This window comes from Phodopus roborovskii, unplaced genomic scaffold (genome assembly GCF_943737965.1).
Source record: "Phodopus roborovskii unplaced genomic scaffold, PHOROB, whole genome shotgun sequence".
In the NCBI taxonomy this organism is placed as follows: Eukaryota; Metazoa; Chordata; class Mammalia; order Rodentia; family Cricetidae; genus Phodopus; species Phodopus roborovskii.
This window is the reverse complement of record NW_026126517.1, coordinates 25,591,318-25,663,406: the sequence shown is the minus strand read 5'-3', so window position 1 is coordinate 25,663,406 and position 72,089 is coordinate 25,591,318. Positions and strand designations below refer to the sequence as shown.

The 72,089-nt window shown below is 40.2% G+C and overlaps 2 protein-coding genes across 4 annotated transcripts in view; one reads left to right on the top strand and one right to left on the bottom strand.

Annotated features, from left to right (window-relative positions):
* Positions 1-7,426, bottom strand: part of LOC127231665 (NXPE family member 4) — an 8,030-nt gene extending 604 nt beyond the window's left edge. Inside the window, exons 1-6 of the mRNA XM_051197361.1 lie at positions 7,249-7,426; positions 6,410-6,512; positions 3,818-4,551; positions 3,285-3,346; positions 1,551-1,757; positions 1-770 (exon numbers count right to left, since the gene is read on the bottom strand). The exon at positions 1-770 is cut by the window's left edge and continues 604 nt beyond it. Coding sequence (XP_051053318.1) covers positions 232-770; positions 1,551-1,757; positions 3,285-3,346; positions 3,818-4,551; positions 6,410-6,502 — 1,635 coding nt within the window. The 5' untranslated portion in view covers positions 6,503-6,512; positions 7,249-7,426 and the 3' untranslated portion in view covers positions 1-231. The remainder of the gene's footprint in view (positions 771-1,550; positions 1,758-3,284; positions 3,347-3,817; positions 4,552-6,409; positions 6,513-7,248) is intronic.
* A 28,410-nt stretch (positions 7,427-35,836) lies between these two features.
* Positions 35,837-70,498, top strand: LOC127231662 (NXPE family member 2). Of its 3 annotated transcripts, none has more exons than XM_051197354.1 (6): positions 35,837-35,910; positions 47,915-48,023; positions 60,740-61,476; positions 64,324-64,382; positions 67,018-67,233; positions 68,033-70,498. In XM_051197354.1, the coding sequence occupies exons 1-6, from the start codon at positions 35,897-35,899 to the stop codon at positions 68,566-68,568; spliced, it is 1,671 nt and encodes a 556-aa protein (XP_051053311.1). In that variant the 5' UTR covers positions 35,837-35,896; the 3' UTR covers positions 68,569-70,498. The 3 variants fall into 3 exon arrangements, with proteins under 3 accessions (XP_051053311.1, XP_051053310.1, XP_051053313.1); XM_051197353.1 differs by lacking the exon at positions 35,837-35,910 and adding an exon at positions 46,202-46,423; XM_051197356.1 differs by lacking the exons at positions 35,837-35,910; positions 47,915-48,023 and adding an exon at positions 59,510-59,643.
* The last annotated feature ends 1,591 nt before the right edge of the window (positions 70,499-72,089 follow it).

Genomic DNA, 72,089 nt, shown 5'->3' with positions numbered 1-72,089 from the left:
CCAATCGATGAAGAGAAGTGCGGCTCTGATAAAAAAGGTAGGACCTTTCATTGACTCTTTTGAGCTTCAACTTGAAGCAGAAGCCCAGTCTGGGGCCTTGTTTAGGCTGAACTGGGTGGGTCACATGGACCACAGTGTAGGTTACCTTATTGGACTAACTGTGACATCCTGGTACCTGGCACACTAGCAGGATACACTGTGTCTCTGAATTTCAATGAGTAACTTTCAGAGTTATGTGCAAATATAGTTTAAGAATATATTAACTTGACTTCCAACCACATGCTGTGGTGGATGGACATCATTTGTTCCATATGCAATTGTCATATCCCAGGCATCAATGACACCCACATTGAGACCCTGGAAAATATCCTTTAAGGCAAGATACTGGGTGTAACCATGGAAGTCGCTAAATCTTTCCACATCAATGCTTATCTCCCTGATGTTTTCTGTTTTGAGGACAACCATAGTGTCTGGGCTTCTCAGGAGAAGACGCTGAAGAGCTTTGTGGACATTGAGGGCCCTTCGGATAAAAACATCAATGGGAAAAGGTCTGAAATGCTGGCCCAGAGAAATTATGATGACTGTATTTTTCTCTCCTCCAGTCCTGTCAATTATCCGTGCAATGTTCTCGATCTCTTTGACAGAGTACACCAGTGATCCGATAAGGGGGTAGCCATGTTTTTGCCACTGGATGCTGATTTTTTCATCCAAGTCCACGGCGAGTTGGTGTTGCAGTTTTCCAGTCTCATGCAGATCCACAGATCTCAGTGCTGACAGCAAACAGGCAATCCCAAAACAAAATGAGAATACAGTTACAGAGATCAGCTAGCTACAAATACAGGTGAAAAGGCCTGGTGTTAACAGTCATATGCACTTATCACGTTTGACTAAGGAGAAGTTTGGAAAACTACTTAAACAACTGAAGGTGGTTTATGATAAGAAACTTTACCCTCTTCTAGAATCATTTAGATTAAATTATGCAGGAGATGGCTTTGGCTTTGAATTCAGCCTTAATGGAAGATGACTTGAGATTAGTGTGTACATGCTGCTCTAATAGGATGTGTTAACTATACCCTGACCATATATGAGGTAGGGGAGGCTAGTAATTGATGTTATGTGCAAAAAGAAAACAAACAAACCTCTGTAATGACTCCAAGAATCTAAGATTGCGTTTATGTTCTTCTTTCTCAAAGGTTCTCAACCTTCCTTAATACAGTTCCTCATGTCGTGGTGACCCACCCCCTCAACCATAACATTATTTTCATTGCCACTTCACAAATATAATTTTGTTAATGTTATGAATAGCAATGTAAATGTCTGATATGTAGATGGTCTTAGGTGAACCCTGTGACAAAGTGGTTCAGTTCCAGAGGGGTCCATCACCCACAGGTTGAGAACCATAGTTCTAGGGAAGGACAATAATATTTTGTGAATAAGGCTGATAGTTTGTCATTAAGTACTATGATAGAGGAGAGATTTCCTTACTCTTCCCAACTGAAATGAAAACATAGTTTCCCAAAGGGATGTGAAAAGCTTGTACTGAGACATACTGTTGATTTTGCTTTTGAAGTATTCCATCCACTGTCGGATTGTGGAATCACCCATTAAGTGGATGAACTTTCCTCTCAGGCACTCTTTCATTTTGATTGGAGCCAAACTACAGGAGGCTGGATTCCATGTATTTTTCCAGACATGCCCACTGGGGATTCCAGATATCATCCCAAACTTGCATCTCTCCTTCACTGGAACAGCCTCTTCTGCCAAGGAATCAGCAAGATACAGTCTTCTAAAACACTGTTCTATTCACCTGTGTTTAATAACCTTCTGTCTTTTCCAAAGAACCCACTAGATAGGCGTGTAGGTGGTGGTGACAATAAAAAGAAGCTTATTAAAGTTTCTTTGTAATGGATTATTTATTTTCAGCAAAACTTTCCTCTGATGTGACTTCCCTAAGTGATACCTATTAGTGTTTTTATGGAAGTACATGGGGTTTTCGCTTTCAGAATAAAAGAGGCCTTCAAGGAAAATGTAACTACTTGTTAGTTTTGCTGTGAGACCAGCCTCATCAATTTTTATATAGGGTAAGAGACAGCTTGTTCATCTGACTGTTTTAGCCCACTTGGCTCCTGAGCTTGTCACATGCTCTCACTGGGGTCTTTCTTAAATGTCACCACTAAAGTATGGACTCTTTGAGATAAAGGCAGGGTGAACTTGGCTTAGAAATTGGCCAGTTTGCATTGAGAGAGGCCTGGAGGTCTAAGAAGAGCCAGATCTTCAACCTTAGTCTCGGGGCTAGGATGGTGAGGTAGCAGGTTTGGGGTCACAATTATTCATCACTCCAAAAGGGTAAATTAATATTTTAACAACTGCTATGAGGGTACTGATTTTATATATATATATATATGCGCGTGCATGTGTGTGTGTGTGTGTGTGTGTGTGTGTGTGTGTGTGTGTGTGTGAGTGTATCAAAAGAAATACCATTTCTCTCTTTCTTCCTCTCCAAGTCTGTCTCTGCCTAGGCTTGCCTTCAACTCGCTATGTAACTGAGGATGGCCTTGAACTCCTCATCTTCCTGCATCCACTTCCCAAATTTGTGAATCATGGTTGTGTTTTTATGTGGTGCTGGGGGCAAGCCTAGGGTTTTGTGCCTGCTGGGTAAGCACTACATACCTCTTCTGCAATCAGAAACATGGTTTTTCCTTCTACGTGGAAAACTGTCTTGGCAATTAGTAAGCTTTTCATAGTGAATCTAGAGAGACATAGGAACTGTTGCCTTTAATCATTTTAGGTGGTGTTTGTGAGCTGTTCAGAGTAAAAAGAAAGGAAGAAAGGAAGGAAGGAAGACTAGTGAATATGCATGTGGAAGTTCTTTGATTAAAAAAAAAAAGAAATGGTTTCAAAACTAAAAGAGAAAAATGGTAGTAAATTGATTCCTAGATGGTACATTGGAGATTTCTCAGTAATAGCTCTAGGGAGGCTGTGAAGATGGCAGGAGAGGATAGTAGGGGAGGATGAAGAACTAAGTAAAGATGTGGTGGACAGTTTTGACTTTTGAAGGTCACTGTGTTATTGGTACCCACTACCTGATGAGTATATTGGTGAGAGATGTGGTTACTGAAGCACACACATAAGATCCTAGTGAATATAGCCATCTATTCACTTATAGTCTTTATGCCTTGGCCCACCTCATAAGAACTGAGACAGTGACCAAGTCCAGCAGAAAGAGAAGGACATTTAAATGGGTCCAGTGGTAAGCCCTGCCCACCAAGCACAGAAGCACTTACTGTTGCATTTGGAGACACTAATCACATTGGGTTTTCCCATAATCTCCACACCTATATTTGACCTTAAAGAGACAGATACAGAAATTAATCTGCAGTGGCCTCAACTCAAGCAAAGTCCAAGAACCCAGACTGGCCAGTCCTTCTGTTAGTTCTCAGTGAGAATCTAATTTCCCTGTCTAGAATTTCAGGTCATTTAGTAAGTTTCCATTTATTTGTTTCTTAGTCCATAGGAGACAGGGATCCAGAAGATATTTATGCAGGCAATATATTGAGACACAGAAAGAAACTATTAGAACACACACGTATACTTCTCATTCTTTCAGTTTGTACTCAACCTGTGTTTTTGGGGGTTCATTGGTAGGATTACTTCTCATAAAAGCCAAGGACTCTTGAGAGTGAACACAATCCCCAGATAAATTCACAGGTCCCTTCTTAAAGGACACTTAGAGTCCCTAAGTTAATATGCTTAGACTACATTTCCTGCAGGCTAGATTACCACCCATCTCCCGAAATGTGAAACAATAATTACTTACCTTTCAAAGAGGCTCCTCTCTTGCTGCCTAAGATAGGAAACTTGCTTGTTCTTTGAATGCATGTGGGTGAGGGCAGCACAGGGAACATTTGGAGGCTTCACACAATAGAAAGCTTCTTGGTCCTGGGCATCCAGATATTGGCACAGCTCCACACTTGAGTTTAGAACCAAGGCACAATCAGTGTGGACCTGAGAGTTTCCGCTGACAAACGTGCCAGTGAAGATGATTCGATCATAGCCCTGTTTCCGAGCCCTCCAGAGAGCTGACACTCCTTCACTGGGATGCATGAGAAGAATAGACAGGGAGACAGGGCCTTCCCAGAACAGAGTGAAGCTAACAACATAGGTGCCATTGTTGAAGTCTTTCACCTTTCCAGAAGCTCCTGCTTTCAGGGCTGGGGAGAATATCCTGGCCCTCAGGAAGTCCCCACCATACTCCTTCCGGTGTCCCAGGTAGTCCCTAGCTTCCAACAGCACATCCAGTTTGTCCCCTATACAATACGTGTCTTGAGGGTTGAGGATGGTGGCTGTGCTGTGTGTGGCGCTGGTGGTGGTGTTGAGATGGATAAAAGGTCTGGGAGGGATCTGTTTGTCTAGTTTTTCTAGGACCTCCTTGATTCTCATCTCTGTCTCTTTTAGTGAAACTGGTGGGTTCAGAGGCACTGTAGGGCATGGGGACTTCATGACCAAGTTCCAATGACTGAACGACACAGGCAACTTGAATGTAGCCCATATCTGAATGGGCAAGAAACAGAGAACAAAGAAAAAGTTGCTATTTAATATAAAAAGTTATGGTAGTTCAACCAACTTTTACCTTTTATAGAATAATGATAAGTATAGAAATCATATTACACTAAGGTTTTGCAGTCACATTTGTTTCACACACAGACATTTTTGTTTAAACTGTCAGTATAACTCTAGTTTTCAATGGCTTATTTTGGAAAACTCATTCAACCTCAAATCACCCTAAGTAAGATGTTCTTCAAAATGGTGGTGACATGGAGGGGGGGGACTGAGCAGTTAACAGTACTCTTAAAGAGAACCCAAGTTCAATTGCCAGTGGCTAACAACCACCTGTAACTCCAGCTCCAGGAGATCTGACACCATTTTCTGGCTGCTATGGGTACTGCACTCACATAACTGTAATTTAGCTCTATCATCTGACTATCAAGGTCATAATTATGCATTTTGAATGGCTACTGTGAGGGTTATGGAATAACACAGTGTACTGGCCAATTTTATGGCAACTTGACACAAGCTATAGTTATCAGAGAGTAGGGAGCCTCAATTGAGAAAATGCCCCCATAAGAATGGGCTGTACACACGTGTGTGGGGCATTTTCATAATTAGTGGCTGATGTGCAAGGGCTCAGCCCATTTTGGGTAATGCCACCCTTGGGATGGTGGTACTGGGTGCTCTAAGAAAGTAGACTGAATAAGCCATGTGGAGCAAACCTGTAAGCAGCTCCCCTCCATGGCTTCTGGCTCTGCTTCCAGGTTCCTGCCCTGTGTGAGTTCCTGTCCTGATTTCCTTCACTGACAGACTATGATGTGGAAGGATAAGCCAAATAAACCCTTTCCTCCTCAAAGTTGCTTTGGTCATGGTGTTTCATCACAGCAACGGAAACCCTAACTAGGACACATGGGAAACATAAGAATGGCATTGGGCATATTAGAGGTAGGACTGTCTCTATTTCTGAAAAGATTTAAAATTTTTCTAACATGTCAAAGTAACAATAAGATGGATCATTGCTATAAATCACTAATTAGAATTTTCAGCACAGGCAAAGTAGCTTGCATGAACCCAATTGTGAACAAAACTATTTATAATAAAAGACCTGCCCAAGAGTAGTGAAAGCTGAATCAGGACAACTGCAAGCTTGAGCCTGAACTGTACAGCAAGAGAAGGGCCAACCTATGCTACAGAGTGAAACCATGAAACAAAAAACAAAAACAAAATTCTGCAAACAAACCCATAAAAGAAACTAACCACCACCACCAACAAAAGCCCCACTCCAAAACAGAGAAGCAACCAATGAAATAGAGAAAAATGAACAAACAACAAAGCCAACAGCAACCAAGTAAAACGTAAGCCTTAAAAGCCAAAAAACGTTTGCAACAACACGCAAAAGTTTGGATAGATATTTAGACAGCCTGGTACTGGAGGAGGGAAATGTTTCCCACCTGTAATCATCTACAGTTTTTAAAAGGAAGATCATTTCAGTACACAGAAATGAATATATTCTCTCCTCCAGAAGTTTCCTTAAGGCAGGTGTAAACACAGGCTGTGGACAGTGTGAAACAATACCTGCTCTTGCCCTAAGCAGCCCAGAACAAAGTCTGTATGAAAGTGCACATGTGAATGTCTGCCTTATAAAGCTTGCCATCCCTTATGATTTCCTGTCTCTGAGAAGCACCCTCTGCCCTGGGTCCTGGCTTTTACATGACAGGTTTGGGCACGTTAACAATCGTTGGCTTCATCAGTTCATTATTGCTGCTTAGTAAGCCGTATTGAGCATGTTCCTTCTCCATTGCAGCTTATACAATATACATACACAGTATCAAGTAAAACAGAAACAGAGATTAATTCCTACCTCTGATGGGTTTCTAAAAAGTGTAAAAGAGACCCAGAAGATAACTATAAACAGCAGCAACCACAGTGACTTACGACTGGTCATCATTTTCATGGTTTGAATCCTACGAGACAATCACAGAAACTCATCACACAATGAAACAGAAAGGAAATCAACAAAGTTGTGACACGCTTGCAGCTCTTGGTACTTTGCTCCTCAGTTCAGTTATTCTCAAGGTGACATCTTGGCTCTTTCGGTTGCCCCTGCTGTCCCAGCTGCTGTCATTCCATTAGCTATCAGGTTGGAACCCACCAACAGCTAAGATACCAGGAACCTGGAGGAGGCAGGGCACTCACAGTTAGGCGAATCCTCTAGGCTATGCCACCTCAGATTCTCTTTTCTCTACTCTTAACCACAAAGAGCAAAACAAAACACCTCACAAAGAATGCCTTTAAGAACCACGAGAAGGTCTAATAGAAGTTGGTCCACCAGCCTTCACACAGTCCCTTTCTTGGAGCACCTTTCAACCTTCACAGATTACTCTAAAACTTTTCTATTACTTTCTAAAAGTCTTGAAGCTTTAGCCAGTTTCTCCCTCTGTTTATATGAACATTTGTCTTTAATCTGAAGCCTGAGGTATTTTTTTCAGGTTAGATTACTTGGGCGGAGTTACTGCTCCACAGTACAGATCCTGGGCATTAGCCCAGGAGTGTAAGACAAGGCAAATCATGCTGTTTGCACATCACCCTTTTAAAACTTTCTACCCCTCAAAACGTATTCTCTTTTTACAAGCACCCTTTGCCTTGGATTCCTAGTTTATACATAAAAGGATTTAACACCCAAGAGCAAATATTTCTTACCTCCTCTACTCCTGGTATTCATACCTTTAATATAAAGGTCCGGCTTGGTCTCATTTCTAAGAACTGGGTGAGCTTGGTGGGGAGGCTCCTTCCATGGCCATAGGGTGCTATAGGTCTTCCTGCACCAAAACATATCACAGATACAAGCTGCAGGGCACAGGGTAGAAGCTTCTCTTCAGTGAGATGCACGCCCTTCACCCTAAGGAAGAATCTGGAGGACAAAATTGCAGTGACCAAGTCAAATAGAAGCTGAAAGGTGGGGCAGAATACTCTGCATGGTCCAGAAATATGATTGCAATGGACGGGGATATCAGGAAGTCTCAGTCTGACAAGCAGACAGTAAATGCTCCCATGGGAATTGACTTGTGAATTTCTATCTGAGTCATGCTGTAAAGACCCAGTTACCAAGATTGAAATGCACATTATTCTGACAACAGTATACTGTGTGAAACACAGAATGGAAAGGAAACCACCTCCAACATAACATAGAGAAAACAGTCATATGGATTACATCTCCACCTAACAGAGTCACAGGTTTGAAATCACCTGGTATCTGTGTTTCTTCCTGTTCAGGAAGAGTCCCAGGAAGAGTAGGTGCCTAAGACACATGTAGGAAGCATCAGGTGGTCCCTTGGGGTTCCCTTTGTCAGTCTTGTTTACATTGCCCTTTATAAGATCTTATGAGTGTTTGAACATGTCACTAACCTTCCTATTTTCTTTTCTTTTTTTTCTTTTTTCTTTTTTTTTTTTTTTAAGTAGGGTCTCATGTAGCCCTGGCTAGCCTCAAACTCTGGATCTTCTTGCTTTCATGGTATAATATTAAAAACAAAAACAAGCAAACAAACAAAAACATAAAACCAGACAAACTAGACTCAAAACCTCTTTCATAAAGAAAATTCTGACTTTTCAACGTTGTTAGTCATGTTCTATCAAATGAGCCATACCAATACTTTATTTCCATACAATGACTTTGGAAAAAATTCTTTTAACTTTATGTGGCTAGGTTTGCCTTACATCATGCCCAGACATATGGAGCTAAGTGAACATGGATCATTGTGCTAAAAGACACCTTTTGTTCTGTGAGTTGTTGAGGTCAGACCTTTCTCTTGTCAAGTGATGTTCTGTGCTGCCAACAAGAAAGTCCTCTGGACCTTGGACCAGATTCTTCCTGGAGTTAACCGTTAGGCTTTTGTATTTCTGGTTTACGTGAGTTCTGTGATTCACTCAACAAAGTCATACTGTAGCATCAACAAGGTATGAGTTGACACATCAGAGTTCATGGTCATATCCCACTTACCAAATTGCAGTGAGTCAGGTGACCTTTAGACCAAGGACACTCATTTTAGGACCATGCCCTAGAAACTCATGATGCTGTGGATTTCTGTTAGCTCCTCACCCGACTGACTGTCAAGTGTCAGGTCTTCTCTTCTGTCAAGATATAAAAAGATCAGCTGTGAGTCACATGTTCATTCAAAAAACAAAAACACAAAACACAGACTGACAGGCCACTGTGGAACAGCTCCAGGACATTCCTGGTGTCATGGTTTGGAGGTGGCAGATGATAGTATTGCACTGTGCTCTTCCAGAGGAAATGGTATCTTTCCTAGGGTCAAGAATAGAACTGGTCTAAACAGAAGCTACCACCCATGACTACCAACTGCTGCAGTTGCGTATGCAAAGTGTTATGTGGCAGATTGTGTTCCTTATGCATGAAGTCACCTGATGCTTCTGTGACTGAGGCACGCACGACTGTTGGCACATATATGCTGACTCCTCAGAATTATCTCTCTTGGTTAGTAGCTAAGGTTCGGACGCACCCAATATTCAGTACTCCTGTGTTCATCTGCTTTGTTTCTTTATGTCCTTTAAAAACAGAGGAGGCTGTAGTTGACACTTTGAGTATAGAGTGAGGGATGACCGTAGCAGTTCTCTAGTCTCTTCAGATAGATGTCAGGCTGCCTTTCCATGCTCATAGGCAGCTCTTGTCTAGCTGAACTCCTGAGTTTGGGACTAGGTACATCAGCAATGTCCCTGAGTGTAGGTCTACAAAGATGAAATCTTCTTGATCCTTGGAAACCTGTGCAGTAATCAGATTTACAGCTTTCATGTACAGATTGGATTGTTCAGGAGATGGATTTCCCTTCTCCCTGCCCTCCATGCCCCGCCCTCCATGCTCTGCCCTGCCTTCCCTGCCCTGCCTATCACCTAGCTTGCCTCGTTTCCTTTCTGCCTTCCACTACCAATTTTTCTCTCTTTTCTTTCTTTTTGATTTAATGTTAGGGATTAAACATAGAGCCTTTGCACACGCTGGACAAGTGGTCTACTTGTTTTGATACAATGTCTTGCTACTTTGCTACTTTGATTAAGCTGACCTTGAACTAGTGCTCTATATAGTCCAGGTTCATTTTGATTTTTGTGATCCTCTTGCCTCAGTCTCCCAAGTACTTGGGATTATAGGCCTTCACCATGAAGCCAGGCTCTGACTTTCTTGAAATTCTGAAATATGGTGTAATATGGAACCTTCAGTCTTTTACTGTAGCTGAAGCAGATAATCATGCTTCTTAAAAAGTGGTATGGGCTATTTATGACTTCAGGAATTGACTCCTATAAATTCTTATCAGCAATCAGCCATCTATGGGAAAGCAAAGTACTTGGCTTTTGCAGATCAAGTGATAATTCTCTCCAAATCAAGGGAAACTGAAGCCTGTACTTGGGGCATATTCATGAATTCTAACTTGTACGACTAGTGTCCATAGAGGGATTATGAAGTGTGGCTTCTGCAGATCAAATTGAAGAGGGTCATTAGGACTGTAAACATATGCCAAGACATTATGTACAAATCTGGGTCCGAAGGGGGAAGTTTTGCTTAACAAGAGATAGTTCTAAAATAGTCCACTTCAAGATTTCAACAAATATCAGGATAAGAAAGCAAATTCAGGGACTGGAGAATTGGTTCAGTAGTGAAGAGCACTGGCTATCCTTCCAGAGGACTCAGGTTCAATTCTCAGTACCTACAAGATAGCTTACAGCCATTTTAAACTCCAGCCTATTCTGGCTTTCATAGCATTTCACTCACATAGTGTATAGACATACAGGCAAAACACCCATACACATAAAATAAAAAGGTTAAAAAAGAAAGAAAGAAAATAGGGGAGGGAGAGAAGGAGAGAGGGAAGGAGGAAGGAAGGAACTAGAATAAATGGGAATAACAAACCCGATAAAAGTAAGCTAAAAAGGAGATTGGGTACAATTCATGTAAGTACAGCCAGCCTTCCACATCCTTTAGTTCTCTCACTTGGGTTTAACTAACCAATGATAAAAGGTCTTGAAACAAAAATTGTATCTTTACCAAATGAATACCACTGTTTTTTTCCTTGGGTTATTCTCTAAATATAGAGCTGAGCAATTGTATTAGTCAATATCCCTTTGCTGTGAAAGAGCACCATGGCTGAAAGCACCCCATGGAAGAAAGTTCATTTTAGGTAGGGTTTTGGAGGGATAAGAGGCCATCATAGGAGGAAGGATTGGCAGCATACCACAGGTATGATGGCAGCAGCAGGAAGTTGAGAGAAACATCCTCAACCCCAAGTGGGAAGCAGAGAGAGTTCAAAGCCAGCCCCAAGTGACTCACTTCCTCTAGCAAGGCTGCACCTTCTTACCCTCCTCAATCAGTGTCACCAGCTGGGGACCAAATATCTGGGCCAATAGGGACATCCTAATTCACACCACTACAACACTTATTTTCCTTAGTGATCCTTAGTGGGAGCCACTAATATTTACTTTTTAAAAGAGATAGCAAGATATTATGGAGATAATAAATAATAAAATCAAAAAATGTTCAATTATTCTAGTAGAAGGCAAAATAAATTAATAAATAAAAATAAAGACACAGCCAAGGGAAGGAACTGGAACTCAGAAAGTGATTCTCAAGATCTCAAACTTCAATCCAAAAATAATAGCAACCTGAGATCTGAATAACTTAATCCAGAAAGAGAAACTTGTCTTTTAAAGGGCCAGATGAAACATATTTTAGGAGAAAAGAGTGACAAAGAAGAAAATGGATGCTTCCACTCAAAAGCACCTTGTGGAAATTGATTTGAATTACAGTTGACAATATAGGCTGATGTCTTCAGAACAGATCAACAGACTTAATATCCGTACAATGCAAGTGTTTGTGTCCAGATGTGTCCCCAAGCTCTGGTCTCTGGGTTGCTTTACAGTAATAATACTCAACACCCAGATCTTAATTTCTAAACTCTCAAAAAAAGAAAAACAGAGTTCCTGGGAGAAGCATTGGAATGACTCCAGGACTTTGAGATGGGACATGAGCCTGGAACACCTTATAAGGCTAAACACACAAACACACACATGCATGCACGCAATCCAGAGATCAGGTCAAAATGACACAGAAGCCTAACCTAGGAGAATCCCAAGTTATTAAAGTTGACACAGTATGGGTCACAAAGGGAGGGGGCATTGGTTTTGGAAACAGTCAAAGTATTTTCTTTAAACCAGTTGGCCTGTTCTGACATAAACGAACGAAGACATTGTAGGTGAGCTGAAGTAGCTGTTTCCTGCAGAAGAATTCTTAGTGACAGTAAGAATAAAGAAAATGCACACTAGCTGGCTAGCAATAATTGCTGTAGTTAAGATCTGATGCATCTAGGGGTGGTTCACCAGTAAAGAACATGCACTAGTCTTGAAGAGGACCTGAGTTTGGCTCCCAGGACCCCATGTTGGGTGGTTCAACACTGCTTGAAACTTCCAGTTCCAGGGACCCCAACACTCTTTTCTGGCTTCCATGGACATTTGCACTCCCACGCACACACCCACACACAGGCACACACACATGCACATCTTTGAAAAAGTAAATCTTTAAAAGAAGTGGTCTTGATGAATCCTAAAATTTGTGAGTCAAAATTTCAGAAGATAGAAGGCCATTTTCTGCCAACGTATTTTTTGACTTTCAAAATGGAAAAATGTAGTTTTACAGTGGAGAAAATCAGCAGATCTTATCATGCCTACTGCATCAAGGCTCACGTCATCAGCACCAAGACATATCTAGCTTCATGCATGCTGACTTGAGAAGGGTGCACTGCTTTTGTGATATTCTTGAGAAAAATATATTGCTTCAGTGTATTCAGGGGATTTGAGGTAGAATAAATTTGAGAGGCATTCTACAAAAAGCTGATGCCATCTTCCAAAATGTATGAGCAATCACTAGTATGCCTCACTCTTAACATTTTATTACATTTAATTTTTTGGAGTAGGGGATATGTACACAGTGTGCCTATGTTGGTTAGAGTACAACTTGCAGGAGTAAGTTCTTTCCCTCCCCCACATGGGTTCTGGGTATTAAACTCAGGTCCTCAGGCCTGGTGGCAAGCACCTTTACCCATTGATCCATCTTATGGGCCATTTTCCAAAGTGATCCTGAAAAACAATTGTGACAAGTGACCGTTACAGAGTAAAGGAGTGGAAGGAAACATAGCAACTATTAACAACGTGCAATCAAAGGTTGGATTTTGGGATTGAAAAGGGACATTGGTGAAAAATCTTATGAAATCCAGATGAAGTTTGTAGTTTAGCTGATAGCCACTAATGCAATAATATTATTTTCTTGATTTTAAACATTGTTGTACAGATGGTCATATGGTTGTTACTGCTGCCTGAAACTATAATGTGTGAGATTCTATGTGATAACTCTGCAACTTTTGTGTAATTATTTAATCATTGCAATCATTTAGGTGGTGACTGTCCCCAAAACACATTTGTTAAGCTTTGAGCCCCAAAATGGTATGACTAGTAATAAATGAAGCCCTTGAAAGGTGGAGCCTTGAGTTATTATTGTTGTGACAAAAAATACTAACTATAACAGGGTTGGGGAAATGGTTCAATGGTTAAAGTGTTAGTCATGCAAGTGAAAACCAGAGTTCAAGTCCTTAGGCCCCATGTAAACGCTGGGTGGGTGTGGTGGCATCACTGTAATTTCAGGCTCAGGAGGCAGGCATGGGGAATCTCCAGGGCAAGTTGGCTAGCCAAATTAGCCATATCAGTGAGCTCTGGATTTGATTGAGAGAGTCTGCCTCAATGAATAAGCTGGAAGAGGGATTGAAGAGTATTAAAGTCATTAACCTGTGGTCCTTGAATGTGTGCTTAATGACTACAACCAATCTTTTTAAAGGTAAAAAGGGGATTATGGCATAGATATTATTACTTTGTTTTGTAATGGATTTTCATTTATTGATACAATTTAAGGTCAATTTTGTGATGTGTATATTTCTCCTTTTGTTTAGGTATTGTGTTTATATAGTTCATTCAGAAACATATTGTATAATGTAGTACAGATTATAGATAATTACCTATGATAGTCAAAGCTTAGAGTTAAGTTAGTTAGGTTTTCAAGATACACAGAGATGTATTTGAGATAAATAGGCATTCTTCAAACCTTTCAAAGACCTACAGAATATGGCATTTAAAGTGGTTTAGGGTTTTTCTTGACAGTGAGACATAATTGTTCCTGGCAACACCACCAGTGTCAGAAAGGAAGATGGACATTGAAGAAACTCGTTACAGAGTTTGCTTCCAATATGGCAAGACTAGCCAATTGGACAAGATACTGCTCTTGTCTGGACTGTTTGACTTTATGCTGTATATACTGGACATGCAGGACCCACAGAAAAGTGACTGCTGATTCAAGATGGACATTGCTACAGAGATCCTGCTTCATGGAAGAGTCTGCGAGACAGTATGCAGGACACAGAGAAAAGTGACTGATAAACTGCCAATACAAGAAGACAATTTAAAGTTTCCTGCGTTGCTGAAGAGTCTGCTAGACACACTATGGCCTATGGGCTGAAGATGGAAGATTACAAAAGAACCTTGGGTGACCAGGCAGTGAGCTGTCTCTGTCATTTCTAGAGCTTATATACTATCCTTCTGTGGTCTTTGAGGGAGTTGAACACAGATAGTAATGGTTATAGTTTTCATTAGTTAGGATTAAAGATAAGTTACATATAGGACTTTAGACTCACAAAGATGGAATAGATGATGGAATAGTTTCTTAAATCTTAATAAATGTTAATGAACTAAATATTGTTAACTGTGATTCCTATTTGATAACTGTTATGTGATATATTTTGCTATGTTAAGGTTAAAACCCTTCTTTTTATTTAGACAGAAAAGAGGAGATGATGGGAGATGTCATTCTGTATATGTTTCTCATACTGGTTAATGAATAAAGCAATGTTGGCCAATAGGAAAGGAAGATAGGAGGGACTAGGAGACAAGGAGGAAATAGGAAGTAGTAAGGAGGAGTCAAGATGGAGAGTCTGGAGAGAGCTGGATGCCAGCCGCCTCCCCGGTAAGAGAAGGCCATGTGAAGATACATAGATCAGCAGAAATGGGTTAATAATTGAAGGCAGAGCTAGCCGATAAGAAACAAGTAACCAGGCCAACAGTATTGTATCAAATACAGAGTCTCTGTGTAGTATTTGGGGCTGGTGGCGTGGCGGCGGGACAAGACCAGCGGCGGCAGGCGGAAAAACCATACACGTTACAAATGGCGCAAGAAAGAGCTTTCATGCATATATTAAAAGAAATGAAGAATAAAAATGAAAATATTTACTTGGACTCATGGTTTCAGTCCAAGGTTGGATGGTTCTGTTGATCTGGGAGCAAGGAAAAGGGAGGGCATCATAAAGGCAAGATGGTGCAGTAGGAGAAGCCGCTTACCTCATGGTAGCCAGGAAACAGAAAGACAGAGAGAGAAGGGGTCAGGGCAGACTATCCCTTTACAAACACGTCTCACTTCCCGAATTGCTCTAACTAGTCTGAGCTTCCTTGCTGACCCCAACCTTCTAAGAAGGCCACGTATCAGTGGGGCAATCCACAGATGAAGGTAGAGCTCTCAATACCCAATCACTTCCCTAAAGCCCACCTCCTGGCAACAACATTTAATCCTTGTGTTTCCTATTCAAACCCTAAGAGCCCTGTAGGTCTGTGGGTAATTGGAGGAAGAGCCTTTACTGAAACTGCGAGACCCCAGCTCTTCTTGTTGCTCTTTGGTTCGCTGACCATGAGGTAAATGATTCATCACGTCACAAGCTCCCTGCCAATGCCATCCTGCTCCCCTACCAGAGGCTAAAAGCAATGGCTTCTCCTGATCATCAACTAGAATCTCCTTCTAAGCATTAGCCACAGAAACCTTTTCTTTTTGTAAGCTAATTGTCTCAGATATTTTGTAATAGTAGTGACAGAAAGGTCAACTTATTCACACAGTCAGTTGAAAATTAAAATGTGTTAAAAATCTCATCAGATTGGGGAAAAAAAAATAACAGCCCTCCACAAAGTGATCCAAGTTTTCATGTCACCTATCAGACAGTCCATAAACATCCCATCATTTACACACACACATACACACACACACACATACACACACACCAGTGTTGCCATCTGTATCAACTCAAATTGCCATTGATTCATACATATGATCCTGTGACTTTAAGCTTGTCATTGTGTTCTATCTATATTCTATTTTCCACCAATTCAATTATATTTCGTTATTTTTAAAATCATGGCACATTCTTTTCAGTATCGGGAGCTAAACCAAGGCTCTCATAAATGCTAAGCAAGCATTCTACCATAGAGTGATATCCTCAGTCTTTTTCTTTTCCAGCTCCCCCCTTTTACACAAAACAAAGTAGAATAAATGTAGTTAATTGGTAGAACAGGTATTATTCTCTCTCTCTCTCTCACACACACACACACACACACACACACACACACACACACACACACACAGAGAGAGAGAGAGAGAGAGAGAGAGAGAGAGAGAGAGAGAAATGTCCCCTAACAGTGTCCTCATTAGAGCATCCATTGCTACCTTGCCACAAAAAAGGACAAGATTCACATCATTGTTCAGTACCAGTTAGAGGCGTTTTGGTAGCAACAGTCACCATCAAAGACCCCTGATGCACATGAGTGAGCCACATCTAAACTTAATTCCTTTGTCAGCCACGAAGACACTACTGTCATTTTGTTTGAGACAGTACTTCACTGAATGGGACACTCTTATGCATTTTGGGATGTTCACCTTTCTTTGCCTCTTGCTCTAAATGCTCGTAAGAAGCCATGGCAATCCCTAAGATTCCCACACAGATTACCAGATCTCACTTTTTGCTGAGAACCTGTAGTCTAGATGATGAGATATCAAGAGGAAACAACTGTTTTGGTGGAGTGATAGAAGTGTCACTTGATATAAGTAGGTTTGAAAGAGAATGGGGATGAAAGATAGCAGACCCAAACAGAGGTTCTTAGCACTAAAGAATTCTTTCAGATCCATAAATTCACTACTAAGGACACAAACTAAGGCTTGAAGTTTGTACTATTACATTTCAGAGATGTTACCATAAAAACAGAAACTCTAATGCTGGGTGTGACCTGTGGGTGAATATGTAGGTAATGCAATCTCTGAGAACACAGTCACTGTAAAAGAAAGGGGAAAGGTAGCCAGGTGGTGGTGATGGTGGTGGCAGTGCACACTTTTAATCCCAGCCCTTGGGAGGCAGAGGCAGGCGGATCTCTGTGAGTTCAAGGCCATCCTGGTCTACAGAGTGAGTTCCAGGACAGCCTCCAAAGCTACACAGAAAAACCCTGTCTCCAAAAACAAACAAAAAGGGGGAAAGGTAATAGACCATACAAAACAGTAATCAGAATCAAGCTTGAGCATTATTATTGAGTGATGAGGCAGAAACAGAAAATGTAAAGCAGAAACAGATGTTCAGAGGGAAAAAGTAGTAGAGGAGTCTTAATCTGAAAGTCAATTAGGGAGCTAGACGTTCAGATTAAAGAGTTCTTCAAGAACCCAATGACAGTAGAGTTGAAAAAACATGAAAGGCCAGCTAAAAGGTATGGCACAGAGGAGAAAAACATCAGAATCTACATATCTATACTTTAAAAAGATTATTTATATTTTTAGTATATGGCTGTTTGTCTGCATGTATATATGTGTACCATGTGAATGCAGTACCTTTGGAGGACAGAAGAGGGCATTGGATCTGCTTTAACTGGGGTTACCAACAATAATGAGCTACCATATAAATGTTGGGAATTAAACCCAGGTCCTTTGCAAGATCTTTTAACAACTGAGCCAAGTCCTCAGTCTTCAATATCTATATTCAGTGGAAATCCCAGCGAAGTAAGGGGAAAGAAACCTCAAAAAAACAGAGAGCAATTCATTATTCTCAAGTACACATGAAGATGAAAAGTAGCTTCCATACTGAGTCACAAAGGACATCTGGACAACTTGCAAAATCCTCATTTAAATGTAAATAAGGATGAAAATGCAAAATATTTGACAATGAATAATGATAAAAGCATTTTATATTGAGCCTTGTACATGTCACCAAATTATATCAAGAAACAAATACATATATGTAAATGCTGATATTAAGTAGCAACAAAAAAAGACTAAAATGGGAATGAGACAGAAGATTTTCATGGCCTCCATGCAAGGAAAAAAACAAACAAACAAACAAAACAATAAGTAAAACTAGTTACCCAAGTCAAGGTTAGAAAACAACACAGTGAGCCCAAGAAGAATGGAAATGAGGATGTTATGAATAGGAAAAGATACTAATAACAGATAAAATAATATGAAACAATAAAAGTGGTCAATATAAGCCGATTCTTAGAGAAAAATGGAAAAAGGTCAGCAATTGTCAAGTAAAATTGAAAATCAAATAATTATACAAATATTTAGAGGTGTAAAAAATGGTCTACCACATATGACATAGGAAGATTTTTTTCTTAGTTATGAGAGAAAATTGGAATAACTTTATGTCAACAATTTGCAGAGTTTGACATGGAGGATATATTTTTTGAGGCATATCACTACAAAATTGATTGGATAATTATTCTGTGCCCAGCAAGCTCCTTACAGAGTCCAGCCATGGAAAGAGAGAATAAGTAACTTTTACAGTGGGGAATTTTGGGCGTCCGTTTAGCCAGGTGGTCAACCTTGACCTTGAGGTGCAGGGCAGGAAGATAGGGGAGCTGAAGGAAAACAGGGGGAAGGAAGGGGCTTTCATCCTGGAGCTATTAAGTCTCCTCAAGGATTTTTAATTTTTTTAATTTATTTAAAATTTTTATTTTATTTATACATCTATTATTTTTCTTCCCTTTCCCTTGCAGATCCTTTGCATACATATTATGGCTTCCAGTTCTGTGCTTTTATGGAGTTCCCTAGTGTGCAAACAAGTGGGTCTCTGTGTCTGTGTCTGTTTCTTGTGCATTTTTTGGCTCCCTTTCCTTCTTTTATTTTGTCCTATTCCAATGTGTTAGTGTTATATTTTATTTGATTTTATTATTCCCCTTTAGAAGCCCGTTTATTTTCTAATGAGAGACAGAAAGGGGATGGCTCGGGATGGGAGGGGACATGGGGAGGAACTGCGAAGAGCATAGGGAGGGGACCATAATCAGAATATATTATGTGAGAAACAATGTTTTAAACCTAAGGAAAACAAAGAATTGGAACACGATGAACACGGAGACAATCCACCTTTTGTCCAGCAATGTTTCAAATGGGAATGTTTATAGATGGCTATAAACCATGCTTAAGGACTAAGTTCCTGGTACCTTCGAGGATGCCTTACTCCTTTCCCAGATGCAAAACTTCAACTTACTTGGGATCTGTTTTTAAAAAAGACTATACACTTGGTTTACAAGGAAAATGTCCCTGACCGTTTGTGTACCTCTTGTTACTTACTGTTTCCATAATCATATCCCTTTGATCCCACTGAGCAAAAAAACGAGGGGGGAAATCTCTTAAAACTCTTGTAGCAGGAAGAAATCGTATATATGCTGTTGTTAAGGCATCCAGGCATTCTCTCTCTGAGGAAGGCCACAGTCACATCCATAGGTGCACACTCAGCTCCTATCTTCTCTGTTTCACACTCATGGGTTCTTTTCTGCAGTAGAGTCGAGAAGAGAAGGCCATCTTCACCCCAGCAGAGGTCTCTGAGAAGTCCTCAGTGTGGGGATTGTGTCCCCAGCTCCTGATCCTACTACCCCTGACATGACAGTGATTTGCCTCACATTAGGATATGATGAAAAGGGCACTTTACTTCTCTCATAACCCAGCCTAATAAAGAGGAGAGCTCCAGACAAACCCCTCCTGAGGGACAGCTCACATAAAATATCTGACCAAGACTTTTCAAAAGAAGTCATCAAAGGGGGTGAGGGAGAAGCCTGTGGGTGGCTCTAGCCCTCTGCTTTTCGGCTGCCATAATGTGAACTGTTCTAGACTGCCTCACTCTGTCTCCCATTGAACCCAAACCCCTGACACTATGAGCAGACACACCTTCCTCATCGTAGGTATTGATGTCCAGCATCTTGTCACAGTGATGGAAACACACTTCAAAGGAACTCCCACTAGTGTTCTTTCTACACCATCGTTGTTGCACTGAAGTTAAACTTTTAATCTAGCGAATTACCACCATTTCTTCATGTCTTCCTCCACAGCCCCAGTTCAAGAACCAGGTTTAAGTCTCTCTTAAGCAGAAGAAGTGTGAATTCCAGAGCCACCAACAGCTGTCTGAGGCCTTTCCTGCAATTTTCTAGGAATTTCCCCAGAAGTCCTGTTGACAGGGAAATGACTTGTGCAAGGCTAGTAGCACCCAATTCCATCATGTCCGATTGTAATTCTACCCAAGGCATCTCCAAAGCTGCCTTCTGTACCTCTCCTAAAAAGAGGGGTGGAAGAAGGGTTTCTGAGATGTAACTGAATGTCAACAACATGGTATGAATTAGTTACTCTCACTAAAAGAGCCTGTAATCACACTTGGGTCTTGTCTTACTTTCCCAGTCTCTCCTGTGGAAAGCACATACTGCCACTTGGATGGGTCTTTCTCTTTTTCTCAACCCCGAAGCCTGTATTCAAATCTCTTCAGTTACATTTCCAGCTCTGCTTTACTCTCCCTCTTAGTCCTGAGATTATTTTCAGTGTTGAAGCTGTGAGTTCCAGTTTGGCTTGGGCCAAGGTCTTTAAGAATCTAGGGGAATTCCCCAGTGTGTGGCAGTGTGGAGTTGTGTTCCTGTGCTCTGACAAACCCACCTAAAGTTCACATTTGCTTAAAGAAAAACAAGGGCTTTCTGCTTTCTTTCTTTCTTTCTTTCTTTCTTCCTTCCTTCCTTCCTTCCTTCCTTCCTTTCTTTCTTTCTTTCTTTCTTTTTTCTTTCTTTCGTTTCTTTTAACCATTTCTATTTCTTTAATGTCTGCTGCTTTATGTAAAGCTCTTTATTTCCCCTTAAGCCAATTTTGGCATTGTCTTATTATTGTTTTAGAAAGTTGTCTTTCCTACTCATGTAAACTATGTGTTTATGACGTCCCACTGCCTCTCTCCCCTGCACACCTCTTCTGTCCATGCCTCCCTCTAGCCCATCTTTTTCTTTCTCAATCAGTCCTTACGAGAATTATATTTCAATTTTTCCCCATCAATCCAGTTTCAGCTTTGTCAACCAAGCCCCCTCTCCCTGCACAAAACACAACTGGTCTTTGTCCCTGATTCTGTTTGGTTATGTTTCAGTTTATACTTAAGATTGACCTAATATGGGACCTCAACACTGCCAAAGACATGATTAGAAAATAAGAACATTCTGTCACACTCCAGGGGGAGGAAGAGTAATGAAGATTAAATGATAAGCTTCTCCAACAGTGAAAGACAGGAGTGCATGGGTTGGTTAATCCCTCATGTTCTAGAAGAGTGCTGGAGGGTGGGTGAGCCTTCTCCTCATCCCTCACTCCACGTGTCATTGCATCTGGTTGTTCATCTTTGTGTCATTTGTGATAAACCCTAGTAGTAGGCAGGATGCTTACCTGAGTGCTGTGAGTTGTCGAGGGGAACAGTCACGTGAGGCAAAGCACAGCTCTTGCTTCAAAGGGAGCAGGAGACAGTGTGTGCCAACGAGGGAGGGGTGACGGTGACCCAGGGACACAGATTCAGGTTGTCCTGAACAATGTGTTCCAACATGGGAAAGGTTTCATAAAGAGTTTTCTAGTTACAGAACAAGAGCAAGCCATAAATCAAAGGATTCTCAAAACCTCAGTGGGAGTGCTGGGTAGGAGGGTGGCGGCAAAGCAGCAACACAGCTCTTCTGCACTACACAGGTGTTCTCCGATGAGAAAGTCTTAGTTTTTGTTGATGGAATCTAGTGGTCTGCTAAGTTAATACATCCCAGAGAATTTTAACCTGGTAATCAAAAGCTCATTCAGACACAGGTGGGCAGTGAGTGTCTATTAAGGGGACTTAAGCCAGTCTAAGATAATTTTGATTCTGATCAACAATGTTTCAAATCATCATAATCATGGAATTCCAATCAGTCAGTTATCCTGGTAGAATCTGTAGACATGCATGTGGCTCTCCCTGTCCCCGGAAACTTCAGTTCACACTAACATGAAGGGAGGGAGTCTGGATATCTCAGTGTTCAGCAGGTAGGTCAGTCGCATTGGATGGCCTTGTGAATTTGCAACTGTGGTGAAAAGTGTTAGCAATCTTGTGATATGGAATTCTTACCTGGGGACAAGGCTGGGGTGGAGTGTCTATGCTGAGTGTCTGTCAGAGTCACAATTCAGTGGTACTCTTGTATATCTACTTTGTGTCAGTGACTTCAAGCCTGTCTGGTGAATGACGTATATTTGATGTCCAAAGCAAACCTGCACTCTATATGTTCCTTTTTGGCTTTTGAAAAATTTCTTGCTGACCAGTTGGGATTGTCTGTGTTCTCATTCCTTTCTCCCCTGCCACTACCTATCTTTTCTTTTCTTATTGACATAGGGTCTCATGTATGGGCAGTTTGCCTGCACGTATGTCTGCAGTCCCTGTGGAAAGCAGAACATGGTGTCAGATCTTCTGACAATGGAGTTAAAGACAACTGTGTTCTACTATGTGCATGCTGGGATTCAAATCTGTGTCCTCTGGAAGAGCAGCCAGTGCTCTTAATCACTGAGCCGTCTCTCCAGAACATACTTAATTTTCAAAAGGATGTTTTCTATTTTATTTCTTGAGGATCTCATAGTCCTGCATTTATATCGTTTCCACCTCTTTTTCCTCTCCAACTCCTCTCACGTATCCCTTTCCCTTTCCTATTCATGACCTCTTATTAAATTATTGTTTTCATGCACACACACACATGCACATACACACACACACCCTGCTGAGTCTGTTCATTATTGTTTCTATGTGTCTGTGTTGACCATTTAGGACTGGATAACCTCTCCAGGACCTCTTCCCTTGAGAGGACAGATTGTTCCCCTCCCAGCAGCCATTAATAAATCATCTGCTGCTCTTCATCTAGGGCCAGGGCCTTGTGAGATTTTCCCCATCCACACTGGCATGGAACTGGTCTTGTTTAGGGGACCATATTTTTGAGAGGGAATCATTCTGGACATTAGTCTCACCCTGAAGAGAGGAAGCAAAGGGTATACAGTAAAAGAACGGACTCACTAGCAGCACACAAGGATGGGGATAAAGGCAGGTCAAGAATCTCTTTATCTTTGTGCTCTACAATGTCAATAAAAAGCGTCTGTTTAGCTTATTCCATTCTGTTGGTGCCAATACAAGCCTAGTAGTGCCAACCAACCACTTTTCATCTGAAGTCTGAAATCAAAATGATTTTGTAAAATTTGATTTTTTTTTAAATAAAAAGCCAGAATCTTACTTTTGTATTCCAGGTTGTCCTGGGACTTGTTAAGTAGCCTAGGCTTGACTCTCACGCACAAGGAACCTCCTACCTCAGCCTCTGAGTGCTGAAATTATGGATTTGACCCACCATTCTTGGTTCTGAATTTTTAGTGTTCTTGAAAGCATTCAGCAAACACAGATGATAGTGAGGACCAAATGCTGCTGTAGGCCTCCTGATTAGATGTCCCCTCATGTCTTTGTCACTATTCTATTGCTTTGAACAGACACCACAACCAAGGCAAATGTATAAGGAAGAATTTAATTGGGAGCTTGCTTACACTTTCAGAAGCTTAGTCCCTTACCATCATGGTGGGAAACATGGAGGGGAACATGGCGGTACTCATGTGCTGGAGGAGTGGCTGAGAGCTTTATATCCTGATCCACAGACCGAGAAAGAGAGAGACACTGTGTATGGCAGGAGTTTTTAAAACTTCAATGCCTACCTCTTCTTTCCAACAGGTTCTGCTGCCTTTTGGCCCCAAATAAGTCACTCAGATGCTATATTAATTATTAAACTTTTGGCTGAGGACTGGGGCTTCTTATTTGCTAGCTCTGTCTTAATTATTAACCAATTTCTATTAATCTAAGTAGTTCCACATGGTCTTGGCATACCGGAGAACGCCAGGTGCATCCTATCCTCTGGTTCTCTACATGGTGACCCTGTAGTCTCTCTCTGCCTACCTTTCCCAGAATTCTCCTTGTCTCTTAATCATGCCTCTATAGGCTATTGGTCAAACAGTGTTTTATGCATCAACCAGTAAGAGAAACATATATACAGAAGGACATACCCCATCATCTCCTCCTTTATCTCTAAATTAAAAGGGTTTTAACTTTAACATATAAAATTATATATAACAAAACAGTTATCAAGCAGAATTATAGTTACAATATTTAGTACAGAAAATATTTTATCTTCTATCCTATCTTTGTGAATCTAAAGTTTTATATGTAACTTACCTTTTATCATAACTAAGGAAAAGCATAACTATAACTATCTGTCTTCAACTACATCAAAGACCTCAGAAGGATAATATATAAACTCTAGAATTGACAAAGATATCTTTCTGCTTGGAGCATCCATCTTCAGCCCATAGGTCATAGTGTGTCTGGTAGACTTCTCAGTGAAGCAGGAAATTTTAAACTGTCTACCAGTATTGACAATTTGTTGATCATTTTTCTCTGTGTCCTGCAGAATGTCTGGCATACTTTTACATGAAGCAGCCACCCTGCAGGACTGTCTCATCTTGTTTTTTCAAGTTCAACCGTCTCTTTCCTGTGGGCCGTGCATGTCCAATTTATATAACATACAGTCAAACAGTCCAGGCAAGAGAAGTTTTTTGCCCACATGGATAGTCTTGCCATGTTGAAGGCATTCACCATAACAAGCTTCATCGATGCCCATCTTCCTCTCTGAAGTAATTGATGTTGCCAGGAGCAGTTGTGTCTCATTGCCATGAAAAACCCTAAACTATATTAAATGCCATATTCTGATGGTCTTTGAAAGGTTTGAAGACTATCCATCTCAAATATAGTTAAGTTTACAAAACCTAACTATAAGTTTTGACTATTATATGTGACTATATAAAAATCTGTATTTAATTATACATTACATTTTTAAATGATCTGTATAAACATATTACCTAAACAAGAGTAGAAATACCCATATAACAAAATTGACCTTAAATTTGTATTAATAAATCAAAATCCAATGTAAAGTATTCATATTCTCGTTTTTTTTTTTTTTTTAGAAAGAGACTGGTTATGATCATTAACAATTTATAACCAAACCCATTTAAATAAAAAAAATATAAACAATATTTGGGAATTTGGGCATCTCCAAACTGCTTCCTGCTGTTTGGAGGTACTGTCAATACCATGTGAACCCTGAGAAAACCACAAAACCTTGCTAAATTCTGACTGTAGTAGTGTAAGGCTGCATCATCTCTGCTGTTTTGGATGTTGGATCACCTGGGCTATTGCTTCAGGGGGTCTTGCTTGATCAAACCGTATTAGTTTGGAAGGAATACACAGCTTTTCATTTTCTGTGGAAACAAATACAAAACCTCTTTTCCAAAGTAACCTGTCCTTAAAGTTAAATTTTGAAGGCATAGCATTTTTCAAAATAAATAGGTTGGGTTAATTCAGCAACATTTATAATTAAATGTATTTTAGCAGCTGTTGCTCCTCAGCAATCAAACAATTCAAAGACAACACAGTAACATACAGTAGCCAGACTCTGTGCATTTTCTATCTTTGTGTAGCTTAAAAAAACAAACAAACAAACAAATAACCTACATTTCTTTTACTTTATCTTTTTGTTTCTTGAGATAGGGTTTCTCTGTGTACCTTTGCCTGTCCAGGAATTCACTCTGTAGACCAGGCTGGCTTGAAATCACAGACATCTGCTTGCCTCTACCTCCCAAGTGCTGGGATTAAAGGCCTGTGCCACCACACCCAGCTACTGTATTTCTTTTTTAACCATTTTACTTTTTTCTTTTTCTCTCCCAAGCCTACGTATATTTTTAAACACATTGTAAACCCTTTAGAGGTTTTTCTTCATCTAAATCTGTCTTTACAGTATATCTCTATCTTTTTTTCTGGCCACAAGTCTTTTATCAGCTAAATCAAAATTAAATTAAAATTTTTTTTTAAATTAAAAAGGATGTTTTTAGCTGCCACCTTTCCAACATAGCGGGGTGCATTTACCACCAGCTCTGGGAGCTGTGCTCACTGCCTTGACTCTTGTCTATGCTGACATCAAGCAACATGCTGCTCATTAACAACTTTTAGTTGTTTGTTATAAGAGCCTCTTAAAAGAACCCTGTGCTTTTTGCCAATTATGCTGAGTCAGGAAACCTCCCTTAAAGGATCCTCGATGAGCCTCTGCTTGTCCCTAGCAAACAGAGGCCACCTGAGAAAATGCTATTACCAAGAAGCTGTGCTTGCCTCTGTTCTTTCATTTTTAGAATTCCTTTTTAAGTTTTTCTCAGGGTCTACGTGGAAATTCATGCAACCCACATTGGTGCCATTTTGTTGCTGGTGTTTTCTTGTCCCACCTAGGTTCTGCCACCCTTTAGCTCCCAAATAAACACATGGATAACGATATTAATTATAAAACTGTTGGCTGATGGCTAGGGCTTCTTATTGGCTACCTCTGTCTTAATTATTAACCCATAGATGCAAATCTATGTATTTCTACGAGGCCTTATCTTAACAGAGAAGGCATGGCACATCCTATCCTCCCGGTCTCTACATTGCATCTCTTTCTGGCACCACTCTGCCTACCTTTCCAGAATTCTCATTGTCTCCTAGCCCCACCCATCTTCCCGCCTCTATTGGCCAAACAGTGTTTTATTCATCAACCAGTAAGAGAAACATATACACAGAAAGACATCTCCCACTAACCTGTGGTGACATACTTTTCTCCAACAAGGCTGTAACTATAGGAGCCTATGGGTCTATTTTTGTTCAAGCCACCACGTCTAGTCTTCTGCACTGTTTTACTGGTTGGACACATGCATTCACAATAAATTGGTTTCTAGAATTCACAGGCTGATAAACTGGATTTATAACTTTTAAATTTATAAAAAGTGTTTGGAGGAATAGATTCTTAAAGTGTAAAACCTCTCATTTTCTTTTCTTTTTAATTTAAAAAAAAACTTAAAGTTTTTAATCCAATTTCAGCTGATACTGCTCAAAAGGATCCCAAGGCCTCAGAGTCCCACTATATTTCTTTCCTGAGCAAATTGGTTGACAGCAGTGTAGACATGGGCAACTCATCTTTCTTCCCCATTCCCATGTTCAGCTTTCCTCTGTGTCATGTGAAAACTGATACATGAAATTCTTTTCTGTTCTTTCCCCAGAAGAGACATTTTCTATGCTCTGAGAAATTTCTTATCTTCCTCCCAAGCAACTTTAAACTCCCAGGTCTGTTACTGTGGCTGAAGATGGCTTTCTAAAGCTACAGAACATTTTAATTTTGTTGTTGTTTGTTGAAGGCTCAGTGGCTAAGAGCCCTCACACTGTTCTTCTGGATGACCCATGAGTCAGTGAGATCCTTGGCTTATTGAGGATTGCATCTTTCTGGTGGTCTTGTGGATTGGATGTGATATGAAACCGTGAGCTCATGTGTTTGGACACTTGGTTCCAGCTGGTGGTGCTGTTTTTGGAAAGATGGAGGGCTCTTTAGAGGTGGAGATTCATTAAACCTTGGGATTTCATAGTCCAGCCTTACGCTTCCTGAGATGGATACTGTGTGGCCAGCTGCTTCCTCACCCATGCCTCTCCCACCATGATAGGCTGCATTGCTTCTTAAACTGTGGACAAAATAACCGCATCCTTAAGTTGCTTCTCACAGTCAGTGATGAGAAAAGTAACCGGCACAGATGAAAGGAGTGCTTCCTTCTGTCTCTCTGCTTCCCATTCCCATTCAATCAAAGTTGTGTAAGACGGGTACCATCTCACAGGATGAGTTTCAGTCTCAGAGGAAGCTGTGATCGTGAATTCCTACACCTACAACAACAGACGTTATCCGAGCAGTCATGGAAGTGAAATGGTCCAGATCGTATTGCTAGGGAGTCAGGAAACCTCCTGGTTGTTGTGCTAGTCCCTGTTTATGCTCTCAGTCCTGCTTTTCTCTAAAATGTAATTAAAACATCCATCACACTGTTTCAGGTAAGCCACACAGTAATCAGAAAACAGGCAGAACACAGTACAGTCTTGCTGTTTTCTAAGGTACAATCGTTGTTCTTGTTATTATTGTTGCTGAAAATTTAGGACCACTCAGATAACTCAGAAAGTAAAGGCACTTACCATCAAGCCTGATGACTTTGAGTCCAGTCTCCAGAACCCATACAATAGATGAGGAGAACTGACTGCTTTCCACTAACCTACACTAATGTATTGGGGCAAGTACACACACATACATACACACACTATATAGTGTAGTTTTTAAAAAGAAAACTGAGACACCTACCGTGGTGATGATGGAAGCAGATATATTTCCTAGAAATAGGAACAAAACTGTATTTAGGAAAATAGGAAAGTCTTGTTAAGTGCATGAGGCAATACTTTGAATGTAGTTCGGTTCCAGAACACACATTGGAGGAATTCTAATCTCACCTTATGGGCAATCATTTCCTGAACACACCATAACATTTAACTTATACTTCAAGCATGTAAGACCTCTCATTTTCGATTTAACAATTTAAGATTAGAGATGAAAAAGAATCCTAAATAAATATTATAAACCGACTTACTGGGCCAAACCCCTGGGAGCAGGACTGTCCATTAAATTGGCAGTGTTCAACTGCACGTGACACTTTTATTTTCCTAGTATTTTGTATTATAGGCAATAAGAAATCCACATTTCCTCTTCTTGGGGCTCAATGTGTTGTCTAGCCCCACGAGGCATCTTTAAAAGGATTGCTTTTATTGTATTTGCTGTTCATATTCTATACCAACCTCATTCCTTTGTTGTTGGCAGTGCTCGTGTCTGCTCTTTCTACCTGCTTCTAGAAAGTTCAGGACTCCAGTTTCCTAAAAAAGGAATAGCACATGTATTTCTAAGGTAGAGGGACAATTTCTTTAAGTCCTGAAGGACGTGCTCCAGTGAGCAGGAGATGGAGGAGATGAAACAGGTGTAGAGCACAAAGACCACAGAGACCAAGTCCACTCGATGAAGGCGGCACCAGTGTGTATACCTGCAGAGGCGGCATTTGCAGCTGGACAGTAGACCACATTCGTTCTCACGATACAATCACCCTCCTCTACTCTTTATCCTCAGTGTTTCTGGCCTGAGGCACCTGCCTCCTACACAGATAAAGACATAGCCCACACTGGTCACCAGCTTTTATGAGACACACCTTAGTTGAAATACATGTTCTACTACACATAGTGCACCCCCCCATCAACGGGTCAGCTTCCAGTGTCCTCATTACTTACAGTCACCTGCAGTATTGTACCAACCACATCTTCACAAGCATGATACAGTAAGATATTTTGAGGTAATAGGAGAGAGATCACATTTATATAATTTTCATTGCAATACAGTGCTGGCAGTGTCTAATGGAATGTTAGTTGTTTTGGTTGGTATCTTCTTGTATCTGGCTTATAAAATGGACTTTAGTGTGGGTATGAATTCATGCATATGTAAACAAATAGTAATTGTTCTTTAACTTATGGTGGGTTTAAGTCTCAATAAATCCACTGTAAATTGCAAATATCATGAGACATAAATATATTGATTATAATTAACTTATCAAGTGTTCAAGCTTAGTAGCACAGTGCATTGCAGAGCACTCTTTTTACTTCTTCCTTTTAAAAAAGTATTTATTTGTTTTTACACGTGTGTTTATGTGTGATATATACATGTCTGTGGAGGCTGGAGATGTGAAATTCCCCTGGATCTGGAGTTACAGGCGGTTGTAAAATGTCAGAGGTGGGTGCTGGGATTCAAACCCTGGTCCTTTGTAAGAGCAGTATACATGCTTAACTACCAAGCCATTGCTCCATCTTCTTCCCCCTTTCTTGTCTTTTTTATTTATTTGTCTGTTTGAAATGGGGTTTCACTGTATAGCCCTGGCAAGCATGGAACTCACATAGAGGAGGACAGCCTTGTACCCACAGAGATCAACCTGCCTGTGCTTTCCATAAAGCCATATGCCTGATGCTTTCTTTATGGAAAACGTAAGCCACCTTGACTGGTGACAAAATAGTGTTCAAACTGGAAAACCAGAACAGAAGAGAGTGACTGCAAAACCTTGCCAAGACAGGCACTACAGCCCTTTGGAAAATTCTGCTTCACATAAAAGTCTGTCAGAGATGCTAGGCTTATAGGTGGAAGATGGATGCCATAACATTGAACTGAAACCTTGGGTGACTGTGCTGGCAACCATCTGTTTTTATCATTTCTCACAAACTTTGGAAGTTGTTTGCTTGTACTTCCATTTTACTCAGTTAATAATAGTTCCTTCTTGGGTCTTTGAGAGAGTTGAAGACTAGTTAATATAGTTATAGTTTCATTGTTTACTAGACTCAGAAAAGAAATTCACTAAAGATATGCAAAGTATAAAAGGTTGAGAGACATTACAAGATAATTTCATAATACAAACTAGAAGAGAAATAAATTATGGAAAAGACTTTGGACTCAAGAACAGACAACTTAAATAGACCTATAACCCTTAATGAAATAGAAGCAGTCATCAAAAGCCTTCCAACCAAAAAAACAAAAAAGCCAAACCAAACCAAACCAAACCAAAACACAAACAAACAAACAAACAAATAAACAAAACAAACCAAAAAAAAAAAAAGAAAAAAAGAAAAAGCAGGGCCAGATGCTTCACTGCAGAATTCTACCAGAAATTTAAGGACGAGCTAATACCAATACTCCTCAAATTGTTCCACACAAGGTTCATTACCAAACTCTTTCTACGAGGCCACAATCACCTTGGTACCGAAGCCTCACAAAGACACAACTAAAAAAGAAAACTACAGACCAATATCCCTGATGAACATCGATGCAAAAATACTCAATAAAATACTGGAAAACCGAATCCAAGAATACATCAGAGAAATCATCCACCATGACCAAGTAGGCTTCATCCCTGGGTTGCAGGGATGGTTTAACATATGAAAATCTATCAATGTGATCCACCATATAAACAAACTGAAAAAGAAAAATCATATGATCATTTCCCTAGATGCTGAAAAAGCCTTCGACAAAATTCAACACCCTTTCATGATAAAGGTCTTGGAGAGAGCAGGGATAACAGGAACATACCTAAATATAATAAGAGCAATATACAGCAAACCAACAACCAACATCAAACTGAATGGAGAGAAGCTTAAAGCAATTCCTCTTAAATCAGAAACAAGACAAGGCTGCCCTCTCTCTCCATATCTCTTCAATATTGTACTGGAAGTTCTAACTAAAGTATAAGACAACAAAAGATCAAGGGGATCCAAATTGGAAAGGAAGAAGTCAAACTTCTCTATTTGCGGATGATATAATAGTTTACATAAGCAACCCAATAAACTACAGCTGATAAACACCTTCAGCAAACTAGCAGGATACAAGATAAACTAAAAAAAAAAAAAAATCAGTAGCCCTACTTTATTCAGACTACAAAGAGGCTGAAAAAGAAATCAGAGAATAATCACCTTTTACATTAGCCACAAACAACATAAAGTATCTTGGGGTAACACTGACCAAACAAGTGAAAGACCTATATAAGAAGAGCTCTGTGGCTTTAAAGAAAGAAATTAAAGAAGATACCAGAAAATGGAAAGATCTCCCATGCTCTTGGATAGGTAGGATAAATATAGTAAAAATGGCAATCTTGCCAAAAGCAATCTACAGATTCAATGCAATCCCCATTAAAATCCCAGCACAATTCTTCACTGACCTTGAAAGGATAATAATCAACTTTATATGGAAAAACAAAAGACCCATAGCCAAAACAACCCTGAACAATAGAAGAACTTCAGGTCTCAGTATCAGGCATTCATTCTCAAGCCACATTGAAGATAGGAAGACATTCAGTCTCAGGATTCTCCAGCTACACCTAGTTAGCAGGATCAGCCCATTCAGACTGAGATAGTGATAAGAGCTTGTGGCCTGCTACTGTGCTTTTCTGTTCTTCAGCTTGAAGTTTGAACCCCAATATCAGTCTCTGGGACTCTTATTTTTCATGTTACAGCTGCACCTGTAACCCCAACACTGTGGGGGTTAGAGACGGGATTGTTGGGGCCTGCTGTCAAACCCAAGGTTAGTGATGTACTTTGTCTCAAGGGAATAAGACAGTGAGAGAGCACTGGCATCCTCCTCTGGTCTTCTTATGGGCTCAGTGCGTTTGTGCGTGCGAGTGTGCACACATACATACACACACACACACTCACAAACATGCACATGTGCAGGTGAAACTGTACACACACAAGCACTCACCTCCATACATACATATGTACTGGTATAATTTCATAATATGTGTTCATATGGTAGCATAACTGTGTATGCATAAGTACCCCACACACAGACACATATTATGTATATTAGTGCTGGTATAACTTCACACCCATATGCACAGACCTCCTACAACTACAAAAGAAACCATAGCACTCCAGATCATGTTGCAATTGTTGTAGGTTTCAAAATAGAAGTACAGCTTAGTAGTATATGTCTGTAATCAGAACACTCAGGAAGCTGAGCTGGGTGGGGTGAGGAGGGGTGTTCCTAAGAATTCAATACTAGCACGGGCTTCAGAGTGAGACTTTATCTTGAAAGCCCTTCCTAAAGCCTCAAAAGCCATTTATTTTCACCACTACTTTAAATTGACAGTAATTAGACACACCACTAGTTATTACTATGCAACATTTTAAATAGCAGAGGCATGCGTTTCTATGACCACAAGTAAAATATGTTGAAAGCTCTAGTTCAATGCAATACTTCCTTTTGTAATTCTACATATTTTATTTCATACATTTAAGAACACTGTTGGGGGTGGGCAGTGGAGTCCACAGGTCACAAAAGAGTTCCATGTGCCAAATCAACAGAACATTCAAGACCTCTGGTTTAGTATCTACTCTATTTTTCTACCAAGTGTGATAAATATAAGGCTCCCATTTACAAGTCAATCCCTGACCCCAAATTTACTGCTGGAACAGAATTTTTTTTCTCATTAATCTTGTTCTCAGACAATAGTAGAGCAGATCACAATAGTCTTAGCTGTTGGCTATTCCTCACAATTGGTTAACTTCAAAAATACATGGTTTCCTTTCCTTTTAAATTGTTTTTAAGTGTATGAGTGTTTGCCTACATGCATATGATATGTGTATCTGGTGCCCACAGGGCCAGAAGAGAGTATTGGTTCCCCTGGAACTGGAGTTACAGATAGTTGTAAGCTGCTGTGTGGGTGCTGGGAACTGAACCAGTGTCCTCTTGCAAGAACAGCAAATGCTCTCCACACAGAACCATCTCTCCAGCCCCAACATGTACCTCCTTTAAAGTTTTCTGCAAAATCTATTCTATTTTCCTTCACAGGGAGATCCATGCATCTCCCCTTGAGCTTACCTTGAGCCCATCTTGTTACTCAGCCTCTCTGGATCTGTAGATTTTAGCATGATTATTCTTTACTTTACAGGTAATATCCACTTATAAGTGAGTACATAGCATGTTTGTCTTTCTGAGTCTGGTTTAACTCACTCAGGATGATTTTTTTTTCTAGTTCCATGTGCCTGCAAAGTTCATGATGTCACTATGTTTAACAGCCAAGTAATATTCCATTGTGTAAATGTACCACATTTTCTTTATCCATACTTTGGTTGAGGGACATCTAGGTTGTTTCCAGTTTCTGGCTACTATGAATAAAGCTTCTGTGAAAATAGTTGGACAAGTGTGCTTGTGGTAGGATAGGACATCCTTTGGGTATATGCCCAGGAGTAATATAGTTGGGTCTTGAGGTAGATCAATTCCCAATTTTCTGAGGAACTCCCATATTTATTTCCAAAGTGGCTGTACAAATTAGCATTCCAACCAGCAGTGGAGGAGTGTGCCCCTTGCTGCACATCCTCTCCAGCATGAGCTGTCACTTGTGTTTTTGTTCTTAGCCATTCTGACAGCTGTAAGATGGGCTCTCTGTTGTTTTGATTTTCATTTCCTTGATAGCTAAGGTTGTTGAACATCTCTTTAAGTGTTTCTGAGCCATTTAATATTCTTGGGGATGGGAGCAGGAGGTAGCAGGTGTGTGTGTGTGTGTGCTCCAGTGTGTGTGGGGGGGCAGGGAGAGAATGAAGGTAGAGAGTACTTGGGAGAGAATAATGGACTCGGGGGATACTTGAGGGTCAATGGAGAAACCTATTGTAGTGGAAACTCCCTGGAATCTATGAGGGTGACTCTAGTGAAGTTTACTAATAATGGGGGATACAGAGCCTGTAACAAGACAAGGCTTCCAGCAGAGGGACTGGAACATCAGTCCAACCACAAAACCTTAGACCTACAATCTGTACTGCCTGCAAAATGTGTTGGGGTAATGGTGGTGCAGAACTTGAAGTTTTCATCCAATGATTGGTACAACTTAAGGTTCACACCATGAAAGGGAGCCCATGCCCAATACTTTTTAAGTGGCCAGGAACCAGAGGCTGGAGAGCCTAGATACTCAAGATAGAACCAAATACCACAAATGGGAAAAAAGTCAATTAAATGATTCCTAGTGACATTCTGCTATATTCATAGACCAGTGCCTAGCCCAATTGTCATCACAGAGACATCATCCAGCAGGTGATGGAAGCAGATAGAAAGACCCACAGTCAAACAATAGGTGAAGTCAGGGAATGCCCACAGAAGATTGGTGGGGATAGAATTCTAGGAGCCAGAGGGGTCAAGAACACCACAAGATCCACAGAAGCAACTAACCAAGGCTTATAAGGGCTCACAGAAACAGAAACCGCAATCATGGAGCTTCTATGGGTATGAGCTAAGTCCTCTGCATATATATTATGGTTGTGTAGCTTGGTGTTCTTGTAGAACCCCTAAAAGTAGGAGCAGGGGCTGTCTCTGACTCTTTTGCCTGTGCTTGGAACCCTTTTCCTCTTACTGGGTTGACTTGTCTGGTCTGGCCTTAAAATGAGAGATTGTGCCTAGCCTTATGTATCTTGTTATGCCAGCTTAGGCTGATAGCCCTGGGAGGCCTGCTCTTTTTTTTTTTTTTTTTGAAGGGAAACAAAAGAGGAGTGGATCTGGGGGTGGGGAGAAGGGACTGGGAGGAGTGGACAGAGGGGAAACTGAGGTCAGAATGCAATATATGAGAGAAGAATAAAAAAATTAAAAAGTTATTATCTACTAAGGGATCTTGGTAGGCTTCCTAACACATTTTGTTTCGTTTTAAATGAGCCCCAAAGGGCTATGAATAGCTGCCTCAGGCATTGTTGTTCACATAGTAATGTAAAACATCCAGATGACCCACAGACTGGTAGTTTTGCCTGACCTCTCAGAAACCAATGTCATAGGTGGACTCTATAACTTGTAACCCTGAGAAGTTAGGCCAGCTGGAGAACAAACTGATTCAGGACTGAAGAGGTCAGGAAGAAAATGAAACTGCCGTGAAAGTGGGTAATATAATCAGGCATTCGCCGTTCGTGTGCTATGTTTAATAACACATGTTGTAGATCAGGGTAACTCTCTTTTCCTACCCAACCCATAAAATAGCCTCAGGATTGTCAACATGCCCCTCCAGGAAGCATCCCGTCCTTTACTTGCCATCTTTCAAGTCATGCATGCTGTCCTGCAGCACTCCCATTGGAACTAATGTTTTTAAAAGGAGTCATTAAAGGCTAGGTAGGGTTCCCTGGGAGAGTGGGAACTTGTGGCTCTTTGTTGATAAAGATACTGTACCTACCTACAGCCTTTTCTGTGCCGCCTCCATTGAGCTCTTGGGAGATCCTGTGGTTGAGCCAAAGATGGGAGAAACCCTCTTGATGTGGTGCAGGCCTCTGGGACTGGGACTGAAGGGGCTGGTTTGAGAAGAAACGCACCAGGCCCTCCCAGTACCTTTAGGCCTAAAGCAAGCGCTTATGCTAGGAGTTTAAGGGGTGGGGTGTAGGGGCTCAGGCATGCAGGCATGCAGGTGCAGCAAATGCTGTGACTCCTAGGCACTATAAATACTCACTGTGGCTCTGAAAATGAAGAAGAAAAAGAGCTGTAATTGCCTTAAAGACCCACAGGAAACCAGGCTGGGGAGAGGCAGGAAACTGGCTTGAGATGACAGATGGAAACTTTTTAATGCTGGGTGGGGTTTGGGGGTATGTGATAACAACTTGACTCAGAAAGATCATTCTACCTGCAAATGTCTATAAGAAAACAGATGCAAAACACAAGCCTGGTGACGCCCTGGAGGCCTGCTACATAGAGTGAGGGCATGGCTGCTTTAAGGTAAGGTTGAGGGGGAGTTTTTTGAAGATACAGGAAGTGCGCAGCCAGGGCATCTGGAAGAGTGCAAAGCAGAGAAAGAAATTAGTAGACCAAATGCGAGAGATGAGAGAGTGGGGGAGAGTGAGAGAGAAAGAGAAAGAGTGGAAGAGGAGAGGACAGAGAGAGAGAGAGAGAGAGAGAGAGAGAGAGAGAGAGAGAGAGAGAGAGAGAGGGCAAGAGAGTGCACGGCAGAAATAAGAATGAGAAGTTGGGGCAGGAATCTCAAGAGCTGTGTTTAGGGTGGAGGGCTGGAGGAGAAGAGCCCGAGGGAGCCTGGAGACCAGCATGCATTTTGGTACACTAATAGGAACCACCATTATCCATTTGTCCTGAATTTCTTTTGGACTTGACACTGGAGAGAGGAGAGGCAGGTATAGAAGGTCAGCAAAGGAAACCTTTGTTTACAAGTGAAAGCATAGGCGATTGCTGCAGAGCAGTGCTGGAGACCAGGGTGCGAGCTTCAGTGGGGAAGGTTGACAAGTGTTCTTTCATGGCCTTGGCTCTGAGATATTAACGAGAGAGGGATGTTTAGTGGGGGACCTATGACAAGTTCCACCATTATAGTAATTATGATTTATAACAAGCCATGTGACCGCTGATTTGATATTGCTGGTTTTCCCTTAAATTTATTGGTAGGGGTGGAGGGATGATAGGAAGGGGTGAGGAGTTCAGGGAACCCTGCAGAAGAGGGTGAGGAAGGATTGTAGGAGCTAGAGGGGTTAAGGGCACCACAAGAAAATCCACAAAATCAACTAACCAGCATTTGTGGGCGCTCACAGAGACGAACACAATCAGGGAGCCTGTGTGGGTCTGAGCTAGGTCCCCTGCATATATGTTGTGGTTGTGTAGCTTGATGTTCTTGTGGAGCTCCTAACAGTGGGAGCTGGGACATTCTCTGACTCTTTTGCCTGCTTTTCCAACCCTTTTCCTCCTACTGGGTTGCCTTGTCCAGCTTAATATGAAGGGAAGTGCCTAGTCTTAATACAACTTGATATGACATGTTTGGATGATAGCCCTGGGAGGCCTGCCCTTTTCTGAAGGGAAATGGTGGAGGAGTGGATCTGGGGGAGTGGGGGGAGAGGCATGGGGTTGGTTAGGAGGTATGGAGGGAAGGAAAACTGCAGTCAGATGTAACATATAAGATAAGAATATGGGCTGGAGGGATAGCTCAGCCGTTAAAATCTAGGCTCACAACCAAAAATATGATAAGAATAAAAAAGACTTAAAATGAAATAAAAGACAAACTGAGGGGGAAACAACTGTTTTTCTACACAAACAACATCACTGTTTACATAAAAACCCAAAGAATTCATTAAAAAAAAACCAAAAACCAAAACAGAAAGAAACCCAAAACTACCAGCATGATTTAATGTCAAGATTAAAGTTAGTATACAGTTTTACTTGTTTTGCCAATCATCAACTTCAAATAAAGTACAGAATGATTCAGAGTAGCAGCAAAAGTGTGGCAAAAGCCAGTAAAACATACAAGCTCTGTATGCCAGTCATTAATGCACAAATCCTGGCTAACGTTATTACAGGACACATGAGAGTCCTAAATAAATGGGGCATGCTTATTGGGGGGGGGGTTCAATGTTAGCATGACATCAGTTTTGCCTGAGTTAGCCTACTGATGCAATAAAATTCAATTAAAACCCCAGCAAGTTGTTTTGTTATAGAAATAAATAGCCTGATTATGCGGTTCAGGTAGAAAGACCAGGAAAGTGGAAAGGGCAGTTCTGAGAGACAATAACAATGTTGGTGAACCCTGAAAAGGTCTCTGCCCTCCAGGGTGCTGAGACAGAAGATAGTCACTAAGTCAGACAAAGGGACTCTGTCTCCCAGACAGGCAGTGAGCCCAGAGTCTGAAATAAGCCTGGAAAGCTGCTTGAGGCTCCTCATGGGCATGCACACACCCCTGTCACATCATAGCTGAGGGACCTCCAAAGCCCATCACCCTGGGTTTAATTTCTTAGGGCCAGTTGTGTCATTGAGTGTAACTTGACACCAGAGGGGATGAGAACTTATTTTGAATTGTCCATACCTTCCCTCGACTCAGGACATAGTATTTATTCTGAACGCCTGCTATCCTAGAATTGAGCAAGATTTGGACAGTGTGAATTGGTTGAGGCCTTTCAGGGACCTGCTACACAGGTTCATAGCACCTGATCTCAGGACTTTCCACAGAGATATAGTGACAAGGTTAGTATGGTATAGGCAGAGAGACATACACGAATCAATAAAACAAATAGATACTTGTGCACATCTACTTGATAACAGTGGAGACAGTTAAATGGAGAGAATTTGTATTTTCAAGAAAATACACTGGAAATTTAGGCATCTATTTGTAAAAGGAATTAATCTTGACCCATGTTCATACAGAAAAATTAATTAAAAATGTATCTTAAACTTAAATTCAAAACTAAAAAAACAATCTAGTAGCAAGCCGGGAATAAAACCTTTGTGATATTGGATTATGCAACAATTTCTTTGATATGATGCTATTAATATTAAAAGAGTTGATAACTTGGGCCTTAACAGACATAGAAACTTTGGGGTTGGGAATGCAATGCAGTTGGTAGAAGGCTTGCATGAAGTCCTGGGTTCAAGCCCCAGCACTGAATAATGTGGGAGTGATGGTGTATCCCAGTACTTGAGAGACAGAGACAGGAGTATCAGAAGTTCAAGGCACCACATAGAAAGTTCAAGACTAGGCTGGATACTTGAGGCCTTGTTTCAAAAACTGAAACCAATTAAAATTTCCTTTTTAAAATTACTGCCAAGGACACACACAGTATTTTCTCTAAGACCTGAAGATGTGTATACTTGCAAATATTCAACAATAATGAAATGACCCAAGTTTGAAAAATGGAGATATTTAAAGATATTTCATCAAAGAAGATATACATAGTAATATGATACAGTTAATAATGAGAATATTAAGACAGAAGGCGATTATGAGGGGATCTAAAGAGATGGCATAGAGAATAAAAGGAGAAGACAGAGAAGGAAGACAGTTACATATTTTTCTCATGTGTGGAGCACACACACATATATCCCTCCCGAAATAGGAGAACTATTTGGGCATGGAGAGAGGCCAATGTGAGGAGGGAGGGACAAGAGAGAGTAGTTGAAGGGTTAATGCATGTGCATACATGTTTAAATGTAATAATTGAATCTGTTATTTAGTACACTAAGAAACTGATTTCAAAGGATGCTCAGTATCTACTTTCATTAGGGGAGTCACAGTGAAAATATTTTATTTATCTACTAGAATATTAGCTCCCAGCCTGAATGCTGGCCTAAACCTGTAATCCTAGCTCTTGGGAAGCAGAGGCAGGAGGACTGTGAGTGTGGAGCCAGCCTGGGGTGCATATGGAGAGTTTGTCTCAGAGAACCAGGGGAAGTGCTGTGGTAGAGTGCTTGGAGAGACAGACAGACAGACAGACAGACAGAGAGAGAGAGAGAGAGAGAGAGAGAGAGAGAGAGAGAGAGAGAGAGAGAGAGAGCTCAGACATGGAGACTTTGAGAAATGTTTTGAGTTTCTTGTGGTGTAAATGGTGTTAAAATAGACTTGTCACACAGGAGTCACAATCAGAGAAACACATTTTAGTTCAGCTAAAACTCTGTACACGAATGCTACAGGAGTTATATGTCTAATTCCCTCAAACAGCAGACAATTCCAAATTCCTCTAAATGGGTAAGCAACCGGGACACACCCTGAGGAAGAAATAATAAGCAGTAAGAAGATACACAAGAAGCAAAACAGTAGGGATCTCAGTCACTAGATGCTAAAGAAAAGAACATGAACTAAAATAGAAAATATTTTAGGGGGTTGCCGGAGCTGGGGATAGGGACAGGAGTTTGTCAAAAGTGAAAGGTGACAGACTGTTCTATATCTTTAACTGTGGCGGTGGTTGCATTCTTGTCAAAAAGTCATGAAACTATAATGAAATGTCAAATTTAACTTTCTATAAATTGCACCTCAATTATTTGACTTAAAAAAAAACTGGGACACAGTGGCATTTTCCACACTTGCTCCCTATGAATTGATTTAGAGAACATTGAGGAAAAGGACTCTAGAAGCATAAATTCCTTAAAATGACACCCACATGTTTATGTATGCACTTCAACTCATCTATCATCTCATAATCCTGTCTGCCAAACAAAGCTTAAACTAAGGTTTCATAGTGGATCCACAGAGTAGCTAAGCTACTATTTTTCCTTTTTATGATCATGACATCATCTTGGAAAATATAAAGATGTCTATTTGTGACTAAATTTAAAAATTATTTGCACATTTCTAAAGTATTCTCTTGTTCAGTTATGTAATGAATTGTTTGAATTAAGCATGATTGTGCATACTTGTAAGCCCAGCACTGAGGAAAGGTAGAGGCAGGAGGATCAAGAAGCCAGTCTCCACCACATAGGAAGTATGATCATCTTGGGATACACGAGATCCCGTCTCAAAAAACAAATCAGGGTCAGGGAAAAGGCTCAGTGGGTAAAGGTGCTTGCTGCCCAGGCTGACAAGCTGAGTTTGATCCTTGGGACACACGTGGTAGAAGGAGAGAACTGACCCCCCACACACAATTGTCTTCTCACTTCCGTATGCACACATGTGCACACAAAATAAATACACAGAGTTAAAAATTAAAAACTGAAAGAATCGAAATGCCACTTTCCCCTAACGGTGTCTCCAACTGCTTATTCTTAATCGAATAACAATGATGTATATCCAGAAATTGTCCAAAATTCAAAGTGTTTGTGACTTGTATTCTTCCAGCAGATAAGCTTTGTCCAATACTGACCAGTGAGTACTTGATGTATTAGTGTTAGAAATGAAATCGTGGAGCTGGAGGGCTAACAGCACTGGCTGTTCCTCCAGAGGTTTCAGGTTCAATTCAGGTCACAGCCACCTGTCACTCTAGTTCCAAGGGATGCACTGCCTTCCAAAGATGCCAGGCACACACATGGTACGTAGACATAAATGCAAGCAAAACACCCACATACATAAGATAAATACATAAAATTTGAAAATCTGTTTAAAAGTGAAAAACTCAGAAAAATTGGTGATCTGAAAGCATGAGAGAGACATGTACTTTCACAATGACTGCTGCAGGTTCTCTGAAGCCCACATAAGTGACACAAAGTATCAGGAGGACAGAACATGAAGAACCAAGACTGATTGCTAGAGTCAGCGTAGGTGGGAGACAAGGGTAGTAGATTAGAAACATTGATAATTGGAATTGCTTAGAGACAGTGCGGAGGTGGCAAATACGGAGATGAGGTGGACGTCAAAATCCAGGAACTCAAAAAGTTGGACTGTGAAGGGTAGATAGAAGTTCCTCATTGGAAAGAGGCCTGAACCAGACCAAACTACCATTTATTGAACCCTTACTATACACTTAGGCCTTGGCTTGCCCACGTTATGACTTTCATTTTATAAGCAAGGTGACTGAGCAAGTGACAGGGCCAGGAGGGGAATTCACAGCTTCCTAATTCTCACGCCTTTGCCTTAGACACACTATCCTGCATCTTAGGAACCACTTAGCCTTGTCAGTCTTTGGCTCTAGAGTGCATTTTCCAGACTTCTGAAACTCTCTCCACCTCTTCAGATAGCCATTCCACTCTTTCATGGGACCCTTCTCCTTCTCTAAGTCTTGATATATTTCTCCATTTTGACCTCAATTTTATACATGTGTTTGATGGGGCTGAAGTGTGTGGGTCAGTTCTAAAAGAACTGCAATGTCTCCTGGCTTTGTTATTGGATTGTTCACTTTGGAGGAAGCCTGTTATGCCATCATAAAAATGTTCACACAGCCCATGGAGGGATCCGTATCAGCATGAGAAACTGATGCCTCTTGTTAACATTCAGCCAAGAGCCCCAACTTCTGACACCAACCATATGAGAGTGTCATTTTAGAAACAGGTCCCCTTGCACCAGCCAAGGGCTGAGGGAAGAGGCCACCTTCCACTTCACAGGAACCTCATGAACTACAGTGAGGCAGAGCTACTTAACCAGGCCAATCCTGAATGCTTAACCACACACATTGTGACATGTCATAAACCACCAAATTACGCTTTTAGATACACAGATGATATATATATATATAAAAAGATACAGTGCTTTAGAGTTATATAGAGAAGAATAGATGAACACAAAAACTGGTGATGTGATGAAAATTAAGATAGGTTCTCTGGACAAGCAAAAAAAAAAAAAAAAAAAAAAAAAAAGCAATTACGTATGGCCCAGCAATTCTGTTGCTTTCTATGTATCCAAAGGCAATACAGTTAGTATGCCAAAGAGACATCTGTCTTCTCATGTTCACTGCAACACTATTCAAGAGAGCTAAGATGGAGAAATCTCATGAGTGCCTGCCAGCCAATGAATTAAACTGTTATATACATATGGTGGTGCATGTTTATACTTCAAAAGGAAGAAAATCATATCACTTGCAATTACCTGAGTGAACCTGGAAAACCATGAGCTGAGTGGAGGGGTGGTCTAAGCCTAGAAAAACAGACTACCTGCTCTTATCTATTAGGTGGATTCTAAACCTGCCACATCCACAGCAGTACAGAAAAGGGTGGTTATTGCTAAGAGCTGATGGTGGCCACAGGGTCCAGGATTTCAATAAGGCAGGATGGATGCTTTCTAGAGACTTACTGTACAACAGGGTGACTGTAGTTGATAATGACATATTGTATATTTGAGCATTACTAACACAATAGGTCTGTACTTTTTTTTTTCAGTATTAGGGATTGAAGTCAGGGCCTTGTACATGTTATCCAAAGACTATACTGTGAATACTGTGAAGCCTGAGCCCACGAGAATAGGTCTTGAGTGCTCCTATCACATGGATGAGATGAACTGTAAGAATATCTTAATTTTCTCTTAGCTCTCATTTAATCATGTATATATGGATCATGACTTTGTACAGTTAAGTCTTTGTCAACTGTACTGCAGTGAAGCTGGCAAAGAGTCCTGGGTTACTCTCATACAAGTTAGTCTTCATTTAAACATGGGGTGGGGTTCTGAGAAGCATGAAGCTTGGTGGGTCTGTTGCTATGTGGACATCATAGTGTGTAATTATATAAACGGAGGCACGGTTAGATGATATAATCTTATTAGACCATCATCAGAAACTGCCCATTGTTGTTGGCTGCAATGGCATTATGTGATATAAGGCTGTAGTTCTCATACTCCATTCAGCATGTGACAGTGGATGGGAATGTGAGGTAGGGAAGGGCTGGCAGAATTGTTGGCTTTTCTTCATTTCCCCAAATTATCTTCTGAACCCCTATGCATATTTTCAGTGTGCTGTGATCATAGCCACAACATATATGCAGTTTTGTGGTTACATGACTGGAAGAATTGGCATAGAGGCAAATATGAATTTATATCTATACATATAGGTTAAATACATGCATGCATATACATATCTGTATCTACATATATATCTTTATACAAGGAGATTGTAGAATATTCCTTTACACTGTGTGAAGATGTGTCACTGTGACTGGCTTAATAAAGAGCTAAATGGCCAGTAGCTAGGCAGGAAGAGGTTAGGTGGGACTTCTGAGGACAGAAAGGACACAGAGAGGAAGAAAGGTGGGGTCACCAGCCAGATACAAAGGAGGCAAGACATGCAGGATAAGAGGTAAAAGCCACAAGTCAGTTGGCAACACATAGATTAATACATGGATTAATTGAAATGATAAAAGCTTGTGGGAAAAGCCTAAACTGTATATGCTGAGCTTTTATAATTAACAATAAGTCTCCTTGTCATTTTTTGGTGAGCTGGTGACCCAAAGAAAAATTCATCTATATATATGGTCCAATGTGGGGCTCAAATACCTAAACACAGGGTCTAAGAAGGCTAAGAAAAGTTCTGGACAAGGAACCAGATATAGCTTCCTAGATCTGTAGTCTCCCAGGTGGGCTGGTGCTCAGCTACTGGCTACTGACTATGTGCTGGAGACAGCCGCCAGCCGCCAGCTGCCAGCCCCATGTGCCAGTGCCAGCACCACATGCTAAGCCAAGTCACACTGTAGCTGACATGGCAGTTTAAGATTTGTCTCATGCAGTCAGAGAATGCTGTAGGTGCTCAGTAAGGACAGATCCAGAAGTAAAAAACCTCTAAACAGTTACAGTGTGTTAAAAAAAAGTGTGTAGGATTAAAAATAAAAGGAAATGGGTATAGACAGTGATTTAAAAAAAGAAATATTAGAAGGACATAATATATAAAGGATAAGCCGCTAAAGAGGGAAAACGTACAGGGAGTCTAGATCCTATATGGTGTTTTATCGACTTCAAATCTTTTGATTATAGATGAGCAGATGACAGCTTCTAAGAGACGCAGGATTTTATGAGGGACTGCTGAATTAAACCATCTAGATACTTTAAGAATACATAAACTTTAAAATGGAAGTCAGAAAATGTATTGTCTTGAGAAAGAAGTTATGCTTTTGTTTGAAAAGCAAACAAAAGATTGTGGATTCCTTCAAGGTTGATAGAAATCCGGTTCGATTGGAAATCTTGGCTATAGACGTAAAGACATAAATCTAGAAAAACTACAAGGCTGGTGACATACTTTCCCTGCTCAAACAAAAACAAAAGGACATCTTTGGCTAGCTTGTATACAATGCACAGTCCATACTTGTGTTAATGCAGATATGTATGTTACCTTTGGAAGTTTGTGTGTTTTCAGAGATGTCATTCTGTATATGTTTCTCATACTGGTTAATGAATAAAGCACTGTTGGCCAAAAGGAAAGTAAGATAGGCAGGACTAGGAGACAAGGAGGAAAGAGGAAGTAGTAAGGAGAGTCAAGATGGAGAGTCTGGAGAAAGCAGTATGCCGGCTGGCTCCCCGGTAAGAGAAATACATAGATCAGCAGAAATGGGTTAATAATTAAGGAAGAGCTAGCCGGTAAGAAACTAGTACCTGGCCAATAGCACTGTATCAAATGCAGAGTCTCTGTGCATTATTTGGGGCTGGCGCGGCAGCGGGACCAGACCAGGCGGCGGGCAGTAAAACCATACTCGTTACAATAGGGGACCAGACACCGGTGGAAACAGTGGCCCAGGTGATCCAGCCTCTCAGGGTGCCTCTACTGAAGTTTCCTCAGCGTTCTGCATCCAAAACTATCAAGGGTTCAGAGAGGAGGCTTACAGAAGGCAGAAAGGGATAGCTTAAAATTCTGATCTGAGGGCCAAACGAAATAAAATGGCTCACACATGCATTCCTTTCATGGCTCTTTATTCTTAAAGAAAAGTTCTTCCCAAAAAGTTCTCCCTCAAAAGCTCCCGTTAAGAATTCTCCTTTGGGTATATGCCCAACAGTGGTCCCACCACAAGGGCATTTGCTCAACTATGCCCATAGCAACATTATTTATTAATAGCCAGATCTTGGAAACAGCCTAGATGTCAGAAGAATGGATAAAGAAAATGTGGTATAGTTACACAATGGAGTACTTACTACTCAGTGGTAAGAAACAATGACATCCTAAAAATTTACAGGCAAATGGACAGAACTAGAGAGAACCATCCTGAGTGAGGTAACCCAGACCCAGAGAGACAAATACAGATTAATAAATTGGTTAATTTAAATGATAAGAGTTAGTAAGGCAAGCTTAAGCTATAGGCCGATCTTTTAAAATTAATAAGAAGTCTGTGGTGTGTGTGTGTGTGTGAGAGAGAGAGAGAGAGAGAGAGAGAGAGAAAGAGAGAGAGAGAGAGAGAGAGAAAGAGAGAGAGCTGGTGGCCAAAAGAAAAGTCCATCTACAGATTACCCTTCTGAAGAGTAAAGTGTGTATATACATTCAGTCTATGCCCTGTGGTGCTCGAAAGTCCCCTGACAGTTAGCCCTCTGTAGTTGCTTAGCATGTTTGGTGTCATGTCACCCATGTCCTTCACAGTCCTCTTTTACACCATGAAGGTTACAGTGGGATTGTAATTTTTTGAAATTGCTGGAATGTTTGATATCAATGATAGTTTAGGAGAGGAGTTGACAAACTCTTGAAACACTGCTAAGACTCAGGCACAGAAGTCTTAGGCAGACCCATGGCCCAAGGATTGCTTTTTCTTCTTTGGAATGTTTCAGAAACCTCTGCTGTGTGGGAGGTGAGTGGACTGGACAGCTGAATAAACGTGAGGTGAGAGAAGCCAGGCCTGCATAAGCTGGGCAGGACGTGAAGAAAGTTGACAGCCCATACTCTGCCATCACGACCTCTCTAAAAGCAAACCCCAGAGCTTCCTCCCCACCTGTGATGAACAGGTTATTAAGACTGGCAATCCTTGTATTTCACTGTGCCTACAAATCAAAGATCAGTCAGCTTTTGATCACTGAAGCTTTATATAGAGGCTCCAGTGCTGAAAGAAATGTAAAGAGCTCATGCACCGGGGTGCCTCTCTGGATAGCTCTAAACGCCGTAGCAGAACATGAGACCATGAGGAGGGTGTTCAGACATAGGTGTGTATTTTCCAATCTTCTTATTTGGCTTGACTACAGGGGAGGGGGGATGGAAGGACTGTGGACTAGCTGGGGTTTTGCTGCAGGGGATTGCATGCGACATGGGCATGAATATACCTTAAAGTGGGAAAGAATGACAAGGAACCAAGTAGAATAAATACTAAGAAATATTACTGCTTCATGCATAGTAAGGATTAAGTGTGTGCATATATGGAAATGTGCTGAGTTGAGATCCTTCGTCCACTGTGACTCTAATAAAAAACATGTTTGAGGAACACTGTCAGAATTCAGCACTTTGCCTCATAGTTTTGGAATTCTGGATTTTAATAAAACCAAAAGGTAAGATGAAAACTTTGACAGAAGTAAACTTTATTAAAGAAAAAAAAATCACTGAGGGGCACAAAAAGGTTATCAGCTAGCTGAGACAAGTTAGAGTTCTGGCTTCTGAAGCTGTGGAAATGGGAGCTGGTATTAGACTTCTCTTTTGTAAAATCAAGCACCAGTTTTAAGTTTTACAACTCTTGCTCATAGGATCTTAGGATGTTAACTTAGGATGCTTGTGAAAGCTTGTGGCTGATACAGCTACTTTCTGCTGCCTTGAAAGAAAGCAGGGCAGAGAGTAGAGTCCTGTAGAGGGAAAATTAAAATTTAAGGAATTATGTTACAGAGGGTCCCATAGAGGCAATAGTTAAAAGCCAACCTTTGCTGTACCTGCCTAACTGAGAAGCCAGGAGGCAGTGGACAGGGGCTGTCAGGATGTCTGCTCTTAACAAAGTGGTTGTTAAAGGTTAATAGTGGCTGCCACTTTTATTTTTTTCCCAAAAATGTGTTTGGGCCTACAATTTTATATTCCTGGACCTTTCAGTGATATAAAAAGAAGAAAAAAAAAACCCTAGCCTGGCAGTGAAAACACAAACCATTAATCTCAGCACAAGTGAGGCAGAGGCAGGTGGATTTCTGTGAGTTCAAGTCCAGCCTAGTCTACAGAGTAAGTTCCAGGACAGGACTACACAGAGAAACCTTGTTTTGAAAGAAAAAAAATCAATCAATCAATCAATAAAATAAAATTTGAGGTAGAAGGAATCTGCCTTGAAAAAAATAGAATAACTAAATAAGAGATCTATTTATTACTGAACCTGGGAGAAAGACACTCACCAGAGCAGCGTGAGTATGAAAGAATTTCAGTGGAGGAGGTGCTTGCTATGTGCAGATGATTGTTGGCTTGATTTGGAAATGAGAAAAGCTTCCAGACCGGTTCTCACACAGCCCCAGGACCTCTCCTGAATCAGAAACTTGCAGTAGGCTCTCTGCCTGTTTCCTTCCTTGCCTCAGGGAAAAACTCCCTACCTGATTTCCAGTCATGACTTGGCAAAATCCAGGAGCGTGATAGCCCACTGTGGAAATAACTGAGGATCAAGCAGAGTTCTCAGAGGTGTTCAGGCCGCTTTTTGTTTAATGTGTGATGACTTCTGCTATCCTCTTCACTCCTAGGACACTGCTTGCTTTGCTTCCAAATGCTTCAGCCAGGAAGCTGCTCCTGTTGATACTATTTGTCTTGGCTTTTTGGGCAGTCTTCATGGCCTCAAAACATCACACAGAGGTAAGGATGGTTTTCCATGACAGAATCTTCCAGGGAGGGCACGGGTTTCATTTGAATGCTACTCTGAAAGTGCAAGAAGTGTGTATTTAAAGTGTATCAACCTCGCAAGAAGGATCCCTGTTCTGCACCACTCCCTTGCACAATGTATGTACATATTCGAGTATTGCTTCTTTAGTGGCGGGTGGATTCGTGCCTCTTCTTACTGCTTGGCATTGCCACCTGCCTCAATATTATCTCTTTCTGTGGCCTTCGAGATTGAAATACAACTATATCTGTTTCAGTCCTTTCCCTCCGCTATGGAGGTATTGTTATGGAGGCATTGCTTGGATTTCCTCTTTCTTACTTTGACTCCCTGTTTCCTCCTCTCCCTAATCATCTTCATCTTACTGTTCAGCTGTTATCTTCTTGATGCCAACACGGCTCACTCCACCTCTCCCTATTTTTCTTGCTCTGCTTGACTCCCTTTTTGCAGTACTTTTCACTCACCACTATACTTTGAATTTACTAAAAGTTCATCCCATCCATTGGTTGCTCTCTATCATCTTCACCTGAATATGATAACATCTAGGACAACAAAGATTTGTTATGTACTTACTTGTTGCCATAACCCCATGCCAGACACTTATTAGGTGTTCAATAAATAACTTGTCAGTAACAAAGGTTTTTCGGTGCTCTGTCATAGGTGAGACTTAACCATGATTTCAGAGAGGCAGTAACAATGAGAAAGGAGACAAGTCAACACATTTAAGACAAAGTTTGTAATCAAATGCCATAGGCTCACACCCCGGCAATTACACAGTCCAAAAGTATAACCCATCCATAAAAGGATAGAGAAAGATATGCCTGCTGCAAGCAAGGAGGATGGTGGATTCATTTGCAAAGCAATGTTCTCTCTGAACGATGGACATGAGTGGATCTTATTCAGGAAGCCTATATTTACTCATATAGAAAAGTCTGTGTAGAAACAGGCATATTCTTGGATTGCTCAGATTTAAGATGTAAATTCCTGAGCATGCTCAATGTACAGTCCTAGATCGATCTTGTATTCAAAAAAGGAAAGATGGTAAACCCAAACACTTCTGCACTTTCCCAGTTTAACTTTGTAATAAGCCATGTTTACTCCACGTTGCCTTTAAGAGACAGTCAGATCCACTTGGTGACCCTCACTGATTTCTCATAAGCATCTCCAAGGTGATCTAGCTGAAATGGAAATAAAGAACTCTGAAGGTGCATACAACCTTTTTTTTTTTTTTTTTTAAAGATTTATTTATTATGTATATAGTGTTCTGCCTGCAATGACAGAAGAGGGCACCAAATCTCATTATAAATGGTTGTGAGTCACCATGTGGTTGCTGAGAACTGAACTCAGGGCCTCTGGAAGAGTAGCCTGTACTCTTAACCTCTGAGCCATCTCTCAGGCCCTACACAGTCTGTTTTTAAGGGAAGATTCTTTCTCTTCTGTAAGCAGCAGAGTCTTACTGAGTGATGCGGAAAAAACCTGTGATTCTAGCACTTGGGAGGCTGAGGCAAGATTATGCCCTAAAGACTATTCTGAGCTACATAATGAATCTGAGACAAGCTTTGGCTACTGTCTTAGTTAGGGCTTTATAGCTGTGAAGAGACACCATGACCAAAGCAACTCTTATAAAGGAAAACAGTTGAGGTGGCAGTTTACAGTTCAGAGGTTCAGTCCATTATCATCATGGCAGGGAGCATGGCAATGTGCAGGCAGACATGGTGCTGGAAACATCTTAATTAGAAGGCAACAGGAAATGAACTGTGACATTGGGAGTAGCTTGAGTGTAGGAAAACTCAAAGCTTGCCTCCACAGTGACACACTTCCTCTAATAGGGCCACATTTACTCCAATAAAGCCACACCTCCTAATAGAGTCCCCTTTGGGGACAATTTTCTTTAAAACCACCACAGCTACATAGTGAATTTGGGACCCAATTGGGGTATATAACAAAAACTTATCTCAAAACAAAAGAACAAAATGGTATCTTGGAGCATTAGTCAGGCTTCTCCAGAGAAACAGAACTTAATAGAATCTGTCTGTCTAGAAAGGACATTTATTAGAATGGTTTATAGGCCATGGTCCAGCTAGTTGAACAATGGCTGCTTACTGATGGAAGGCTCAAGAACCCAGTACTTGTTCAGTCCATGAGGCTGGATGTCCTAGCTGGTCTTCAGTATATGCTAGAATCATGAAAAAATAAGCTCTAATGCCAGTGAAAGAAAGGACTGGTGCAGGTGGAGATTTTGTCTCACCATGTCCCACAGTTGCTTTAGCCCCAAATAACACAGAGAGATGCTATATTAATTATAAAACTGTTGGCCGATGGCTAGAGTTTCTTAATGGGTAGCTCTCTCTTAATTATTTACCCATTTATACTAATCTAAGTATTTCTACGTGCTCTTACCTTGCCAGAGAAGGGTCTGGACCTATTACTTCTTCCTGGGCTACATGGCGTCTCCCTCAGGTGGGCTCTCTCTGCCTACCTTTCCCAAAGTTCTCTTTGATTTCTAGTCCCATCTATCTTCCTGCCTCTATTGGCCAAACAATGTTTTATTCATCAACCAATAAGAGAAACATATATAAAGAAGGACATCCCCATCAGACTGGCTACCAGAGAAGGAGCAAATAGACAAAAAGAGAGCGATGTTCCTTCTTCCATGCCCTTTATATAAGCTGCCACCCATGAAGGAGTAGGTGTTTCTGTGTAAAAGGGGCTGACACTGAATTTGGGGGAAGGATTATTAGGGCTGTTTCTGAAGCCTTGTGAGTACTACTGTAGCTGATATTGTTTTACCTTTAGTATCTTAGTTGTAGAGTCCAGCTGAGGTCGTGTTACACACAGAGCAATTCTGAAGTCCCCAGGCTGACAATAACTCCTTTGGCTTTGAAGTATAGACATCAATATTTATTATTACATTTTGTAAGCCTCAGCAGTGAGGCCATATCAAGAGTTACCCAAGGAACCTCCATGGTGGTCTGTAGTTGCTGCCTTTCTAGTAAAACTTGGGAAGCTTGAGGCTTTGAGGGTAGCTGGCTTTGGATAGATGACCTGCTTTTTGAAGGCAGGACATCCTCCCTTGCAGTGGTTTCCCTCCTCCCATTTTCAGAGGGGTGGTGAAGGGAGATGTCATTCTGTAAATCTGTTTCTCTTATTGGTTAATAAAGAAAGCTGTTAGCCACTAGCTAAAGCTTCTTATTACCTAGCTTTCTCTTAACTATTAACTAATTTCTATCAATTAAGTGTTTCCATATGGTCTTACCGAAGAGAGAGAGAGTCCGGACCTCTTTTCCTCTCATGGCCTACATTTTTACTTCTCCCTACTACATCTCCCAAAATCCTCCTTGTCTTCTAGTTCCACATATCTTGTTTTCCTATTGGCCAGCAGGGCGTCATTCATTAACCAATAAGAGAAATATATTTACAGAATGACATCTCCCTTCAGTCAAGGCTCTCTCTCCTTTCTCTCTCTCTCTCTCTCTCTCTCTCTCTCTCTCTCTCTCTCTCTCTCTCTCTCTCTCTCTCTCTTTTTTTCTCTCTCTCTCTCTCTCTCAGTCTCTTTCTCCCCTCTCCACTCCACTGAGGACAGTTATTTTCTAGATCTCTTGTTTCCCCACAGCAGTGGCAATCCCTTTAGCATCCTCTTCTGCTTCTCTGTGCTCTTTGTAGAGTTAAGCTCTTACCTGCCTAGAGAAATGTGCTTCTCCCCAGGGCCAAGCCTGTTGACTGGTGTTCTTCTCTTGCCTGTAATCCTTTGCTGTGGGCTGTTTGGACTGTCTTTATTTTAATCTTTATGTTGAAAATGCCAAAAGCAAAAATGAAAAGTCAGCTACCTAAGTGTATGTGGGGAATCTTACTGTTTGCTTTTATATTTTCTTCTCAATGTCAGGGTGGACTGACTGATGTAATGTATTAAGTATAGGTAAAATCCAACTTGGCATTTTTTAAAAACATCATTTATTTATAGCAATTTAACCATGCACACAATTATACTTTAAATTTTGGCTGTCATCTATCTTTTTGGCAACTTTTTTTTTGGACCTTCTGCAGTATGCTTAAGATTTCTGGTTTTGTTCTTAATTCCTTCTGTTTCCTTTTGGAACAATCCTTTACTTTAGAACAAAGCTAGTTTACCACCTCTCACTCTTTATCTAAATGTATTTTTTTACACAAAATATATATTTCATACCTATAACTTTATATATATATATTAAAATAAATTCTGTTTCCTTTTTTTTCTTAACTTTTTTGTTACAGAACTGAACAAACTTTTTAATATAATGTAACTTTATATTCTGATGAAAACAGGAAGCTGAAACACAAGGCTTGAACACTGCATCTTAAATATCTAAGGGTTTGATAAAACACTATAGCAGCTTGGAGAAAGTTCTGTTTTCTCTTGAGAACAGATTTTGATGAATTCTTTATTAAAGATTTGAGTCCACTTGAAATAGGACTTAGAAACTGCCTTTAGGAAAGGGTATTGACCCTTCACTTTGGTCCACAATGCAACCCAAAGTGAGATGGAAATCTGGTGTCCAGGAGGAGGACAGAACTTGAACAGCAATGGTGATGCTTTCAGGGTCAAGAGAGAGTCTGGAGAATGTCAAACACAAAGCAGCCATCCCTAAAGGACTTTGAATTCTAGAACACCCTGCCTGATTAGGTTCGCTCACCTGCGTATCACCCAGAGCTGGACACCTCTAAAAATTATTGGGGAGCTATCAATCATATGTGTAAGAGAGTTGCTTATAATGTTATGGATCAGTTCTTGCCACATTCCATGTGGCTTGGGCCCTAGAACCCTGGCTAGGGGTGGTGAGGGAATGAAGAAAGGACAGACATATAGACACCATCCATTGAAGCTGGGATCAGGTGGGACTCTCTCACTGCTGCCGTTACTACTACTCTTACTGCTATTGCTACCATTACAACCTGGAGCCTCAGCATGTTTATTAGATAGAGCATGGGAGAGGGGTTAGCTTGTCTTGGTAGAGGGTCTCTATAGATCAGTTCTCTGGTTGAAAACACCCAGGAGGAGGAAGCTGTGGTTGCTAGTCTTTGTACATACCAACCAGTCATTCATAAACACTCATACTCCCAAGGAAATCTTTGCCATCCCTCTTGAGCCTGGCCCATGTAGGTGATGGCTTTACCAATTACCATAGGCCAATTAGTTTTAGAGTCCTCTAGAGACAAGGCTAAGCCCATGTCAAACTACACTTTCTATCAGGACTTCACTAGCAATGTGTTTTCTCTACTCCCTCTTCAGGTTCTTGGAGTAGCTCTCAAGGGGGTCCTAGCTTCACAAAACAAAAGCAAAGGAAGCAACATAAGATGCAAACCCAAAGTGCAGAGCCAAGCAGAGCAGAGTGAGAGAGGGAGTCAAGGAACCTCACAACCATGCTTTAGAGTTAGTGTCCATGTGGTCACTGGAAAAGATACTGGGAGCAGGAGCAGGAGCCACAGCCCCAACCTGCTGTCTCCTACACACTGGGTTCTTTTCAGCAGCCTCTATTTAGATAAAGTCAGAATCCATGGCTTTACAGGGGAAAAGAATTTTGGGATGAAGCAGTATGAAGCAGAATGGTGTTTCAGCCCAGGAATTACTAGAAAGTGTGGGCATGGGCTTCTCATGAAGGAGTCCTCCCATATTCCTGCTGAAAATTAGTTGTTAGAATATAAGTTTTACAATTCTTTACTTGGGTTATCAAGTTTGAATTTGATCTGTTGTTGAAGGATTTCACAATATTTAAACTGTAAAATTAAAAAAACAAGCTTAAAAATAAAGAAAATAAAATCACCATAATCTCCTTGCTGTCCCTTTTCCTTAGCCAAGCCTTCAAGATGGAAATGCCTTCAGTTTCCCTAAACTTCAATGGTCAGCAACCAAGACAGATCCCTTTTGATTTCCCAGATCTGCTCTGAGGCTTCCTGTGCAAGGTGTCCCCAAGAAGATCCCTATGGGGACAGAGTTCTTGAAGTTCCCCAGATCCCTACATGTTGTTGACCACATTTTAATCCACCTAGTCCTTCTCAGGTCTGTAACCATGGCTCCATTAATAGCTGAATGGTTCCAGCACTACTTGCCTGGGTCAAGGAAACTTCTGAACAAATTTCAGAGTGTCTAAAGAATTTTCCAGAACCATAGCAGCTGCAAAGAGTGAATTAGTTTCTAAGACAGGGCTTTTCCTTATAAGCTGAAGATCTGGTTCCAGGAAGGAGAAAAGCATGCCAAAGATGAAGTGCCATTGCTCACTGACCCCTCCTAATAGGAGCTGAGTAGAAAAGCCCAGAGGCCTTCAAGCAAATGATCCTATCCAGATCTTTAATTCTCTAGTCAAAGGCAGTGGATTTGCCTGTTGGTGAGCACAAAGTCATAAAGATATAAGAGAGTAATAAAGATTTATTTGCAGCACATAAGGGGAGCAGCAGGCTATTTGCAAAGCAACTCTCTATCTCAATAAAATAATCATGAGAATTTTATATGGGAATCATATGCCCATTTCTATAGGATATCAGAAGTAAGGCTGGGCACGTTACTGAGCAAGCTCATATAAAGTAACAAAAAGAGTGAATATGAACATGTGTTGGTATGCTTTCTCATAGGTCAGAGAACTAGGGAGATGATAAGGTTGGTAAAGTGCTTGCCATGCAAACATGAGGACCTGAGTTTGGTTCCTCAAAATCATTTAAAAAAAAAAAAGAAGAAGAAGGAGAAGGAGAAGCATCAGCAGCAGGGTGTGGCAACATGCCCTTGTAATACCAGAGCTGGGGACAGAAGGATGCCTAGGGCTCTCTGGCCAACCAGTCTAGCTGATTCTGTGTGTTTCAGGGAGACAGAGAGACTGTTTAAAATAATAAGATGAAGAGCAATTGAGGGAGTCCCTTGACATTACCTTCAGCCCTTCACATGCACCTGCATCTACATATGTAAGCATGCATGAACATGAACAGAATATTCACACACACACACACACACACACACACACATACACACACACACACACACGAGTCAGAATGACTTGGTGACTTTAGCTGGTGTACTGTTTTCCCAATATGGTTTAGTTGGAGGGGAAAAAGGAAAGAAAGAATAGCTTTGAAGGCAGAGGCATTCATTATCTTTTAATGGGGCTGTAGCTTCAAAAAGGGCCAGCTCATTGAGCAATTAATGCATTGATAGAGAATTTGATTGGCTGTGGCAAGTGAAGATTTGGGGCTAATCAGGCACTATATATGAGGTTTGTACAACTTTACAGATGGTGATATCATTTATTGAGGTAAAGTAGGAGAAATAATATTGGAGGACAAAAGATAAATTTAGGTATGAATGTTTACCTTTAGGGTCTTTTAAAGTCACCTAAGTAGAGATGTTCCTTTGATATACAATTGAATATATAAGTTTGCTGTTGAGAAATGCATGGTTTTTAAAAAATTGATTTTAAACATTAGACTCTAATGACAGTTGAATTTGTGGAAATCTGAGACATTGTCATAGGTGAGCTGTAGACTGAGAATAAACTGTTGTTAATGAGATAAAAAGTGAGCACTAATTCAATTAATGGCAGAGAAACTGCCACCAGAGATGGGAGAGAACTCTCAAGACATTCAACTTGTAGGCATGTGGAGTGAACCATGATAATGGTTAAAGGAGAATAAGGTGTTTAAATATTGGAGACACCTAAGGACCAGTGGGATGGCTTGGGTATTGTAAAGGTTCTTGCTGCCAAACCTGATGATGTGAATTCCATTCTAAGGACCCACATGGAGGGAAGAGAGAATTGATTCCCTAAAGTTGTCCTCTGACCTCTACGATACTGGAAAAGTTTTAAAAATCTTACGGAAATGATATAATAGAAAGGAAAATGTACAGCTATAATTTATGTTAGGGAAGAGAATAGAAATAGATTTATAATAGTAGTATTGCTATAGGTCTAAAAGGGGCCAGACACAAAGACAGGTAGACACTGTAGGATCTACAGCCATGTATACTAATGGTCTGTCTACCTGGAAAATATTAGAAACTTTAGTGATGAAGATTAGGAGCCAAGTTCTTAAAAATGATTAACTAATAGGAAACAGGGTGAGAAAACAATAAAGAAGGGGGGATTATATAGTGATTGGTCTTCTTAAGTCAGATGTATTGAGGAGCATGAAACAGTTTAGGATCTTTGAAGCAAGAGGTACAAGTGAACAAATAAGAACTAGCAACATTGCTATATATGAACCACAAACTATTCAGTAAGGAAATCAAGACAACAATCTCATGTGCAGGAGCATCAGAAACAATAAACTCTTTAAGGCTATATTAAGCTACATAGATAAAAGACTAGAGCACTAAAACCTGTAAATCATTAATCAAGAAGCTGAAGAAGGTACACTAAATAGAAAAATAGAATGAATGTTTAAGTTTCCATATGACTCAAAACAATGAACAAATTCAATGTAATTTTAATACCTATCAGAATTCCAAAGATATTTTAATAGACATATAAAAATCTATAAAATTTTAAAGTATCTTTAAAATCCCTAATAACAAAAGCTGGAAACATTTAAGCATCTGTTCTCAAATCTACAACAAAATATAGTCATCAAAATAGAATAGGGAGCCAGAAACAAATCCACTCATTTATTACCAATTGTTTTCTTATAAAAATGCCAAGGACATACAGTCAAAGAATCAGTGTTGGGAAAACTGGAAATCTATGCATAAGAATGTAAGTGGACTCCTTTAAACATCATGCACAAAATTCATGCAAAATGAAGCAATGACTTGAAGTTATAGAACACTAGAAGCAAATGGGTAGCTCTTGATATTGTTATTGGCAAGTATTTTTGTATAGAATTCCAAAGGGATATGAAATAGGAACAAAGTTAAGATAAATGGGATTACACCCTAAATCTATACAGCCAAAGAAACAATCTACAAGGCACAGAAGTAGTATATCAAGTGGAGAAAATATTTGCAAGCTGTACATTGGATAAAAGGGCTCATAACTACATGGGTAAGGAACTCAAAACTCAATGCAAGAAGATAATCCATGCTACTGGAAAATTCATAGAAGGCAGGAGAAGAGATCTTTCAAAGGAAAAACTGTGAATGACCAACAGGCAGATAAACCCTTCACACAAGTGATCTTCAGAAGGACATCAATTAAAACTATGATTAAACTGGCCATTATACAAAAGACTAAAGTTGGGTGACGGTGAGGATGAGGCATGAGAGGAATCTTGTGTTCTGTTTGTGAGATGATAAGCTAGCTCATGCATTATGGGAAATATGATGAAGATTCCTTAAAAACTTAAAATAGGAGCTGGAGATATGGTGTAATGAGGGTATTTGCTGCTCTTGCACAGGGCCTGAGCTAGGCTCCCACCACATACATTGGGCAGCTCATAATCCGATGTTACTCAAGCTCTAAGGGATTCAACACTCTTCTGAAAGTAAATCTTTCAAAATTAAAAATAGAAATACTATGTGATTCAGCAATTACACTTTTAGGTGATTTCATAACAGCCAAGGTCAACATAAACATCCATCAGCCTAAACATCCATTAAGGAATGAATTGACAAAAAAATATACGCTATACATTACACACACACACCCACATACACACACACCCACACACACGTGCTCACCCACACAAGCGTGCTTAAAAATGGAAGATATGCTAAGTAAAACAATCCAGATCCAGAAAGACAAACGTATGTGAGATGATGGATATGTTAGTTATCTTGATTTAATTATCTTTCACCATATACATATATCAAAACATCACATTATCTATTATCAACATACACATACCTTTTGCCAATTAAAAACAATGAATTATTTTTAAGTGTTTTTGCTAACTCAGTAAGCTTTAAGCAATCAATCCTCATCTTCCTCTCTCTATGAAATAATTTTTAACTGTCCTAGGCAAATTTGTTGCAATCTCTTTTCTGCACCCACGGGTCTTTGTATATTTTCTAAATTGCTTCTTATAGAGTAAGTTCACATGTTTGTTACTTTCTGTACATTTGGCTTCCTGAGAAAGTTGTTGTAAACAACATTTTTGTATCTTACTCTTGTAATATATTAGCAATCATTAATTATATTATTATTGAGATCAATTAAAATAGCAAATCATCTTTATTATAACATCCAGTAGAGTAAACTTATTTTGGTAAACATACTTTAAAATTTGCCTTTTAAAATTTAGTGTGTTTGTGCATGCCACAGCATGCATGTGGTAGTCAGAGGACAGCTTGTGGGAAACAGTTCTCTTCTTCCACAATGGGTTCTGGGATGGAACTCAGGCATCAGGCTTGGCAGCAAGTGCCTTTATCTGCTGAGCCATCTTGCTACCCCAACATAGACCTTTTAATATGCATGGCCAAATCTAATGGCCAACAGAAAATAGAGTTTAATATTTAAAAAGTGAAACTAGGAGGTAATAGTCAAAGGTTAGAAACAAATCACGAAAGCATTGTTCAAAGCTTCAAATATGAATATTAAATTTTTTAAATGCCAAGCAATTTTAGAAAAAGAACAATATTTTCTGTAAAACTGAGAGACTGAGAGACTGCCATTGGCAAGATAGTGGGGAAACGTACTTGCTGCACAAACTGGGCAACCTGAGTTCAATCCCTGAAATCTATGGAGTTGTCTTCTGACCTCCACATGCACTGTGCCTCAGCTACACTTCACAAACACATAATTATACTAAATCTAAAGTGTCAACCCCCACCCCCATAAAAATCCAAACCCTGAAGGGATTACATGTTAAAATGGGTATCATATGACAATCTTATATCAACTGAGAAATAAAAAATTAAAATTTAAGCTGGGCATCAGTGGTGCATGCCTTTAATCCCAGCACTTGGGAGGCAGAGGGAGGTGGATCGCTGTGAGTTTGAGGCTAGCCTGGTCTACAGAACGAGTTCCAGGACAAGCTCCAAAGCTACACAGAAAACACTATCTCAGAAAAAAAATTAAAATTTAAGTGAAAATTTAGATACAGAAAATAGACAATTTAAAAGAGAAAAATATATCAGTAAAACAGTATTTAAATAAAAATAAATTTGAAACACAATGATATTAGAATTAGCAAAATTCCAATTTCATCTGTTAAATCTTCAACTAGTTGTGTTGACAATGCTCCACAACTAACAAAGAATATTTTAAACTAATGGCTTTGGGGAGGGATATTTAGTATTCTGAGATACTTGAGGATCATCCTCTTCTCTGGCTGAGCATGCTGCTATCCAAAGTTATCAAAGATGGCATCTGAATGGTTCTTTAAATCAGGCAGCTATCTAATTCTATGATAGCCATGATGCCATACAATTAGTACACACCTACTTTGTAACAGAACTATTTGAAAACAGATGCAATAGCACATTGAGGCTACCAAAAAGCAAAACCCAAATAACCTATTGGACAAACAGTAGATTTCTGACCCTGGCCCCATTTTAACCTGCTGTCACAGGGACTCATTGGGTAAATATATGCCTCTGGAGGTAGGCGAGACTCCTGGGACCTGAAAGGATGGGAAACTGGGGATTACATTTTCTTTCCATTAATTCATCATCCAGATGCTTACAGTGACATTTAGTGACTGGTAAGTAAATATTTCATTCAATTAAGTCTTTCTCTTGGCATTCTAGAAAAAAGTTAATCAGTTATAAACCTTCTAATTTGTTTGCTATAATGACCAATGAGACAGGTGTAGCATGAAGATCAGTCTCATATGTTGCTGGTGACAATTTAAAGATTTACTTTTGAACATATTTGACATCTGGGCATGAATCCCACCCAGTACCTGGGAGGCAGAGACAGGCAGAATTCTGTGAGTTTGATGTCAGCCTGGTCTATGGAGTGACTTCCAGGACAGCCAAGGCTACACAGAGAAACCCTATCTCCGAAAAAGAAAGAACATATTTGGTAGTCAAAAATGTCACCTTCTTTGACTAGTTGGTACTTATTTCAGTGATGGTGCTTGTGTAATTTCATTCCCAGGAACCTACCATAAAGAAGTAATGCTATACATGAAAAACCAGGAAATATCCAAATGCTACATAAAATAATATCAAGTAAATATATTCCAGCTGTTTAACGTCATAGGGCCCATGGCCCATGGTGTTTTATTGATGGGGCACAACAAACTCAATAAGAGTAAAGATCACAAAAATTATTTTGCAAGCTTTAAGTAGGTATAATATATTGTACCATTGCAAAAAATGTTAATACTATGTATTTGGTGTAATCACAACTTAGTAAAAAATGCAAATGAGAGGTAAAAGAGATAACATAAAATATACATAAAGTATAAAATAAAATTTAGGCAAGAATATAATTTAAACTATTTGCTTTGTTTTCCAGATTTTGTTTAATATGGTGAGATGATTTTTCATAATGAAAAGATAGATGAAGGGGTGGGAAGGTTGAAAATCTCAGATGCGACAATGAAATACGTATTCATTACACCTACTTAATGTTAAGCCAATGAATGATTCCAAAAGAAAGCATCTGCTGGCAGGGTAGTCATACTACGTGGAAATCAATTCCTCTCATTCCCTAACTGAAAGCAAATTAGAATTGATTTCTAACAGGTTATCTCATCATACGAAAAAGTATTAAAATGGGTTGTCCTAATTGAAATTGAAAGCAAGCTTTCTTAACTGCTGTTAGTAAATATGTCCTTTTCAATACTTCAGTTTTGGTTTCACTTTAACAACCCCATCACCCTGAGACGATGGCACATCTTCAAGGAGTTCTTGCACTCCGAAGGGCTTCAGAACACATCAGTCTCAGGAGCAGAGGCAGAGGTAATGATGGTTACAGAAATCCTGGAGAAACTAAACCGACAGATCCCACCCAGACCCTTCACCAATTTCAACACCACCACCAGTGCCAAAGAGAGCAGAGCCACCATCCTCAACCCCCGGGGCACATACTGCATAGGGGACCAACTGGACGTCCTGCTGGTAGCCAAGGACTACTTTGGTCACAGGAAGGAGTATGGTGGGGACTTCCTAAGGGCCAGGATATTCTCTCCAGCCCTGAAGGCAGGCGCTTCTGGAAAGGTGACAGACTTCAACAACGGCACCTATGTTGTCAGCTTCACTCTGTTCTGGGAAGGCCCTGTCTCCCTGTCTATTCTTCTCATGCATCCCAGCGAAGGGGTGTCAGCTCTCTGGAGAGCAAGGAACCAAGGCTATGACAGAATAATCTTCACTGGCCAGTTTCTTAATGGCACCTCACTTGTCTTCACTGAATGTAGCCTGACCTTGAACACAAATGCCGAGCAGTGTCAGTACCTGGATGCTCGGGATCATGAAGCCTTCTACTGCATGAAGCCACTACATGTTCCCTGTGAGGCCCTGACCCACATGAAAACCAATAACAATAATGTCTCCTACCTCAGCCTTAAGGAAAAGCTCCTTTTCCAGAGGTAAACATGGCTTCAAATTCATTAAGGGCTACCAAAGGGTAGACTTTGGATCTGACCAAACTGTTGAATACATTAACTTTGACTAATCAAACTGTCATGTCAGTGTTGACTAAGTTATAACTAGGTCCAAACTCCAGAAGTAGCTTAATTGACATTCTGGGTTATGTCTGGGACCGCTGGCTGAAAGGAATACAGCTGGAAAGTGCTTTACACAGTGTATATGTCTTGTTTTCTATGGTGCATGGTAATTCCAGATTCAGTAATTCTTTTTTTATGTACCAGCATTGCCTGTAATGTATTCATGAAATGCTGTCCCACATACTATTAATTAAATGAGTAGGATCATTACTCATTTATCCTTTAATCCAACCAATCATCAAATCCTCTGAGTTGTACCTCTGCACTGTCTCCTGAACTCACTCATTTCTGTCTGTCACTGTTGGCTCTCTCTTAGATGAGCTCTCATCAGCCTTCAATTAGATTGTGTCAGTGATCTCAGGGGCTGCTTTCTGTGTTCTCACTCATGTTTCTAAAAAAAACACACACACACACACACACACACACACACACACACACACACACACACACACACTTCTTTGCCTGAGACCATTGCTATGGTTGTACATCTTTAAAGATGAACTCAGATTATAACTGTTTATAGGCTTCTTTCACTTTCATCCTGTTTTCCCTTCTGCGAATCAAGCTGAACATTTATTTCACTGTTTGCATTTCCAAGCCTTGGGTTAGCTCCATTTTAAGAGCCTTCATGTCCACAGTCTGGGATCTGCTGCTGCTGGGAGGCTTGTTTTCATGATATGTGTCCAGGAGAACAAGCTGGAAATTCAAGTTCAAGTATGACAATTGACTCTTTCCTTCTACAAACTCCCCCTTTCTCCCTCCCTCACCTTCACTTGTGTCCCCCCAAAATGCATGGGGAAATCCACACCTTTATCTGATGTGTCAGCTAAAAGAGGCTGGCCTTTTCAAATATTTTTTTTAATTTGAAAAAAAAGATTATTAATAGGACTGGAGAGATAACAGTGGTGAAGAGCAGTTAGTGCTCATCAGAAGACCTGGGTTCACGTCTCAGCACCCACATGGCTCACAACCATCTAGAATTCCAGAGCCAGGGATCCAATGTTATTTTCTGGCCTCCATGGGCACAGAAATACATGTAGGCAAAACACCCACACAATACAATAAAACAAAAATTAAAGTTACAAACAGAATATTTAAAAAGCTAAGTGATCATGAGGATATAGGAAGAGCTAGCTCTTTTTTGCCTTGACTATCCCAGAATCATCTCTTATTGCCAGAGTAGGGGTCATTCGTGTGTAATTTCTGTTTTTCTCACCTGGTGCATCTCAACCTCTCTTAAGGTAGACTTCATCAAGCCTAAATAGGAAGACCCATACTGGCACAGTCTCCTGGTTATGTCTTAGAAAATCCAAAGTCCCCAAGTTGCTTGCAAACCTATATGCAATATTACAGGTGTTTTTTCAAAAATGTAATGGTTCCACACATGATTATTTAAAAAGACACATTGAAATGGATACATTTATATAAGCAACACTTATTTTAGTCCTAATTTTAAGATGCTATCAAATTTGGCCTTTGGAACCAAATTGACAAGGTGGCCAGGTCTTGTTCTCTTATTATATTTAACCTTCCTGGGGCTAGATGAAGGCTAGACTGTAATAGACATTATTCTCACTTGGCCCAAAAACCCCTGTCTTGGGATTCGAGCAATAATACCCTTTCAGTGTTGGAAAATAGCACTTTTGTCTTCCTTGGGGGTTTCTGCAGCTCTGGTTCTCCAATTCCTACCTTCCCACAGCTCTGGATCTGGAGAGTCCTATCTGCCACCAGCTAGAATTTATTCTTTATCAAATAAATTTGACTTTATAAGATACAGTCACCAGTTACCTGGAGCCTAGTACTAGTACTAGGCTAGACATTTGAAATATTGGAGAAAATGAGAGTAACCTCATTCCCACTCTCAAGGAGATATCAGACCATGGAAGGCAGACTCCTGGTGGACTTGGGAAGTTGAAAAGGGGGTGAGGATGAAGCTGGAGCAGTAGATATGTTTAGGAGGCTATATGTGGCTTGGTCTTTATTCTATTGACCATTGAGGAAAAGTCATATAAAGGTATTGTATAGGGTAATGAAATGGGCTGGGCTCTACCAAAGGACCAGAAAGGTAATATAATAACCTAGGTCACTGTTGTCAAAGTGATGTCCTTTGACCAGTAGCTTCAGCTTCTCCTAAGTCGTGAAAAGACCAAGTTCTCTAAGTTGAACTGATTCAAAAGTCTGAGAGTGAGACTCTTTAATGGGAGAAGCACTATCCCAGAACAAAGTTGGTGAGGCCCTGAATTACTACAGGTGGCAAACAAAGGTAAAGTAGATAGTTGGCATTAGACAATCCTACAGGAGTGCCCAAACCTGGGATATTGTGACATAATGTTGTGGTGTACAAATATGTGCTACATTTCTGTCTTGGGATTTATGAAGCATCAAGTTGGTCATGCTTTACAGCTAAAATTAGAGGCTGAGTAGACAGACAGAGAACTAGATAAACAGATACACAGTTATATGGATAGATTTGGTTTATTTGCAAATAAATAAGTGACACCGTGGACTTGCAGATTTCCTCACCATCAGTAGAGAAACCATTTTTTTCTAAAAGAATGACCCATTTGTTTCTTTTGAATGTCTTAAGTGTATCAAAGTAACAGCAATCTCTTGCCGAAAATTAAGCATGCTTTAATTACTCTAAAGCAGAGACTCATTCTTAAAGATCTGGACAGATGTTAGACTAAGTTATTGTCTCATTTCTTGAAGGTTCAACATAGCAGTTGAAATAGTGAAGAATTTGACCATCACAGTCTCACCATGTAACAGTAAGTCCAGTGTGCTCATGGTAAGGTATTCACAACTTGCTAATGTAAACAACTGCTTTATTTTGAGACATCTTTATTCTACCTTAAACATTTTGAGATCTTGTTTTCTGGGACAAAAGAGCTACTGTTTTTTGTTTTTGTTTTTTTTATTCGATACAAGGTTTATCTATATAGCCTTGGCTGTCCTGGAACTCACTCTGTAGACTAGGCTGTCCTTGATCTCATAGAGATCTGCCTGCCTCTGCCTTCCAAGTGCTGGCTACCCTGTATTTTAAAGAAGAGATTTCTATGTTTGGAAAATATTTTTAAATAGATTTATTTTACTTTATGTGTTTTATTTATTTAAGATTTCTTTTTGTTTTATGTGCATTGGTGTCTCGCCTTCATGTGTGTCTGTGTGAGGGTGTTGGATCACCTGTAACTAGAGTTACAGACAGTTGTGAGCTGCTATGCAGGTGCTAGGAATTGAACCAAGGTTCTCTGGAAGAATAGTGAATGCTCTTGACTACTGAGCCATCTCTCCAGCCCTACTTTGTGTATTTTTCCTGCATTTATGCATGTGTACCAAGTGTATACAATACCAGAAGAGAACATTGGATCTCTTAGAACTAGAAGATGATTGTGTGCTGACATGTGGTTGCTGGAATTGTACTCAGGTCTTCTGCAAGAGAATCAAATCCTCTTAACCACTCAAAAAATATTTTCATAGCAATTTTCATCATGAATAAGGTATAAAAATCTAGGTAATTGTAGCTGTCCCTACTCAAAATATTCATACTCTATGTATTTACATTGAGAGCTATTCTCCAAATTCATCAGTTGGGTACCGGTACTGTGCTAAAGAGTTTCCACAGAGCTGGGAAACAATCAGGCTATTTCTCCCTTGGATTTTAATTTCCCTTTCAGTCAAATCATGTCCCTTAAGATTCTATGAACTAGCAATTTCTGTGGCTCACCTTTTAACACATGAACTTCTGTGACTGCTACAAAGTTAGCTTATAAAGTGATTCTGCTGCTCTGGAATTCAAAGGAATTTCTGTAAAGCTAATGATGTGTATATCAATCAGTAGGAATATATTGACCCATTACCCCCTCTTCCTTTAACTTAGCAAATATTCAGCAAGGGAGGACTTACAGTATAGAAATAATTGTGCTAAACTTTGGGGAAAGCATAGATAGCAATAAACCATGGGTCCAGATCTGCTGCTCGGTCTGTGAGAGGGACTTGTTTACTTGGGCAACCACTAGCCATGACCAATTTTTATATGAAAGGAAGTTTTGAGACTCTTGATGCAACCCCAGTTGTCACCACAGATGATCACATCTCATTTCTTGCCTAGACAGTGATGTCTTTTAAAATCAGCAAGTTCCTCACAAAATAATGCTAGGCTATTGTTATTGTCATATCATCATCATTGCATTAATAGTTATTAGGGTTACTAACATATATGATATATGTAATTCAATATGGATAAAAGTCCCCAAACTTATTCCCTCAACCCCAAAGATGGACGTAGATAATGAAAATGTGTTTTTCAGGTAACGAATATAAAGCTTCTTATTCTAGTTCCATCTATTGCTGTGATGAACACCATTACCAAAATCAACTTAGGGGAGGAAGGCATTTGGCTTATACATCTAGGTTCCAGTCCATCTTTGAGAGGAGCGAGGGCAGGAACTAAAGTAAGAACCTGGAATACCTACTTAATATTCTGCAAAGAATTACCCCTGACCAAGGAATTCAATCTTCAGCCAAAGAGGTACAGCAGGAGCTATGAAGGGATCTATCTGCTTGCTAGCTTTCTTATACAGCCCAGGACCATCTGTCCAGGGAATGGTGTCATCCACTATGGGCTGATCCCTCCTACATCATTTATTAACCAAGGAATCCTACACAGACATGCCCACAGGCCAATATGATCCTGGAGACTCCTCAGTTGAGACACCCCTTCTCAGGTGATTTTACTGTGTCAAGCTGACAGTTAAAGCAAACTAGTGTACCTGTCTGGAAAGAACACTCAGTATGAATTGATGAAGGCAGCTTAGACTGTGTCAATAGTGGAGTGTTAAGAACAAGGAGATCATGGTTCTGTTATTTTTCCATAGAAGACAGAGCACAGTGAGAATATTATGTCTAGTCCCTAGTTTAGACAAGGGAATATTTAAAGGGTTATTATTATTACATAGAACATAATTTTGGCACAAACTGTGTTTAAGCTCTTTCATGAGTTAACAGCTTGAGAATAAGAAGACTTGAAGTTTCACCAAGGCCAATGTAATTGTTGAAATATTCATCTGGATCTCTGGGCCCTGTTTACACTTCTTTCCCAACTTCGGTTTGCTGTCTCACTTCTGAGTGGTTCTGGGGAGTACACCCCAAGGAAACCCTGAAGAGACTCAAGAGAAAACAAATCCCTGCTCTAAGAACAACTACCACTTGAGAGCTTTTTATTCATCCCTTGAACATGATTTCATTAAATAAATATTTGTAGAAGAAAGGGAGATAGACATAGAGAAGAAAACAAGGATGGAAGAAAAAGAGGGAGAAGAGGATGAGGGGTATATTTTAAACATTTAAAATAGTTTGTGATAATAAAAATTACTGAGTCTGAAATCTTTATTTTTTTATTGCTAGGGAATGAAACCGAGAAAAAGAAATGTCAAATTGGAATGAAGACTCCTTTTCCCAGTGGCTATACTTTCAAAGGACGGTGGATTACAACATTCTGCAAACAGAATGTGTTCAGTGACATAAACGATATAAATAACTGCTTGACAAGAAAACTGGTTTACCTCATGGGTGACTCCACACTGCGTCAATGGGTGTACTACTTAAGCAAAGTTGTGAAAAGTATGTTTTATTTTTCATTTGAAATTATAGCCAGCTATTAAGGAGCTTTAAGTAACAACAATTAGAATTCTTAGTTCTCCTCTGATCTTTATTTTATTATTACTTTCAATATGCCAAACTTTTGCTTTAGGCTGTTTTTATTTTTACAGAAGAGTTATTAATTCTTTTTCTTTATGTCTATGGATGTTTTGTGCGCGCACACACACAATCTCCTGTGTGTCATGTACATGTAGTTTCCATGAACATGAAGGCCAGAAGAAGTCATCAGATCCCCTGGAACTGGTGTTGAGTGACCACATTGGTGCTGGGAATCTAACCTGGGTCCTCTGGAAGAACAGCCAGTGCTCTTAATAGCTGAGCCATCTCTCTAACCCCATGCTTTAAGTTTCAATAAAAGTTATATCTTAGTTACTTAATCACAGATACTACTATTATTTTTTTCTGTTTTTTTTTTAAATTAGCAACATTGCAAAATGTTATTAAGCAACGACATTTTTAATGCAAGTCTGTTTTCTATTCTCAGAGCCATGGAGGAAGGAGATAACTGACTCCGGAAAGTTGTCCTTAGACTCCCACATGCACACTGGAGCACATATAGCACTATATTTTCTACTCATGTATTCTGATACAAATGTCAAAATTTTGTAAAGGTTTTAAGGCATCTGATAGAAATTCTCTGCCTTGTAAAAATAGCAATTGTTTAGTTAGAAGTCATTATGGTCAGAGTTTTGCAGATTGTGTACACTTTAAAATATGCTACTTCTTTTGTTAAGAGATTGGTTGATTTGTTTCCCATCAGCTCTAACGTTTTTTGACCATCATGGAACTGGGATGTTTCAGACTCATGTTCTTCTGGATGTTAACCGACATATTTTGGTACAATGGAAAAAACACAGTCATCCGTTTGTTACTAAAAAGCTGTTCTCTATGAAAGATGACAACTACATCCCACGGGAAATTGACCAGGTGGCAGGAGACAGTCACACAGCAATTGTCATTAGTTTTGGCCAACACTTCAGACCTTTTCCCATCAACATTTTCATCCGTAGGGCCATCAACATCAAAAAGGCCATAGAGAGACTGTTCTTACGAAGCCCGGACACCAAGGTAATAATTAAAACTGAAAATATCAGAGAAATAAGTGAACATGCTGAAATATTCAGTGACTTCCATGGTAACATTCAAAATCTTATTTTAAGGGACATTTTCAGGGATCTTAATGTGGGTATTATTGATGCTTGGGACATGACAATTGCATATCGCAGTGAGGATGTCCACCCATCTAATAGTGTGGTTGAAAGTCAGGTTGCCATGTTCTTAAACTACATTTGCTAGAGGGTCTTCAGCTGTAGATAACATCTCTATCCCTCTCTACCCCTGCTTTCTCCAATCTCATATGTACTACATAGACAACACAATCTAATTTATGTGTAGATGGAAGTTTCTGTTCCACCCGATCCCTCAGTTGTTTAGTCCCAAATAAACACACAGAAGCTTGTATTAATTATCAACTATTTGACAGATGGCCCAGGCTCCTTATTGTTTAGCTCTCTCTTAATTATTAGGTTACAAAAAAAGTGACTGCTGAACTTGCCAAGGGACATGATGGTCCTGCAAGGTTCCTAATTCATCAAAAAGTCTGCCAAACATCCTGGGCCTATAGGCTAAAGAGGGATGCCCCAACATTACAGAGAAATTTTGGGTAATTGTTCAGGTAGCAAGATGTCTCTGTCAATTCTAGAGTTTATATATTATCTTTCTGGGGTCTGTGATGGAGTTGAGGACATATTGTTATGGTTTTCCTTAGTTATGATAAAAGATATTACATATAAAACTTTAGAGTCTCAAAGATAGGATAGATGATAGATTATTTTCTTTAAATGTTGTCAAATGTCAGTGAACTAAATATTATTAACTATAGTTCTTGCTTAATAACTGTTTTGTTATGTGTAATTTTACTAAGTTAAAACCTTCCTTTTTATTTAGACAGAAAAGAGGAAACGATGCTATGAATATATGTTTATCTTATTGGTTGTTTTGGCCATTGGAAAGGCAGGTGTTAGACAGGTGGAAAATCAAAACAGGGACAGAGAAAGGTAATAGGTGGAGTCAGGGAGACACCATGTAGCTACCAGAAAGGTAGGACACCCAGACATTCTCCAGTAAGCCAAGACCATGTGGAGATACACAGATTAATAGAAATGTATTAATATTTAAGAGAGGGCTAGCCAATAAGAATCCTGAGCCATTGGCCAAACAATTTATAATTAATATAAGCCTCCGTGTGTTTATTTGGGACTAAATGGCTGTGGGACCAGGTAGGACAGAAACTTCCATTTACATTTAAGAAGAAATGAATATTGCATAAAATTTACCATTCAATGGATAAGTTAGTTGTTGATCTCATTATCCGGGAAGGGCATTTATGGTAGCCTTTCCAGGGATGTTCAAATTGTTAGTTGGCAGCAGTCTTGTAGGTCTCTAGACCTTTCTTTGGGTTCAGTTTTCTCTTCAAACCAATATTGGCTCCCTCTTTTATGTTCTCTCTCTCTCTCTCTCTCTCTCTCTCTCTCTCTCTCCTGTCTCCTATTCCTACCCTGACTCAATCTTCCTGGTCGCACATGTTTTCCTTTCCTCCCCCTCTCTTTCTCCTACTTCTCTCTCCATTCACTGCCCCCCCCACTTCCCCTGTGCTCTGGGGGACTTGTCCCTTTCCCCTTCTGTGAGGGACTTTATGTGAATCTCTTAGAATACACCTTGTATCCTAGTTCCTCTGGTGGTGTGAATTATCCATGGAGCCCTCATCTAATACCTGTTGGAAACAGAAGCAAACACCCATACCTAAACACTGACTCCAACTAGAACCTAGATTCAGAAGGAGAGGACAAGACCAGGTTGCAGAAACACATAGAGACAGCTTACCTGAACAAGGAGGAGCTAACGGGCCCCTAGACTGATAGCTGGGAAGCCAGCATGGGACTGACTCAGGCCCCCCTGAATATGGGTCTCAGCCAGAAGGACTGAGCAGTCTAAGAGACCTCAGACAGTGGAACCAGGGTGTATCGCTGGTGACAAAAGGACCTTGTGAACACGTCCCCCATGGAGGGATAACTGCCTTAATCTAGAGACAGGAGAGAAGCCCTAGTCCCTACTTCACATGACCTGTCATATCTACATGACCTCACCTGGATGGCATTGCCCTACGTGTGGAATTGGGGTGGGTGGATGGGAGAGGAGGGTGGTTAGGGTGCATGTGAGAGGGCAGAGAGGGTAAAAGGGAGGGAGGAAGGGAAGGGAACTGGGACCGACATGTAAAATAATAAATTAAATAAAAAAATTTACCATTCAAACAGTTTTTAATCCTACAATTGAGTGGTGCTAAATGAAGCCCTATGCCATACCACCATTATTATAAACCATTTTTTAACCATTTTATTCATCCCAAAGAGAAATAGCAAACTTATTTGTTAAATAACCACTCACCACTTTCCCTAACCCATAGCTCCTGGCATCTACAGTTATACTTTCTGCTTCTGTAAATTTGACTGTTTCAGACATCTCATATAAATGAAATAATAAAATTCATGTGAATTTGTATCTGGCTTATTTTACTTAGCACAATGTCTTTAAAGGTCACCCATGTCAAATGTATGAGAATGTCCTCCTTTTTAAAGAGTAAATACCATTTCTTTATTTCTATACGTGTACTGCACTTTGTTTTTGTGTTTATTTATTGATGAACATTTAGATTTTTAATTTTTTTTAATTTTTTGTCTTTTGGGTGTTGTCTATCACAAGGCTATGAAGAGGTATGTGATTTAAAGGCTTGTTTCCACTTCCAAGCTAGATGTTTAAATAGTAAATCATCACTATCCATCACCCCCCTTTTTTGATGTAGCTTTGGAGCCTGTCTTGGAACTTGCTTTGTAGACCAGGCTGGCCTCAAACTCACTGAGATCTGCCTGTCTCTGCCTCCTGGGTCCTGGGTGCTGGGATTAAAGGTGTGTGCTACCACTTCCTGGCTCCATCCCTTATTTTTTTTAAATGTTAATGTTCTTTTATTATTTATGTGCATTTGTGAGTGTGTCTGTTAGTGAATGTCAGGTGTGTTTGGGGATTGTGCAGAGGCCAGAAGAGGGCCTGAGGTCCTCTGGAGCTGGAGCTACAGGTTGTGACTTGCCCAAGGTGGGTGCTGGGAACTCAACTCTGGTCCTGGGAAAGAGTGGGAAGTGCTCTTAACCCTTGAGCCACACCCCCCACCCCTAGCCACCATTATCCCTACTTTGAAGGAATATGTAACCCAAAAGCACATAGCTTAAGTGATCTGTTCAGAGAAAATGTAATGCATAGAAGAAAAAAATGTGAGGACCACGATAGCAGTTGTCGTGCTTAGAAAAATTCCTTAAGATTTGATACCCAGTTGTCACTTAGACTCCACTATGATTCAGCAGCCATAGTCCAAAGCCCACAAACTCATGGAGTAAAACCAATTTTGCTTCTGATTCTAGCTGACCCAAGAAGTGTGATAAGGGAGGTCCTTCCAGGGACCTCAGAAGACTTCATAAGTTTTGTCCTTAGAATCTTTTTCTTTTGACAGAAGTCACAATCACAAGTCTACTTCTCAAGACTTGGTATATTTTATTAAGGATAATTACCAAGTTTGGGTTGTATTTGTGAGTGAAAAGAAGTAAAATTATAGTGTTATAACATATGGACTAGACTCTTAAACAACTCACAATAAAAATCTTTCAGATTCATTTTACTTTTAATATATGTAGGTGGGGTTGTATGGGTGTGTCCATATAAATGCAAGTGCCAAAGAAGTCAGAAGAGGTTGTGAGATCGCCTGGAGCTGG

Coding starts and splice junctions, on each gene's coding strand:
- LOC127231662 (XM_051197353.1), top strand. CDS start 46,221: ATGAACAGGTTATTAAGACTGGCAATCCTTGTATTTCACTGTGCCTAC. Junction 46,424..47,914: donor AGGAGGGTGTTCAGACATAG/GTGTGTATTTTC, acceptor CTTCACTCCTAG/GACACTGCTTGCTTTGCTTC. Junction 61,477..64,323: donor GAAAAGCTCCTTTTCCAGAG/GTAAACATGGCT, acceptor CATTTCTTGAAG/GTTCAACATAGCAGTTGAAA.